A 72,089-nucleotide genomic window follows, 5' to 3' on the forward strand; every position below is an offset into this window, starting at 1 on the left:
TTAGTAAATTTACCCCTTACTCTTCCTGTTATCTACGCACCAGAGGATGCATAACTGCATCATTGCATCCTGAAGTTAAGCATTATTTTCTGTGTCAATACATACCTGTCTACTTTTTGGAAAGAAAGTACAGTAACAAACTATGACATTTTGGATATTATTCTGTGTATAGACTACAAGTAGTAGACTTTCATACTATAATTTTTCCAGCCTTGTAGGCAGAGCCGGATTTAGACTTCAGGGGGCTCTAGGCAAGATACCAGTTTGGGGCCCCTTTCCCCAATGTTAGGTTTAGGCACTGGGGAGGGAGTGTTAGGGGTTAGGTTAGGGTTCCTTACCTAGAGCCATCGGGATTGTATCCCAACTGCCAGGATGCTGAGCATCGGCATCCCGAGCACCGGCATCCCATCCATCCATCCCATACCCATCCATTATGTGTGTATGTTGCTCCAGTGACTCCTAAATATATGCAACCGATAAATATATGTCTGAGTCTGTGTCGCCAGGCCCTGACATGGCCTGGTGACGCGCCTACCTCCCCGCAATCAGACCTCAGCTTCATGGTCAGTGTGTTTCCGACATGCTGTATCCTGTGTTAACGGCCAGCCTGGAAGAGTGCACTTGATCTACAGCTTGGATGGTGATTGTCGGTATTGCCGGTTGAGTATTTTAACAATACCATGTGATACCCAGTGAACAAACTGTTTTACACTATGTTCCTCCTCTTTCTTTCTATGTAACATTATATTTATACATAAATAAACTTGTAAATATTTGTACCCCTCCCATAAATATATGTGCACAGCTTCAGGTTGCTATAGTCACAGTCAGGGCCGGATTAAGGCTTGTGGGGGCCCCAGGGCAACTAAGTTGTGGGGGCCCCCTTCAAGCCACACAGAGCTGAACCCAGCCCAGCCGTGCCCCCAGTAGCAGTCCCCCCAGGAGTACCCCTAGTAGTGAACCCCCCTCTATGCTCTGTCCCCCAGTAGTGGTCCCAGCAGTGTGCAGTGTCCCCATTGTTATCCCCAGCAGTGCCCCTAGCAGTGCCCCCCCTCTATAGAGTGTCCCCCAGTAGTGGTCCCAGCAGTGCCCTTAGCAATAGTCCGTCCCCTCCCCCTCAGCAGTGCCCTTAGGAATAGTAAAATAGTAATCCCCCCCAGCAGTGCCCTTAGTAATAGTAATCCCCCCCAGCAGCGCCCTTAGGAATAGTAATCCCCCCCTAGCAGTGCCCTTAGGAATAGTAATCCCCCCCCAGCAGTGCCCTTAGAATAGTAATCCCCCCTCCCGGCCAGACACACACAGACACAGGCAGGAAAAAAAAAATCTCCACTTACCTTAATCCCCGCTCCTGCATCTGCTCCTCTGTCCAGCATCCACCCAGGCCGGCCCGCTCTACATGATGGGAGAGATGTCGACATCTCTCCCATCTGCCACTGTGGGAGCCAGAAGACGGAGGCAGCACAACAGCCGATGAGAGTCTGACTCTCATCGGCTGCTAAAACAAACGCACAGCTGCCGGCGCCGGCGGCTGTGTGTTTGTGCTGTGTAGTGCGGACGGCACTTATGTGCTGTCCACACTACCACCCTGCCCCAAGCTGATGCAGCAGCATTGACTGTGCTGCTACATGCAGATGCACAGCGCCCTCCTCCCGGGAACAGGTGCCGCCGGCACCTGTTCTCGGCAGGGTAACATCTACCCTGTGTGGGGGCCCTCTGTGTGTGGGGGCCCAGGAATGACCGCCCCTGTCGCCCCCCCCTTAATCCGGCCCTGGTCACAGTGACAGTAAGATCAGCGCCCAGGCTCCCTTATGAGTCACCCTAACCTCTGTTTAGAACTTGAGAAAGCCTGGCCCATTCACAGCACCACATACTGCCTCCTCACAGAACCACATACTACCCCCTTCACTGCCTGTTACCCAGGACACAGCACCCATAATCCCCCCCTCTCCCCTCACAGCACAAATCCCCTCCTCCCCTCACAGACTCCCTTCCCCTAACAGACCGCCCTCCCCTCACAGCACAGACCCCTCTCCCCTCACAGCACAGACCCCCCTCCCCTCACAGCACAGACCCCTCTTCCCTCACAGCAAAGACCCATCCTCCTCCCATCACAGCACAGACCCCCCTCAGCATAGACCCCTTTTAGCACATATTCTCCTCGTAGCATAGATCCCTCTCAGCATTGGCACCTCTCCACTCACTAGACCCCTCTTCCCCCACAGTACAGAATCCTGTTAGTATAGACCCCTCTCAGAGTTCAGCACCTTTTTCCCCTCCCCAGCAAATCCAGCAAGCTTACCTGCCCAGTACATTAGTGTGGATCTGCATGGCTCTAGTAACCTAGTATAGTACGTAAAGCTTGGGTGGAGCCACTCCACTAATTTATCTAGTATTAGAATGGGTTACAAATAAAATGTGAAAACAATTGTTTTCGCACCCTTTTCACAGGAATGGGATTGTATTGCCAGCAGCTTTATAGCCGGTTGAAATCCCGACAGCAACTGGCCGAAGGGAGGAAATCCTGACAGCAGAGGTAAGTACAGTTTACCCTCCCTAGCCCTCCTTTAGGGGTGCCTAACCCTAACTTCCCCCCTAGTGCCTAACCCTAACCTCCTCCCGTTAGTGCCTAAACCTAACTCCCCCTCCCTGTGCCCTAAACCTAACCCTCTTTCAGACTTCGGGGTCTTGAGGTCATGCCTACATATTTGACATTGCAGGAGCATGTAATACAATAGATCATTCCCATTGTTTTGCAGTTAATATAGTCCTCCAGTATGATGGTATTACCCATTCTATCTTCTACTGTATTGATTTTAGCAATATGGTCACATGCTTTACATGTCCCACTTGAAAATGTGCCTCTCACTTTTGATTTACTCAGGGTCATCCTAACAAAGTGGTTTTTAACCAAATCATCACAGAGATTAGGTGACCGTCTCCAGCTCATAGAAGCTTTTTTTTTAATTCTGATGCAAGGTCTGGATCTGAGAGTAATGTAGGTCAGTGTTTGTTTATGGATCCCAGTATTTCCCTCCATTCTCGGCAGTAGTCGCCTACAAACTTGATGTCTGAATCGTCATGTTTAGCTTCTTTTTTATGAAATATAAGGGACTCCCTATTAGTTTTATGTAGGTAGCTCTGAGCCTTCTTGATTATGGTGTTACTATAACCCCTTTCATGTAGTCTCTGTGCCAATTCCACATTGTTCTTTTTGTAGATCTCATCCTCCGAGCAATAAGAATAAATGCTTCTGTACTTATTCGATGTTGATTTAGATTTAATATTGGACATTTGAATGATTCAACGATTATGGATTAAATCCATGACATTTATCTTAGTATTTTATATGCAAAAGGGGAGGATACAGTGTGCAAATATAATTGGCTTCTCTTACCCTCCTTTGTCTTAGAAATAAGGAGGCAAAGTTATATGCAAAAAGATTAACTCCTAGTGATAAACGGCTATCAGCTGTGATATCGCTTAATCATTCCCCTGAATGAGGAATGTATCAACATCGCAACATATGCAAATAATGTGATGGAGGGGGTGTTTTACATACTGCAGCCTATTTAAGACCATACGTGCAAGGACACTGACCTGGCTCCCTGCTAAAAAAGCTCAGGTGAAATGCGCGTCCAGGACAGGACAGATGGAGATCCAGCTGTGCACGGAAGATCTCCCACTGGCATCAGGAAACCTCTTACCACTACACATATCCCCCATTGACATCTAGTCAGTGGTCTGGTACATCTCTCCTCTCTATGCTCTCTCACGGCACCGTAGCCTGCCAGGGACACGCTGCAATGTTTTAAACAACAGCGTGCCCTGCCGCTTCACGGTCTGCAGCAGAAGCATTTTTTACTTTCTTCCACAGCACTATAACATCAAACTGTACTCTCATTGTGCAACCTATGTCAAGTTGCAGAAAAGCAGATGCAGCGCGGTGTTAGTGGTGTTGTGAGTTCCCACTTACCTTATCTATGTTGGATTATACAATGTGACTATATTGTTGAATAATGAATGTTTAAATTGCAAAGACCAGGATTCAAATGCACAATATAGTACACTGGTTTAAATCACATGCAATTGGAGAGAGCTTATAAAATAAGTGGAATGTCTTATGATATTTATTCTTAAGTTATCCATACTGTTTAAGAGATACCGTAGATGCGGATGTGTTAATAGAATTACTATGTATAGAGCTGTTGTTATGAATTTTAATATTTCCAAATCTACATATTATATACTCTTTTGACGCCATAATTTGGGAATTATGTTTTGTCTCAGGATTAACCTGTGATTGTATAAATAATAATACACTAATGACAAGCATATCCATTCAATTTGTGTTTTTTATATTTCGTCATAATTTCTCTTGTTACCCATGATTCTTCATGGGAAAGGAGCTATTGGATTTTATTTATTATATTTCTTTGTTCGTAATTTTGGAATAGTATTCATCTCTTCATATAGCCACAAAACCTTTATGGGAAAGGAGCTATTGGATTTTGCATTATATTTCTTTGTTCATAATTTTGGAATAGTATTCATCTCTTCATATAGCCACAAAACCTTTATGGGAAAGGAGCTATTGGATTTTGCATTATATTTCTTTGTTCATAATTTTGGAATATTATTCATCTCTTCATACAGCCACAAAACCTTTATGGGAAAGGAGCTATTGATTTATGGAATTGTGTCCATTGTGATAACTATTTTGATTAAAGTTTCTTTCCCCTGGTTACCCATAAATATCTATGGGAAAAGAGTTTTTTCCATTTGGAATTATATTCCTTTAATTATATTTGGAACTTTTATTCCTTTGAGCATGTATATGTGTTTTTTGTGAGTATGTCTTGTAAGTGGTTTTGTGATATATAAATAAAAGTAAAGTTTTAAATTTATTTACATATAAGATTGCCCCCACAAAGGAGTCTTCTTTACTATCCTGCTGTATAGGGTAGTTAAAAACTGAACATATTTCTGTAATGTGTTACTCCTGGGGTGCACCACCAACTCATTCACAGTAGAGATTATTTACCCATTAGATTGTGTATATTTTGGTTTCTTTCATATATTTCTCATCAATTTACCTTCCTGTGCGGAATTTTCTTTTGTTTCTATTATTAACCTCATATAAACAAAGAAAAATTGCACTACTTAGGTCTGTGCTGGGACACCAGAAACGTAAATGTAGTCAGAAATATAATTAAATACAAATTTAATAAGCTGTAAATCAGCACAGAATAACACATATATATACAGAATTAAGAGTTTATCAGATTCTCATGATTAAAGAAAAACAAGCATAGATAAAAAACATATAGTAGTAGTTGCAAACAGAATGATACAGTTCTAATTGCAAAATCTTAATTGCACACTGGTAGATAATTGGATAATAGCCCTGTAAAAATAAAATTGGATACAGTTAATTCATGAGAACAATTGTTCATGAAAAGGATAAATTGGGAAGTAGTGACAATAATCAGACAATCACATATGTGAATAAGTCGGCTGTCTCCGGTATAGTCACATATATAGCAGAATGTCGTTTGTGATTTTTAGTACACAACCAAACATAAAAGTCTCGTATCTGGCACACTCAGAGGGGAAAATGGGAAATAGGCTGGCTCCCCAAGTACAAGTGCCACATCAAGGTAACGGGTCTCAGTAAATTAATGAATGTGGTCCCTTATGCAGTCAATACAGTGATGTGCGGGTTACCTGGCAAGGTCAGGACACTCTAGAGGAAAAGCGGGAGCAGCTCAGGATGGTGGTGTACTTGCTGACCACCTATTAAAAGGCCGTAGCAGGACCACAGTGGTTTGATGGTAGAACGGTGATTGGTGGCTCTAATGGTATAGAGCATGGGGTAGATGCCTTTCCCGTCACCTCCGGTCACCGGGATGCTACAGTACAGGTAATGGCCGCAGCACAGGCCAGCAGCAATGAGCCAGCCACTGAACGTCTGAGGTGAGCAGCGTGGATGATGTATTGAGCGGTCAATCACTAGACCTGAGCAGCCGGTAATCAGGCGAGGTCAGCTCCTGTCTACAAAAGGTTTGGAGTGAACAGGGCTGCAGCAATTAAGGCATCAGCTGTCCAAAGATGCAGGCAGGTGGAACAGGTGCTGACTCCAACTATCCAGTGTTCCAAGGGAAACAGCAACGCGCTTTGGCTACCACTGTAGCCTTTTTCAAGCTAGGATGTTTCCCTGTGTCCATTGTAGGGTTTAAATACTATTTGAACAAGATTGATTGGTCAATCAATCAAACAATTCCATTTTTAGATTAACCCATTATGGCGTATTGGAAATACTATTTGGCAGGCTCACAATTAAACAGCCTCTGATATAATTGACATCCAATGCTAAACATCAAAATTAACACACATAAATTAAAATGGATACAATAGTATATAATAAAAAATAAAACATTTTAAAGAATAAAAAATATATGTATGAAGAATCAAAAAATAATAATAAAATAATAATAATGAAGATGAATTACAATAACTAAAGATCAATCATTACAACCAAAAAATTGCTACTATTATTTTCGGTCTAATGTCCCAGCACAAATATGACCTCTTTTGTCAGGATATAACATTAATATTTATACATCAAGTTAAATATCATTAATGAGAATAATAATAATAATCGATAACAGTTATCAGTAACACTTATAGCAGTATTAATAATAATATGATTATCACTAGCACTATAGAGTGCCACAAATGAGGAGTGGCAATATAGCAATATAAATGCATAATAGCACCAGGATTCATTAACAGTAAGAACAATGCCAAAATATTATAATTATCGTAAAGAGCAATATATGAACAAAAAAAGATATAAAAATTGAGAGCATCCTTAGTGGATCTAAAGCAACAGGATATATATATCTATATTATCACAAAAATTGCCCAGGTCACTAGCGAAAGTCTGCCAAAATACCATATTGGATAAGGACTATAGTTTGTAGATAAACATTATATAAAGAGACACAAGCATAACTATATATATATATATATATATATATATATATATATGACAGTATCAAAATAAGTAGACACAATAACCATATGAAAAATCAATATAAAAATTAAAAAGGTCTAAATAAATTCAAAAAGAGACAAAAACTGTCCCTCAATGAACCAAAAAGTTCAGTGAACCAGTAAAGGAAGAAAATAGCCTATTTAAAAAAAAAAAATTAATATATATATATATATATATATATATACATAATAAATATATTATCCAATAGTAATAAATAAGATACATCTACCATATATAGTTTATCTTAATATAATATAATATTATATTGGGATCATATCAGTACAATAAATATCGACATAATCCCTATATAGGAAAAGAAGAAAAAAAAAAGAAGAAAAAAAGGAAAAGGTAAGTAAAGGGAGAAGGGGTGGACAGTGACCCATCAATTGACCAGACAGTACATATCGAGAGGTGACGGTCCTCTCCATATCCTCAACACCAAAAGATACCACAGTAATACCAAAGCAGAAATAGTAATAATGTATTCATAAAACTCAAGTGCTTCATTTAGATCAACTGGGGAAAGGGTTTGGAGTTTGAAGATCCATTTAGATTCTGCTTCACATAATCTTTTGTACCTATTACCACCCCTGTTTGTAGCACCTATATACTCTATCCCCATAACCCTCAGACAAGCAGGCTTGTTCTGGTGAACCTTCGAAAAGTGTCTAGAGATGCAATGTGTCACAAGGCATTTCTGGGCATTAAGTCTATGTTCACAGAACCTTTCTTTGAGTGTCCTAGTTGTACAGCCCACATATTGTGTGGGACAGTCGCAACTCAGTGCGTGTACAACATAGGAGGATTCACAATTTATAAAACTATTAATATCAAACTCGATTCCGGTTATGACTGATAAAACTTGTTTATTTTTATTAATATGCTTACATGTGAGACATCTCGTTCAGTTACAGGGGAAGCATCCCTTAGATTTCACTGGGAGCCAGGTGTTAGATTTAATAGTTTCTTTGGGGCTTTTAGAGAAGGTGCTTGGAGCTAGAAAACTTTTGAAATTTCTGTTCTTTTTAAATACAATAGTTGGTTTTGGAGCGATGTTAAGCGAAAGTATTGGATCATGTAATAAAGTTTTGTAATTTTTAGTAATAATAGCTTTAATTTTGTTTGACTCATTATTGAATTGAGAGATAAAAAGTAAAGAAGTGTCTTTTTTTATATTGGATTTATTCATTGCCCCTATAGATACATCAGTAGTCATATCTTTATTTTCTAGAACCCCGATAGGATCAACATTAGCACTGATATGAGTATTTGTGTTTTTGGACTGGGATTTGTATGCCAGATCAGCATGGACTAAGGCACTCTCTACCAACTCCAGGTGGTAACCTCTGCTCAAGAAATTTTCTTTCAGTTTGGCAGCATGTAGGTAATAGTCTTCATCTCTTGGACAATTTTGTCTAACTCTACCCATTTGGCTCTTAGGGATGTTATCAATCCATGGACGATAATGTCCACTCTGATAATGGAGATACGAGCTAGAATCTACTTCTTTGGTATAAAGAGTCGAGATGATTTTATCCTCAATCCTGACAAAATGACATCCAAAAAAATTAATAGAAATGTGACTAAAGTGTGAAGTGAAATGTAAATTCATAGTGTTAGTGTTCAAAAAATTAGTGAAAGTCAAAGCAGAAGAAATATCCCCATCCCAAATAAAAAATAAATCATCTATATAACAGCCATAGAACACCAGACTCGCTCCGGCTGGTCCACTCCAGATATGAAGATCTTCAAATAAGCCCATATAAATATTTGCAAAGCTCGGAGCGAATCTGGTGCCCATGGCCGTTCTGTGAATTTGTAAGTAGTGGGTGGTGTCAAAAACATAATAATTATGTCTCACAATAAAACAAATACATTTCACCAAAAAATCTCGTAAATCGTGAGGGGTATCAGTATCTTTATCTAAAATTTCTCTCACCGCCGAGATCCCAGCCTCATGTGGATTATTAGTGTAAAGGGCCTGTATGTCCAGGGAAAAGAATGCATACCCTGGGCACCAGGTAATAGTATTTAATTTGCTAAATAGATCCGAAGTATCTCGGATATGTGACCTCTGGGTGACCCTCTGGATTATTAACCTCAATAACATTAATTTCCACTCATTCCCAGTCAATTTTGACCACCTCACAGCTCACATTATTGTTTTAATCCAGTTTAGGCCAAAAGGTTTCATCAAGCTAGTTGGCTGACTAAGCTAAGTGACAGCAGTGGGCGGCACAAACATGTGGCAGTTCGATTTCAGACATGGCACTTGGCTCACACTGTGTGGAGTCACAGGGCTTATATATGCACGTGAACAAAGCGCACTAGGGTAAAGTGCAAGAAACAGTACAAACAATAGAACTTAACTATATTTTTTTTTATTTGATTTTTTGATATTGCAGCTCAATTCAAACTGAGTGGAGTCACAAGGCTTATATGTGCACGTAAACGTCTTCACTGATGGACACAGTACAGCCTATATACAGCAGAGTACAGCTCAGCATACAGCAATGTGCACCCCCTATTCATATTGACTAAGAGCAGCACAATCACTTATGAGTCTGACCACAGCACAGCCTATATACAGCATAGTACAGCACAGCATACAGCAATGTGCACCCTCTATGCACACTGACTAAGAGTAGCACAGCCTTGTTACTGAGTCTGGACACTGCACTGCCTATACAGCAGAGTACAGTGCAGCATACAGCAGCATGCCTGACAAGGAAATGGTGCCTACTCCTGTCCGCGGCGCCTTATATAGAATTCAAAACATGCGAGAATCAGATGCCGCAAGGATGATGTTATGCCTCAAAGTGGAATCCGAGTCAGGCGGGAAGACTCAAGCAGCCAACTCGGATTTACTCAGATACTGGAAGTTTGAATGTGTTTTGATTAAAGCAATCCAAAATGCTCATCTCTAGTGCATACAATCTTATATTAGATATATTGACTATGTTTTATTGATAAATAGTTGGATATGTTTCAGGATGCACAGCTGCGCTGCACTAACATAAGGGGAGCAGCCTATTAGAACATTCTAGGTCTACCCCAGACCTTAGTGGTAAAGCATATGAATTGTGGTGTGAATGTAGTCACTAGGCGCTACCTTTGAAACTGATTGACAAGTCTTGAAAATAAATCACTTAAAATTACATATATACCACTCCTATGTGGTTATAATTAGCATGTCAATGAACCGACCAGTGTCATAGATATCAAAACATGCACATTTTATTATAATAAAGACAATGGTAAAATAAATGAATAAAACTTTGCCAGGGTGGCTGCTTTACCAGATAATCAGTTTAAACGTGCATAGGTGTTAGTATTTTGAAGACAGGTGGTCTGGATCACCTTAGTCCTCTCTGCCACTGCTTTAGCCGTCCTGGTCCACAGTCCCCTTTTTCCTCCTGGTTTCCAACGTGTTTCAGGACTCCCTTGTCCCTTTTTCAAGGCATGGAGGCTCCATTCTAAAATGTGGCTTTAAATAGCCTGATTGTTTGTCACTTCTTGTTCCTGTCTGGCCGGAAACAGGAAGTTGTGGTCCATCAAGTTTCTACATCCTCTTTGTGAAAAAACTCATATGGTGGCTTAAAGTATTAAAGTCCCAATGAGGTATATCCTCTGCTAACTCAATCCTTCCTCTCAGAAGAAACCAATGATGTTGTTATAGCATGGCCTTCCGTGACTGGAAGTGACGTCACTTTGTAGTTCTACTTTCCCCGGAAGTGATGTCATTCTGTAGTTTTAGAAAAAAAATATAATTTTTTTTTTCCTTCCTTCTTCCCTTCTTTTCTTTTTCCTTTTTTTTCCTCTTTTCTTCCTTCTCTTCCCTTTACCCTCCTTTCTCTTTTTTCTTTCCTTTTTCCTTCCTTTCTCCTTTCCTTTCCCTTTCCTTTCCCCTTTTTCCCTTCTTTCCTCTCTCTCCTCTTTCCACTGTTTCTTTTTATTCCCAGGACTTCTCTATGATGATAACTTCTGAAATAAATAATGTACACACAAAAAATCTTCCAATGAGTAGTAAATTCCTAAATGGGTTATAAAGAACTGTACTAAGTGCATTACTGAGAATATTTAAAAGTAATCATAAAATGCACTACAGATGATATTTAAAATTATTTAAAATTATTAACGGAGAGAAAAATTATTGCACATCGAATTGCTTTTCAGAAGAAAAAATGTATATTTCCCATAAATAGATAAATTGTATATTTCACATAAAAAGATAAAAATATAAAATATACATAAATGAATAGATACAATAAAAACTTGGAAACAGTGTACTAGAACAATTAAAAGGGTATTGGACCTGTATTTTATGGAAAAAAAAAATGAAAAAGATTCTTGGGGGACCTTTTTACAGGAACCACTTTAATTCAAAATCTTGGTTTAGACCATTAGGAGACAGGGTTTTTAGTCTGTATATCAACTTCATTTCTTCCATTGATAAATTTCTTTCTACATTCCTATCTCTCCAACTTGGTCTAATATGTTTAATCCCCACAAATCTTTTTATATGTTCAGGGGAACATTGATGTGTTGTTCTAAAATGTTCCGACAAATGGTGGGCCTGCAAACCTTTTTTAATGTTCCTCAAATGTTCAGCAATTCGTGTTTTCAAGGATCTTGTTGTTCTTCCAATGTATGCCAGATCACAGTCACATTCCACTAAATACACCACCGGTAGTGGTGTGGCAAGTAATGAAATCTCTTATTTTAAAATCAACATCTTTAATCCTAATTGTAGTGTATTTTGAATTCTCCGTTTTTACTTGTCTACATCCTGGACAGATTCCACACCTATGAAAACCTTTGGTGCGGATGGGATTTTTTGATGCCTGTGGAAGTGTGCTTCGTACTAAGTGGTCTTTCAGGTTCCTTGCTTTTTTATAGATGAATTTTGGTTTAGATGGAATAATGTCTTTTATAACCGGATCTTTACATAATAGATGCCAGTGCTTCTTGATGACGTTTTCAATTTTCTTATGGTGTGAATCATACTTGGTTATAAAAGCCCACTCAGAAACATTTTTGCTTTTTTCTACTTCAGATATGTTCTTAAGTGGTTCAATGAGTAGATTCCTGTCCTTCACTTTGGTTTCTTCTATTACGGTAGTAAGTTGTGTGGTATCATAACCCTTGGACCGGAAATTCTTCTTAATTTTATCCATTTGTTCATCACATACTGAGTCTTCACTACAATTCCTTCTGACTCTTATTAGTTGACTCTTTGGTATCCCCTTAAGCCAATGTTGGTGATGTTCACTATCTTTTGGAATGTATGTATTCACATCTGTTGGTTTATAGTATATTTTTGTTTGTATTTTATTGTCCTTAATATATATTGTCAAGTCAAGGAAATTAACCTGCTCCCTGCTGTTTTCAAATGAAAAGTTAATATTCATTTCATTCGAATTTAGAATGGTTAAAAAGGATCTCAAATCTTCTTCTGACCCTTTCCAGATCAATAAAACATCATCTATGAAACAAAGCCAGATGTAAAGGTGTTCCGCTAGAGCTACGCCATTATGGATGTTACAGGCTTCCCAGTACCCCATGAATAAATTGGCGTAGCTCGGTGCAAACTTTGTTCCCATTGCTGTTCCGGTTTTCTGAATATAATACTCTCCTTCAAAGAAAAAATAGTTGTTGTTTAGGATAAATCGTATAGCTTCTATGATGAATGATTTTCTGGTTGTTGAATAGTCAGTCTTTTCCAGGTACCATGCTACTGCCTCTATTCCTTTTTCATGTTTTCTATGCATGTGTATAGGGATGTTACATCTCGGTTGCTAAAATCATCTCTGAGTCCCAGTTAATATTTTGTAATTTTAATAATGTGTCACCAGTGTCTTTCAGATACGAGAAGTTTGTTTTCACAATTGGTTATAATAGTGTGTCAATTACAGCTGATAAATTTGATGTAAGACTGTTAGTTCCAGAAATTATGGGTCTTCCAGGGGGATTTACGGGATCCTTGTGTACTTTGGGTAAGACATAGATTGATGGTACCATGGTGTTATCCACTATCACATAATCAAATTCTTCTTTCGTAATGCCGCCAGCTTCTAGATGGACATTGAGTAATTTACCAAAATTGTTCTTAATTCTTATCGTGGGGTCTGATTTTAGTTTTTGATAAGTCTTTGAATCTGAGAGTTGGCAGTATACTTCTTTTTTGTAGTCTCCTTTATTTAATACAGCAATCCCCCCCCCTTGTCGCAGGGTTTTATCACAATATCCCGGTCCTGACTTAGACTCTTGATAGCATCTCTTTCCTTTCTGGTGAGATTATGCTTAATCTTATTGTTCTTCTTTCCCCCAGCTTTCTGGATATCTTCTAATTCTCCTAAAACCAGTTTATTGAATGTGTCAATATAATTACCTTTTACGTGTGTTAGGTAAAACTGTGATTTCTTCTTCAGTTTCCCTTGAGGCAGGTCTGAGGTTGATGGTTCTGTATCTCCTTCAGAATTTTCCTGCTGTTTCATCTTAAAAAAAAATTTAAGGTGATTTTCCTCGTGAACTTGTGTATATCCACAAATTTTTCAAAGTTGTCCGCAACTGCAGTAGGAGCAAATTTCAGTCCCTTAGATAAAACCTTTTCTTCCACTTCTGTTAAAATTTTATTGCTCAGATTAAATATTCTTCTCACTGGGGTGTTGTTGATTGTTTCTCTTTCGTTATTTTTCTTTTTTTCTCTTCTTTTATTTTTCATTATCTTTCGTCTTTCCTTTTTATTTTTTCCACCCCGGGATCCCCTTTTTCTGGTTTTCTTTATAAATGCGAGATCTTTCACAGGTCTCACTGTTCTCAAGTTTGGTTGATCATGCTCTACCAATATTCCCTCCTCTGTTCCATTCTACTCGGGTATTTGAATCTCCTCTCCAAAGTCCTTTCTTCTAAAAAGGTGAGGAATTATTATACCCTCTAGATGTTGATATGTGCAGTCTTCTCGGTGACTGGATATTGTTTGCTCTATATTCTTGATGTTGACTCTCCCCATTATGTTCATTGTATACATAATTGGAAAATTGTCTATGATTTTGATTTCTTTCCCATCTTTTCTTCTGATAGTGTGGTTCTTATCCTCTCCATTCCTGGATTCTTTGTAATTGTCTGGGTTCATTCCTTTCAGTTCGTGGACTGTCTCTTCTTTCTCTTCTCCTCTGTTTACAGTAATGATCTTTTTTCTTCAGAGGTTTATTCCTCATTTGGGGTTGCGGTGACCGACTTTTGTTGTTCCTGTGTCTTCTGTTTTCTTTTTCTCTTACTTTTAAGGATTCAGATTTATTAAGTCCTTTTTCTATCCCAAATTTGCAGAAATTGAAATCCCTCTGTAATTTATTTAGTTTTTTCTGTATAAGTTCCTTAGTTTTTCTTGCTATTTTGACCAAACAAGCTTCCTCCAGTGTTTTAAACAGAAGTGAGGTGTTAAAGGGCTGTATCAGAGTTTCCAATTCTTCTATTCTTGTGTTTATTTCTCTTAATTTTATTCTCCTCTCTTTTAGGATTAGTTCCATTAATGAAAAAGAACAGGTGTCCAGAATGCGCACCCAGTTATTAATAAAATCCTCTGTTCCTTCCTGAAATTATGGGAGTTTTTTCATCCTTAAACCTTTCAGGATGACCTGTTCTGCTGTATATTTCTCCAAAGTGGCTATTTCCCACCAGAGGCAGTTTTCTTTTAAAAGCCACTCTATAGCCGTTCCATTGCAGTTTCAAGATTGTCATCAGTCATCTCTATTTATTCTTCATTAAAGTCTATTTTAAATGCTTCCTTGCTTTCTTCCATTCTAGTAGTCCAATGTTTGAACATGCTGCTGCTGCCGTGCTCTCCCAATTGGGTTATAGAAAGTGACAAATAGTTGGATATGTTTTGGGATGCACAGCTGCGCTGCACTAACATAAGGAGAGCAGCCTATGAGAACATTCTAGGTCTACCCCAGACCTTAGTGGTAAAGCATATGAATTGTGGTGTGAATGTAGTCACTAGGCGCTACCTTTGAAACTGATGGACAAGTCTTGAAAATAAATCACTTAAAATTACATATATACCACTCCTATGTGGTTATAATTAGCATGTCAATGAACCGACCAGTGTCATAGATATCAAAACATGCACATTTTATTATAATAAAGACAATGGTAAAATAAATGAATAAAACTTTGCCAGGGTGGCTGCTTTACCAGATAATCGGTTTAAACGTGTATAGGTGTTAGTATTTTGAAGACAGGTGGTCCGTATCACCTTAGTCCTCTCTGCCACTGCTTTAGCCGTCCTGGTCCACATTCACCTTTTTACTCCTGGTTGCCAACATGTTTCGGGACTCCCTTGTCCCTTTTTCAAGGCACGGAGGCTCCATTCTAAAATGTGGCTTTAAATAGCCTGATTGTTTGTCACTTCCTGTTCCTGTCTCGCCGGAAACAGGAAGTTGTGGTCCATCAAGTTTCTACATCCTCTTTGTGAAAAAACTCATATGGTGGCTAAACGTATTAAAGTCCCAATGAGGTATATCCTCTGCTAACTCAATCCATCCTCTCAGAAGAAACCAACGATGTTGTTATAGCATGGCCCGTTCGTGACCGGAAGTGACATCACTTTGTAGTTCTACTTTCACCGGAAGTGATGTCATTCTGTAGTTTTAGAAAAAAAAATATATTTTTTTTCCTTTCTTCTTCCCTTCTTTTCTTTTTCCTTTTTTTTCCCTCTTTTCTTCCTTCTCTTCCCTTTTCCCTCCTTTCTCTTTTTTCTTTCCTTTTTCCTTCCCTTCTCCTTTCCTTTCCCTTTCCTTTCCCCTTTTTCCCTTCTTTCCTCTCTCTCCTCTTTCCACGGTTTCTTTTTATTCCCAGGACTTCTCTATGATGATAACTTCTGAAATAAATAATGTACACACAAAAAATCTTCCAATGAAGAAGAATTTCCGGTCCAAGGGTTATGATACCACACAACTTACTACCGTAATGGAAGAAACCAAAGTGAAGGACAGGAATCTACTCATTGAACCACTTAAGAACATATCTGAAGTAGAAAAAAGCAAAAATGTTTCTGAGTGGGCTTTTATTACCAAGTATGATTCGAACCATAAGAAAATTGAAAACGTCATCAAGAAGCACTGGCATCTATTATGTAAAGATCCGGTTTTAAAAGACATTATTCCATCTAAACCAAAATTCATCTATAAAAAAGCAAGGAACCTGAAAGACCACTTAGTATGAAGCACACTTCCACAGGCATCAAAAAATCCCATCCGCACCAAAGGTTTTCATAGGTGTGGAATCTGTCCAGGATGTAGACAAGTAAAAACAGAGAATTCAAAATACACTACAATTAGGATTAAAGATGTTGATTTTAAAATAAGAGATTTCATTACTTGCCACACCACTAACGTGGTGTATTTAGTGGGATGTGACTGTGGTCTGGCATACATTGGAAGAACAACAAGATCCTTGAAAACACGAATTGCTGAACATTTGAGGAACATTAAAAAAGGTTTACAGACCCACCATTTGTCGGAACATTTTAGAACAACACATCAATGTTCCCCTGAACATATAAAAAGATTTGTGGGGATTAAACATATTAGACCAAGTTGGAGAGATAGGAATGTAGAAAAGACCCTGTCTCCTAATGGTCTAAACCAAGATTTTGAATTAAAATGGTTCCTGTAAAAAGGTCCCCCAAGAATCTTTTTCATTTTTTTTTTCCATAAAATACAGGTCCAATACCCTTTTAATTGTTCTAGTACACTGTTTCCAAGTTTTTATTGTATCTATTCATTTATGTATATTTTATATTTTTATCTTTTTATGTGAAATATACAATTTATCTATTTATGGGAAATATACATCTTTTCTTCTGAAAAGCAATTCGTTGTGCAATAATTTTTCTCTCCATTAATAATTTTAAATAATTTTAAATATCATCTGTAGTGCATTTTATGATTACTTTTAAATATTCTCAGTAATGCACTTAGTACAGTCCTTTATAACCCATTTATGAATTTACTACTCATTGGAAGATTTTTTGTGTGTACATTATTTATTTCAGAAGTTATCATCATAAAAAGGAATAAAAAGAAACCGTGGAAAGAGGAGAGAGAGGAAAGAAGGGAAAAAGGGGAAAGGAAAGGAGGAAGGAAGGAAAAAGGAAAGAAAAAAGAGAAAGGAGGGAAAAGGGAAGAGAAGGAAGAAAAGAGGAAAAAAAAGGAAAAAGAAAAGAAGGGAAGGAAGGAAAAAAATATATATTTTTTTCTAAAACTACAGAATGACATCACTTCCGGTGAAAGTAGAACTAGAAAGTGACATCACTTCCGGTCACGGACGGGCCATGCTATAACAACATCGTGGGGAGGACCAGAGGACTAAGGTGATCCGGACCACCTGTCTTCAAAATACTAACACCTATGCCTGTTTAAACCGATTATCTGGTAAAGCAGCCACCCTGGCAAAGTTTTATTCATTTATTTTACCATTGTCTTTATTATAATAAAATGTGCATGTTTTGATATCTATGACACTGGTCGGTTCATTGACATGCTAATTATAACCACATAGGAGTGGTATATATGTAATTTTAAGTGATTTATTTTCAAGACTTGTCAATCAGTTTCAAAGGTAGCGCTTAGTGACTACATTCACACCACAATTCATATGTTTTATTGATGTAAGTCATATTATTCATTTACTAGCCTTTTCTGTTCATTTGCTAGCATTGTGCATTCAGTAACTGCTCTTTTCTACCTCTCCTGTTTATTGGTCGTAAGTTTTCTAACTATTACTTCACTCTTTAAACCAAAAATGTATTTTAGTATACATAGTGGTAATAATGGCACATGCCTCTAAAAAGTTTTTATGTTATATCTTCTACATACACCATCCCCTTAAATATGAGAATTTCCTTAACCATTCATTCACTGGATGATCCATCCTATCACCTAAATGTATCAAAGGGCTTTTGGAGGAGTTTTCATAAAAAAAACTCCTCCAAGCCCTTAAATTTGCATTATTTTAGTAAGAAGATTGCATTTCCCATACTTGTAATTAGAAATGCGATCTGTGCAAATTTACTAATGTTAAATTGTTAAAAAAATACCGGAGGAAGTATTGTGAAAATAATATTATCTTCGTATATACTTCTATATTATGATTATCCCAAAACAATTATTTTAGCATGTGTCTTTAAGTGACCTATATTATATACAGTGTAACTAATCACTAGAGACTAAAACATCCCCGCTACAACAATTACCTATATGATATAACATTAGCAGGACACAATTCAGTACATTGTCAGATGTGCCAAATTCAAAAGGCCGACGGTGAGCTTCAATTGGCTTGTCACCCTGTCCTTCCATTGGATCAGCTTAAGGTTTTCCAATCCTGTAAATTACAAAATACTCACCGACCAACAATATATTGCTGTCCGGGACTTCATGGCAAAATCTGGCAACCACCTTCACGTGGTTCCAGCACCGACTCCTCCTTTTGTGGCTCCATCTTTCAGTGCTGGGCATAGCTCCTCTCCTCCAGTGGCGGATGATTCTCCTGAGGGCTCAGCGGGGCCCATTTTCTCATGGATGTGAATCATATGTTGGTCGCAATGTCAACTTGTTTGCACTTCATCTACGTGTCAAACTGATCTGTTAGACTGTAATGATGCAACTATTATCCTTAAATGTTACAGCATTGCTTTATTTATACCCCTTTCAGGCAGAGAAAACAACCCTGTAATTTCCAGGCTCTTCTTTCTGTCTGAAGGGGTTAACACGGGACCTAATTCCCGGGACTTCGACCCAGGTATTTACCTGGGTTTTTACTGGGTCTTACATGGGTTGGCAGCTGTCTGAAATGCTCCGACCCGGGTTTTTCAACTCCAGGCACAGTAAGCAGTGCTTATTGGCTGAGATGGCGGGGCACTGGCTGATTGGCTGAACGGCAGGGTCTCCTTGATTGGCTGAGCGGGTGGGGCAGTGGCACTGGCATCTGATGTCATAATTGTGCTGCTGAAAAACAGAGAGAGAGAGGCATGGTGCACTGGAAAAAAGAGGAGATTCGCAAGCTGCTGGCAGTCAGAGGGGAGGAGGAAATCCGCAAACAGATCAGCGGCACAGTGAAGGACGCAATAGTGTACACAAACATTGCTAAGATCCTCACCTCAAGGGGCAGCAGGTAGTGAATAAACTGAAAGCTCTACGCAAATACTACAACAAAGTTCATGACCATAACAGGTGGAAAAGTGGTGCTGCCAGAATGGAATGGGTTTACTACAATCAGTGTAATAAAGTCTTTGGCAATTCTGCACTGGTCAATCCCATTACCATATCATCATCCAGTTGTGCATCTTCACGAAGTGTTACCCCGGAGAACAGCCAATCCTGCCCAATGACACCACCAATGCTCTTTGATGACATCACAGAGATAAGTGACATAGACACAATGGTTGCCATGGGGGTCCCAGACACCAATACAGTTGATGGTGTGGTTGAGGCGAGTGGAAGCAGTGCAGGGACACCGAGTGGGACACCAACTCCTGCACAGACTGAGACCCCAACATTGCGTGGGAACAGTAAGTTTTTGTTTATTTACTAGACACCCATCTCTTTAGATATAAAATCCAATTATTGCTAATGTTAACATTGGCCGGATACACACCTGTCATTATAGTATCACTATGCTGATTTTACCATGCTGAAATCCAAACTCATATGTATCTGTTGCAGTGTGAAGCTAGTGTGCAGGAGGGAGAAGGCCTCAAGCACATATATGCTGACATCACTGCTATTTGATTTGAATTTATACTTTTCTTCTATGACTAGTCTTTGATGTACCAGAACGGAAGAAAAAAACATCCAAGACGGAGCTAGCAACACGCACAATGACAAGAATCCCTTTAAATCAGCTGCGAGATTCTGATGCTGATTCCAGGCACAGGAGGAAGCCCGACTCCAGCGCTTCTTTGACATTGAGAGAGAGTTACAAAATTCATTTGTCAGTCAGCTTGTTGGTCTACATGAATGAATTTCACGGGAAAACAGAGAGGCACAGATGTCCTTCCTTAACTGTCTGGTGTCTAGGTTACAAACTCCGCAACCTTCTGTAATGTATCCTCCTCAATACTCTGAGGGTCCTGTTAGAAATTACCAACAGCATAGCAGAGGCCTATCATTTATGCAAAGCAACCCCTCCAATCCACCTCATGCTACTCCACATGGTACAGTGCATAGTTATCAAGATGGCACAGGGAATAGTAATCCACATGTCACTGTACATAGCAGTCCACATGCCAATACTAGTCCAGAGGGCCAGGGACGGATTACGGCCCACATGGGCCTGGAGCTGAAAATTTTCAAAGGCCTATACTGAGAAGGGGAAGAGCTGTGATCGGTGCTGTGTGGGTGTGGTCAGAGTCACCTTGGTGTTTGCACCCCCTACACTATGAACACAATGTCTCCCTAACTGCATAGAAATAGAAAAATTGCATAATTTTTTTTTAGGGGGAAAACTGGAAAAACTAGTTAAATACTTAAAATTTATGAGCAGTTAGGCAGCTGGTAATCATGCTGTCATGTGGATGGGCCTATTTTTATGTGGAGGCCTGGAGCTGTAGCTCCATCCGCCCCATTGTTAATCTGGCCCTGCAGAGGGCACAGTGTATAGCGCTCCACATGTCACTGTGCATAATAGTCCAAACGGCACAGGAAATACTAATCAATATGGCACTGTGCATACTTATGCAGATGGCACAGGGATTAATACTCCACATGGCACAGTGCATAGTTTTTCAGATGGCACTAATTAAAACAGTCCACTTAGCACTATTGTCAGCATTGCCTACAGATAGTTGTAGACTTTTTTGATGTTTTTCATGTTTGCTGTCCAGTTTATATATTTTTTTTGCTTTTTTGTCAATCATGTGTATCCTGCACTTAACAGGCCTGGCAAGAGCTCAGGGCAATGTGTGGCCTTTAACTCAGCTACGTGTGTATATGGGGGTGTACGTAATTTAAAATGTATACACATTACGCCTTCTATTTGGTGAATTTCTGAACATAGCCAAATAATAATTTATGTTTTGTTTCCTACTTTTGTAGTAATTCATGTGTATCCTGGACTTAACAGGCCCAGCTAGAACTTTCTGCCATGTGTGGCTGCTATATTACTAAATATATATATGTGTCGGTTCAAAGGGTGGTCCTGAAAAACAGTTCTAATAGTTGGGGTGCCTCCCCTATTATATTTTAGACTGCCTGACAGCACAACCTATTTTTCTATGCTCTGTATACACATTTAAATTGTTGAATGCATAAAGGTTATGTTGTCAAAGGCTACTGCACATTTGTCCAATAATAAAAGAAACACTTTAAACGTAAACATGTTATATTGAAGGTGTAACATGTGAGGTAACATGTACATAACATGAGCCTAACAAATAAAACAAAACTTTGTTTGCAACAGAACCCTTGTGTCCTTGTGGTAAGTTACCAGTGAGGGTGTTGGGTATGACCCCAGCGCTAGCACTAGTTGTTTCACCCTCATAGGCTGCTGCTCCTACCGTAGTATCAGACAGGTCACAGTCCACCACATTCCACTCTGGTAAAACTAAAAAGTGTTCTTTGTTGAGCTCACAGACGTTGTGCAGAATGCTGCAAGCAGCAACCACATCCGGTACCAGGGTGAGGGCAATGTCATTGTGCTTAAGTAGACACCGCCAACACCCCTTCAGTCTACCAAACGCGTTTTCCACCATTATCCTGGCCGAGCTGAGAGTGTGGGTGAACTGAACTTGTTCCGGAGACAGTGGGAGATGTTGAGTGAAGCCCTTAATGAGCCATCGCCTCAAACGGTACACAGCATCTCCACCCCATCTACAAATTTGGATTTCTGTAAAGGTAAACAAAAAACTTATATATAGTATAGGTGGCAATCTGTATATCACACCTGGCCAACCTGTGGCTCTCCAGCTAGCTGTTGTCAAACTACACACATCAGCATGCTTTTCCAAATTTGAAAACTGTGGTAGGGCATGCTGGGATGTGTAGTTTCACAAAAGTTGGAGAGCCACAGGTTTCCCAGGCCTGCTCTATATGGTGGCAGGGTACAATCTGTGGCACGGTATGCTGGGATATAGGGCAACCCTGTACCGAAATTGCAATATATTGCTTTTTAATTGTACTGTAAAAAACACAAGAAAACAAAAGAGAACAATTTACCTCTCTAGGGAATAGCCCTCCATCTTGCCTCTCCTCCGCAATCTTGAACAAGTCGGAATTGGCAAGTACATGTGAGTCATGAGCATGCCCAGGCCAGCCGATATATACATCTGTGAAACTAATAGTTCACGTATTAGCTGTGGTAAACAATACACATTATGTGCCCAGCATATATCTCATTTTAGAACATAGCATACTACTTACTAATACTTATGGTCCACTACAGCCTGCAGGATGTTGGAGTGCCAGCCTTTACGGTTGTGGTAATCAGTTGTGTTCTATGTGAGGGTAATAATGGGTATATGGGTCCCATCTATGGCCCCACCGCACTGGGGATACATCGCAGGAATCCTTTTATCGTGTCATCCAGCCGGTCACCTTGCGGTAAGGAAATGAAGTGGTGGTAAAGGGTCTCCAACAATTCCTGCACACACACCGTTGAAATGCCAACACCAAACAAACAGGGGATGGTACGGTATTCCCCCGGGGTTGCGTACCACCACAACACAGTCTCCTGCATGGCTCGATGGTCTTGCAGTAGTAGGTTCTTACCCTGGTGAGTGCTGGGGTGAGAAGTTACAGCAGGTAGTTGAAGGTACCACGCGACATACGAAAGCAGCGCCATCCACTGCTCTGGCGCAAAAGCTTCCACAGTCACCCAGAAAGCTTCTCCATGCCTGCGGTCTCTGTTCCACAATGAGCGATTTGTCACACTGGTAAGCCTCAGTGTGGACAAAATGCTGGCCAAAATCAGGGCTCTCCTCCTCCGCAAATACCTGCATCGAATAGAATCCCTCTCCACAAGAAATTGCTCCCTTCTCCTCCTGGCATAAGACTGTGCCAGGTAGCACAGTGTAAGCACCTGCATCAGGCTTTCATTGCTCTGTAAAAATGCAAAAAACAGCAATAACTGTGGAACTCTGGGCTACTGTGTAGTAACTCGTCAGCCATGGTTAATGCAATGCAGTGAGCAGTCACCACCCACTTTTCAAAGCAGTCCATTTATTATGACACACAGTATATTGCAGGGTTGAACTGGGTTCTGTGTGAAAGGGGTCGACCCGGGTTGAAAGATATGGGAAAAACCCGGGTTTTATGGATTTTTCTGTCTGAAAGTGGTATTAGTGAGATTTTATTTTACTGACAAAGACCACGGAGGTCACCCCTGTATGACAGGAGTGACATAAACCTCTGGTCTGTCACTGGGCATGCTTTGCAATGCAAAATGGGTTTAGCAGTTCTGCAGATTAAAGGGTGGTGTCAGGGTTTGTTAGTTTAGCCAATAGGCACAGGTTATGAGGGGGGGGGGTGGAGTTCTGAACTGGGGATTTATGGGTAGATTAGATTCCATTCTCCCTCTTTTTCTTCAGGAGATTGCCCACCCATCCTCCCTATGTTTTGTTAAGGTTTTTAGATGATGTCAGTTTAGGTTAGGGATGTGCAGGCTCGGATAGGTTCGAGTTTGCACGTGGAGTTCGGATTTTTCCCTCCAAAAAAACGGAACTCAGAACGAGGCAAAACGTCATCTTACATGGACGAACATCATCATTCCTGGACAAAAGACCAGGAATGATGATGTTCGTCCATGTAAGATGACGTTTTGCCTCGTTCTGAGTTCCGTTTTTTTGGAGGGAAAAATCCGAACTCCACGTGCAAACTCGAACCTATCCGAGCCTGCACATCCCTAGTTTAGGTTAGGGCGGTCGGTCTTGTATGGCCTTATAGTTAAGCGAATGTTGTTTGGGTATGTTTAGTTGTCTCCTGGGGGGTTGCCCATGCGGCTGGGGCGGACATTAGGGCACCGTGAGTACCACCTGTCCAGGTGTGTACGGTCCCCCTCATTGGCACGGGGGCCCCCCAAGTTGCAATCCCTGCAGGGTCAGGCAGGAGGCTGACACCCTGCGAGTTGTAGGTTAAAGGGGGCAGTTGGTCCCGATGTTTGAGGTGGCGGGCTGTTCAGGCCCGCTATTTTGTTATTTTTCTTAATTTGTTTATTTTATATGTCGCTCTTTGTGCTAGGCCATCCAAGCCCCCGCCACCATTTTTGTCTTTACTCATTATTAAAATTAAGATTTAAATAAATAGATTCATTACATAGTTTCTATGTAGCAATTAATAAAAAGCTTACCCATTACACCCAACGCAATGTCTCTGTCTTTTATTTTAGTTTAGGCGTTGTGTGTTTGTGTTGCATGAGCATGTGAGGTGATCTGGCCATAGAGCGTTTAATGGTTACTGCAAAAACTAGGTACATATATTGTCTTTTTTAATAATAACATATGTGTGAGAAGAATGGACAGTGAAGGTTCCCTTTTTCCTTGAGAGCTCATACACTGACTCACGGGCCCAGAAAAAATATACCATGCATGTTTTCATAATGCATCCACACTGGTGTTAAATATGGCATCAAAACATGATTTGTTTTCATCCTCTTTTATAGCACATTTTTCCTACTGTTGATTATATTACTTCTTTGGCTGATTCACTCTGGCTTTCTAAGCTGAGCTGTCGACCTTTAGGTGACTAGGTTTTTTGCGTACAAATTATTCTCATGTTTCACGTTGCTGACAATAGTCTTTTCCTCCAATCCTGTGTCTTTATTGCTGATTCTGCTTTGAGCACATTGTCATTGCTTGTGGTCTCTGCTTATATTTATGCACAAGCTTCTCTTGACATATTCTGTGTACTTGTCATCTGGTTGAGCATCAAGTCCGGTAACAAACATTTCATAGCTGTCTAGGAGACCACTGGGTAGCAATGCCACTACATGGAAGGTCTTTATTTTATTCTTCAATGCCAATTCAAATAATAATCTTTCTATAGTTCCTTCAACATTTCTGTTTAAATTTCACATTTTCATATTCGCACAATTTGATCATTGGCTAAGATAAGGGAGATAGGGCCTAATTCAAAGGTGTCCGCAAAACCAATGGTTTACATACACTTTCGATGTTTGGCAATCTTCGCATACGCAGGATCTGTACTGCGCATGTGCAGATCTCAGTCTGCAATGGTGGTCACAGTGCCTCTAAGCTGCAGCTTGATTGACATGCTACGGTCGTTTGGGGACAGGGTTAGGGGCGGCGACGGCCAGCGTCTCAGAAAACGAGGGCATGTGCCCTGTTTTCTTTGCATGCCAATGCCAGCATTTACATCTTTGGACACTGTATCACTGGCCTCGGCAGCGTGAAAACACCGGGCATCCTGAGTAACCGGAGGAGTACTAAGATGACCGATGTTCACGCAGATGATCCAATGCTGCTTCTTTGGATACAGCAGTGGATCACAAAAGCCTGCAGTGGGCGTCTTTAACTATAAGATTCAGATTATCTAGCATGCGCTTCTCTAAGGGGAACTGGAATGGGTTTGGGAGCGGCTATTGCTGGTAAGGTCACCACTCTCTTAGATTAACACAGGAATTTGATTTGGAACAGCTAGCGCTCACCTTTGGATTTTAAATATATTTAGAAGAAAGGTTTATCATAAATCACATGTAACCTAATGATCTACGGTCTTATGGTGAAATGGAAATAATTATAAGGAGGCTCTGTTGATGGTTTAAATTTTGGAATTTTATTGTGTTTATGGGCTCACATTGAAGACTGATAGACTTGCAAAATACTTACAGGGAAAACATGAAGGAATGAGAGGGGATGACAGTGAGGGGGGTGTATAAAAGGGAGATGTTTGTAAAAAAAAAATATATATATATATATATATATAATATATATATATATATATATATATATATATATATATATATATATATGTATAAAAAACCTTTAAAGAAAGGTGATATAAATAACAATAACATTATTGATGAACAAATTGTTTTTAGGTAGTTAGTTTAAAAAAAAAAATATTGATAAAAAAATTTATAAAATTCATATAGTATATATCTAGGTGAATGAATGAATGAAGTTCCGCTGGTTTACAAGATGAGTTCAGAATGGAATGTGGGACAGTGTCACAGTTCCTATGGAAACTGCTTTATGTAAGTTCACTTTTGGGGATCCAGAGTGCAGTTGCGGATGTTGCCGACTGTTAGTTCTGCAGTAACTGACAGTCTGGCCCGGGAGTGAAGGGGTGGTCAGGTAAGTAATGTTGGATGGCGCTCATATGTGCTGCTGCACGGCAATCCTCATGTAGCGTCTCCTTTGTGGTTCACAAGGCGGAATCCCTAGTATGTTGGGGGTGTAAGAGTGGACAGCACACGCAGGGCCGCCATCGGGGGGGGGACAGCCAGCACTCCTGTACCGGGCCCAGACAGCTGAGGGGCCCGGACTTCGGCAAGCAGAGTTAATTGCTAATTTATTGCCCTCATACAGGACAGCTGGGGCTGCTAAGTGCTGGCCGGAGAGTTCTATGAATGAGTCATCACACACAGCTCAGCAGTGTGTGACGACTCATTCATTAATGAACTCTCCGGGCAGCGCTGCATGTTCATCATACACACACACACGGCACCAGTGTCCTGCTTCTGATACTGTGATCAGGAGCAGCTGCAGGAGGACCAGCTTATATAATAAAGGTAGGAGCACTGGGCCCCCTCATAGACAGGTCAAATTAGTTACTTCAATCACCTCTGCCTCCATAGTTGCTCCACCCTCAGCTCTCCTCCTCTCCTCCCCCTGCTCTCATTGGCCAGATATTGTGTGCACTGCACTGAGGAAGGAAATGTGAGAGAGCAGCCGCGGTGCACACACAGAGGTACCTCTGCCCCATCCCTTGATCCTATACAATCTGCCCCATTGTCCCCTGTACTATGCCTATCTGCCCTCCCCTCCCCCTCCTGTACAATCTATCCCCTGTACTATTGCTGAATCCTGCTCTGTCCCCCTCCCCCTCCTATACAATCTGCCCCACTGTCTTCTGTAATATTCATGAATCCTGCTTCTGTCTCCCCCCTCCCCAAATTTCTATCTCTGTACTCTCCCCATGTGTCCATATATGTGCCCCAGTTCCCTCATAGCTATGCCTTTGCCCCCTCTCCATCTCTGCCTCTGCCCGATTCCCATTTTTGACTCTGCTCCTATCCCATCTGTGTCCTTTACTTAAGTGTGCCTCTCTCTATTTGCACCTCTGCCCCCTTGCCATGTCAGTGCAGGGCCTGATTCAGACCCTGTCGCTAAGGAGCGATCACTCACTGCCGGGCGATTGTTGCTCAATGCGCATGTGTCTAATTCGCAGTGCGCGTGTGCAAGCCAGTCTCTGCGATGGGAAATTGTGTGCTCGTAGCACACAGACTGCCCGCTGCTTTGAGTGACAGATAGTGCCGTTTGTGGGTGGTAACAGGGGACGGTGCTTGTAACGGGGGAGTGTTGTTGCGAACGCCGGCGTGTCAGGCTAACAAAACATAGTTTAAAGGGTGTGCATAATTAGCAAAGTAGCATCATTGTACAGGTCACCTCCATGTATTTCAGCCAGCACTGATCGCAGTGCTTGCGGTGGGGTAAGTCTACCTCAAGGGCTGCGATCAGCTCCGATGGCTCTTGATGTTACCGATTCATCCAACAATCCCAGGAGATGATGTGTGTTGCAAGGGGAAAGGGGGCGTCTTAACACACTTGCGAGCGCTCAGTGCCGTAGCTCGCTAAGACATAGAGGGCGTCCTTACGCGACGCAGTGCGATCACATAATTTAAGTATACAGCCCTTTTTTTGCAACGAGCGAGCGCATCTTGATGGTCTTGGTCTGAATGAGGTCCAGTGTTCCATAACACATACAGTAATTGAACCTCCTGATAGCAGGTTAGTACAGCTCTGTTGTAAATCATTAGGCTTTTCTTAATTTAAGAAACGAAAAATCTGTTTATTCTTTTTTAATATTTAAAGGAAAAAAAAAATAAAATATATATATATATATATATATATTGTGATAGGATCACTGGTAAAGTGGTCTGTGGCAGGTACATTTGTCCCAGATTCCTGTCTTTTGTGTTTTAAACCCCCAGGAGAAACTCTGCAGTGTAGCAGGCTTGAGTTTCGGCTTTTTGAAAAGCCGGTTTGGGACCTGGGGGTTGTGGGTGAGAGGAGAGGGAGGGCTCCACCCACGGCCACTCCAGGTTTTGGTTCTCGCAGCCTGGTAACAGGTTTGATTGGGTTCCCACCTGAGAGTGGCCAATATAAGCCTAGTGTGTTGAGGGCTGATTGTCTCACCTGGGAGAGCAGACAGGGAGTTTGCTCAGAGACACTTGGAAACCTAACTGAGAGTGTTGTGCTGTGCTTTTGTTGCTGGCGAGGGCATTAGGCCCTGCCAGGTTCTGGTAGTGAGGGAACTACCTGTGAAGTTAGTACCCCGACAGGGCTAGGATTTATATTTATGTTTTCTTTATATTTCTGACATTGTGCAATAAAGACTGGCGCCGACCAGCTTGTACTTGCATCCAGACTGGTGTGCTGCTTCCCTGCTGCTGTGTGTGTGTGTAAGGAAGGAGTCCTCTACCCAGGAGAGGGACCCCCTAACCTAACTGTGTCACAATATATATATATATATATATATATATATACTCCAGATACCAGAGCTCAACCCCACTCCTTTGCGTCCACCAGACCTTTGGGGGGGAAGAACAAAGGAGGTGGGGGGCCCTGCCTTTTTCATTTGTACCGGGCCCCATGATTTCTGATGGCAGCCCTGAGCACGCGTGGAGGGTGTATCGCTGGCAGGCGCCGTACTCCCTGATCCCCCAGCTAACACAGTGTTCCCCTTTGATGTGAACCACCTCTTACCTTCATTCGCGGCTCTGCCCGTCAATGGTGCTCGCCGTTGCTCCGTCCCTTCACATGGCCTAATGACTCTGGTGTTCCCTGATATGTAGCAACAGGTAGTGGGTCCAACGTGTTTCAGCCAGCTACGGTGGCCTTCTTCAAGGATCTCTGTAGGTTCCGGTGTTGTGGTTTAAATAGCCATAAATGTCCCGGTCCATGTTAGTCAATTGATTGTATTCTCTGATAGGTGCTTGTTCTTGTCAAGTAACTTATGTTGTAAATGACCAGATGAGTGTATTTACCCTGACTTCAGAATTAGTGATTGATACAGTAGGGGAAACAGACAAACAAACGTATATGTTCATAGGTAACATGTAACTATAGGCCATTTAGTATCTGTCCTGACTCAAAGTGTGATTGTTTATAAATACTTTAGGCAAAGAAACATATAAATGATCTAATTAGCGTCTGGCTCATAATTGTTATAATATTGTTGACTCTGTAAATGGAAAAGATGTTCATACGGTCCATTAGGTGATTTAGGTGTTCTGATTGTAATCATTAATATTAATCATTAATTTCCATTTCACCATAAGACCGTAGATCATTAGGTTACATATGATTTATGTTATACCTTTCTTCTAAATATATTTAAAGTCCAAAGGTGAGCATCGTCTTCAACTATAGATGCCTCCTGCTACCTTTACAAATTTTCTTTGGATGCAGCTGCTGTGCATTTAGCATCCATGTCTGAATCTGAATTAAATCATCTGGATATGGAATTGGCCTTTAGGATGCCAGCTATCAGAATACCGACAGCAGCATCCCGACACAATCCCAGCAGTGAGCGGTAAGTTCCCTACACGTAACCCTTACCCCTGCCCTAACCTTCCCTGCCCGGTTCCTGAACCTATCCTCCCACCTAATGCCTAAACCTAGGCACAAAGACAGCTGAGTGGGAGAGATGTATCTGTGTTGTAGGTCCCAGAGTCGAATTTCAAGTCAGGGGACAAGTGTTTCTTCCATTAACTATGACCCCATGGGTCTTCCCTTCTGTGTTGGCAGAGTATGGTGAGCGATCTGTCTGGTTGGCGTTTTGGATTGCAATGGCCTGAAGGTGCAATCACTCCATAAGTGATTCAAGGGTGTCTGAGCACTAGTGAAGGTGATTACCTTGTAGACACCCAGGTAAAGAGGTTGGTATTCCATGTGAGGTTTTTGGTTATCATTGTCCAAATCTTACAAATCTTTCTCTCCCATAATTTTGTCAGACCTGTGACCGTAGACTAGCCGTGGATCACACAATGCCATGTGTATGATCAACTGAAACAGATAAGTGTCTTCTCCATTTGCCTTAGGTCACATTCTCACCACTGATACTGGTGTTCATCTAGTATACAGTACATACTGTATATAATCTAAAATAGTTAAACTTGTCTGTGGTCGACCACCCCTTGAAAACAAAGTATAAAGGACATCACACCATCAGTTTAATACTACTCCACAATTATGAGTGGTAGAGATGATTTTACAGCAATAAGTCCAAAATACACATGTAGTTTAATTATATTATCACCAGATAATGATGATGCATCGCTATACATTTACTATGTATAATACTGTGCAAATGGTTAATGCATAAAAGATTGCATGTAATTGTAAAACTCTATTCCCTCTATTCCAAAAATTGTATGTATTCCTTTACTAAGAATAAAAGGCGCCCATGAAATAAAGGTATGCACACAGAATGATATAGTAAAAAAATAAAACATCTTTTCAAAACAGCAGTGATTGCATGACTACTTGGATGATTATTTAGTTAGCCCAATTCTGTTTTAATGTTATTATAAACAATGTTAATAGCTGACCTTTTGTGAGTGTAAAGCAGTTACAGTTACAGTACAGAATAATTATATATTTAGTATCAATAAATGAATAATTAATAACACATCATGTCTGAGTAGTTCTCATAATGTCATTTATGATACGTCCAGAGTGCAGTTAATGCTTAGTGGAATTAAATGATCATCAGTTATCGGAATTGGCGCGTATATCTGGCATGTGGCTAACAATATAGTCACGTGGGTACTGTAAGAAAGCAAATGTTATTTGCGCTAAAAAACACCTGCATTAAAGAACACAGAAATTTATTTATCAACGCGTGATATTCTGGTTATCACTCCTTTCTAATGTTAAACGATGCTCACACCAATCAGCTCCTAATGGTCATTTTTCAAACACATGTCAGTTAGGAGCTGATTGGTTGGGGCGCCATTCAAGATTAGTAACAGGTGATAACAAGAATATCCTTGATAAATGAGGTCTATAGATTGAAACACCTGCCTATAAAATACACTATAAAAAAGAGATGGGAGAATCTCCAGAGAGTTTGCCAAAACTCTTGGTTTGTTTATCACAATTTTTGTATTTCTATCAAATATTCCCCAGAAATGTTTTGGTTGTAGTTATTCCAAATGATATTTATCTGAGCTGTGAAAGTCACACTGTCTAAAGTTCCCACCTGCTCCTTCACTTTCCTTTAAAAAGTAAACTACATGAATTTTATCTGGGGTCAACTACCTGAGTATCCCACTGACTATTCTATCATCCTTACTGCTTTCATTCCCCAATTTGGCTGATATTTACTAAATAATCCTCTGTATTACACAGCATTTATTGTTTTGGGTCACACCTTCCTGGGGACCACTTTTCAATTCCAAATTAATGGATACTTGAGTTTAATTTTAATAGTAAATTTGCAAAAGGGTGCCATCAGCTAGCAGCCATATCATTCCTTTGGCCTTGCATCCTGGGCAGCAGCTCCTGTCATACACTTATTGTTTCTGCCCTGGACAGATGGGACTGGAGATGCATGATATAAGGGGACCTAGGAGACATACTCGCAAAGGCACATAAATGGACAAGAACCTATGATGTGGATACAGAGAAAGAAACACATATGAAAAAAAAACATTGGTACACATATACAATTAGAGACAGAGGGCTCTATTTATTAACATTATTTTTTACTAAAATAAAGTGAAAAATGAGGTTTTACACCCTTTTCACATTATTTTAGTTTCACATAAACTTACTAAAGGGCAATTGGAGTAGAATTCCTTAACCCTAATTCTCACATTTTTAGTAAGCAGATTGCATTTTCCACAATTGTAATGGGAAATGCGATCTGCCTGAGATTTACTAAAAATAAAATGTGAAAAAATACCAGGGTAAGCCCTGTGATAATAACGCCACCTGGAGATAGCGTTATCCAGGGTTTCCCCCCCGTTCCCAGACTCCTGCTCTGCTCTGACAGGCAGAGCAGAGCCAGGAGCCGGCCCCTGTGATCAGTTGTGAAGTTTAAACAGACCACAAGCTGATCACTGCTGAAAAAAAAAACTTACCTGCATCCAGGGACTGGTGATTGGTGCTCCGGTGAAGTCCTCTGGGGTTCCGGTCAGCTGGTCTCTCGGCTCCTGCACTGTGACCCTGATCAACTGGTGCATAGAACAGCTGACCACAGTGCAGGAGCCGAGTGGCCAGCTGACCAGAGCCCCAGAGGACATCATTGGATCTCCGGAGGTAAGTAAAAGTGAGGGGATGGGGGCTGCGGGGGGGGGAAGTGGTCATGGGGGGGTTGTGATCGCATTGGGGATATGGTGAGCCAATCGCCGCATGTGCTGGCACCTTCTCACTGTATTTTTTGCAAAACATACAGTGAGAACACTGTGGCCGGAATTCGCAGGGACAGAGCTTTATTACAATTTCTGTCCCTGCAGGGATTTTTGATAAATCCCTGTGATATTTCCTAAATTCACAATGCGAATTTAGGCGAAAATATCACAATACAACCGCATTTTACATGCGGATTATAGTAAATAGGGCCCAGAGTGACAGACACATAAAGGACTAAGGCACACATGGGAAGGGGGAAAAACACATTGTGAAGGAGGGCAGAGGCACATGGGGATGTCCAGAGCTGTAACTAGACTTTTTGGTGCCCTGTGCCAGAAAGAGCATTGCCCCCCCCACACACACATTTTTTTAAATAAGGACATAAGATAGTGCACTTGAAAAAGGTCCATGGCCTCATGGGGAAGTCATGAGAAGCACACATGGGTAAGGAGGCAGATGCACAAATGTGGTGGCTAGTTCTAGTACTAGTTGTGCATATTGTAGCTGCTTTGTGTCTTGTGATTACTATTAACAACACTTTGTTTAGTCCTGCATAGCTCCAAATAATAGTTAGCTGGGCTGTATACATTCGCATATACGGTCTGAAGGAGTGAACATTTTTTTAACATTTCCAAATCTGGAGGTTGAAATTGAAATGGTTGTTTTTTTAGTCACTCTGTTATTGTGAAACTATGTATTTTGACCCTTTTTGCATGGCTCCTTATGGGTTTTCTTATGACCTTTTATATGGTAATAACAGAATTACCAAATGGCTTCCTGCCCATTGATACTGAACACACTTTTTTTCCTCAACAGTTTACTGCTCTGTGGAATACATGAACAATGTTTTGGAGAAGAAAGGGAAAAACCGATGATGATTTGTTAAAGGTAGGAATAAAATATGGAACTTAGGACATACATCACATCCACTTTGAGATAGAGAAATCGTAATGCAACATTGGGATTGGAAACTGCCCCAGTCCATTTCGTCTTTGGGACCTTCAATAACTACAGTATAAGATGAATGGGACTGAGCAATTGAGTGTGTGACTTCTATAGATTGCTATTCTTCCATTGATCCAATTGGTATCTTGGCAAAAGGGACAGGACTGTTATGTGAAGTGTTCAACATATGCTTAGTTGTTACTGTATATGTAAGTGCATTTTAAATTATTTGTTATATATTATTTCATTCGCTTTTTGGATCCTACTTACCAAAGGAATGTTGTTATTTGCCCAGTGACTCCCATCTGAAGAAGCATGAGCCATATGCAAACCACTTGAAGTTACAAAAATTTCTGCCTCAGGACTCATTTTTGCAAATTTCTAAACTACCCCGTGGGTATAATTATTTATTTATTAACAGTTTCTTATATAGTGCAGCAAATTCTGTTGCGCTATATAATTCAATCAGCAGTTTAGTCCCGAAGTGTCATTACAGAATGGCACATTGCAGCCAGCAACATCAGTAGATTTCCATTGCACCCTATAGTAGAGTGCAAGAAAGAAGCGGGGTGCAGCCTACCATAATATGCTATTATGTGTGTCGCTGGTATCCAGTCAGCTAGTCAGCATTTAGGAGGTCGACATTCAGAATATTGACATGTTCTGAATGTCAACATGGTCATTAGGTCGACAACCAATATGTCACCATACAATTAGGTCGACATGGTAAACTGTCGACGTGTTCAGAATGTTGACATTTACCATGTTGCCACCAGAATGTCAACATATTTTTTGTTGTTGACGTTTAGTTTTAGGTTAGGGTTAGGTTCAGGGTTAGGGTATTAGGGATAGGTTTAGTCCCAAAAATCCATGTAGATATTTTGGTGTTGACATGTTAAATGTCGACATTCTGAATGTGTTTACATTTAACCATGTTGACCTAATTGTATGTCAACATATTGGTTGTCGACCGAATAACAATGTAAACATTCTGTTGTTGACATTCTGAATGTAAACCATCTGAATGTCGACTAGTCATATCACACCCGCACCGCTTACATTGCAGGATGTTCATTAGCAGGGGCGTATTTATAATGGGTGCAGGGTGTGCGGTGTTCATGGGCCCCTGGGTCCAGGGGGGGCCCGCACCGCACACCTTGCACCCATATTATACTTACCTCTCCGAAGTCCCACGTTGATGCTGGTGTCAGCACTGTAAAAACGCCTGGAAATTTGTCCGAAGTGGCCATTTTCCTATCATTTTGCGCATGCGCAGTACAGGGGAAATGGCCGCCACGGCCATTTTCTTGGTGACTTGCACATGCGCTATAGACTCTGGGCACACTCTGGAGTGTGCCCAGAGTCTATCAGTGCGGCGTAGCGGTCAGTGCGCTGCTGGGTCGCCAGACTGAGAGGTGGGGGCTCGTGACAGAGACTGCACACGGGCCCCCTCCTCTTTTGAAACACCCCTGTTCAGTAGCACAACGCCTTTAAGTCTAAAACTGTCGGATAAGTCCTTTTAACTCAGTATAATGTCATGGAGAAAGTGGACAGTATCAGATAATTTTGCCCATCTCAGGTGTTTTCCCATTTCTTTACAGAAAGTTAAAAAAGCCTCAAATTCCAGATCTATGATATATTTTACACCACAATGTAATATCATTGCATTCGTTATTTACATTAATATGTGTTGCAGTACATGAACAAAACAATCCACCGGAGAATAGATATATTTTTGAAAATGTAATATTGACTAATATGAATTACATATAAAATCTATTTAAGGAATCTAAGCCTGCTATCAGAAAATGTAATAGTTCTTGCAATAAAGATAATGCATAACAATGCTTTTTCCATACATTTTTAAAATGATTAAATCACACGTCCCAGTTGATTTCTAAATGTAATTTAAGACTTTTTCTTGTCACGGGGGAGAGCACTTATTGGTTAAATTTAACTGACAAAATGAGAGGAAAATTATAATTTATTAAGTATACATCAAAATAAATTTCAGTAAAAGCTGTTCCGCATAGTGCAGAAAAGCTGACAAATTGCATAAAACGTCCTTAAGTCATAAATGGAATACAAATGCAAGAAAATATTGTAACAATCTAAAAGCTATTTCTTAAAAAAAAAAATCTATCAAGCCCCAAAACATTTTAAATTTGACATTGCTAAATAGCAATAATATCTTAAATGGGAAGCTGTTAGTGATATAATGATGCATTTGGTGAGAGGTTTTTTTTTTACTTTTTGATGGAAATTACTTTGTTTTATTTGATTTTTTTTTATGTAACTGGTAATATGAGATGCATTATGCATGGTAAAATGCCATTACATGTTGTGACTCACAAACACCTGAGAATGTATTCCACTAAATGTGCTTAATGTCTAAGGATTAAATCTCATTTTTGATCAACACTCAATGTGTTGTAGCTGGTGAGCAGCATGTTAATGTGACCTCATTAAACTATTACTTTGCTTGTGGAGGAAATTGGCTACTGAATATAAACATTAATAATGCATATTTTTTCTCTTTTCCACTTTACCATTGCTTTGCCAACCATCTGGGGAAATTAAAAAGGGTTACTGATGTCAATCAGCCAGTCCAATGGTAAAAAGGAATCTACAATTAATAATGGTACATTAGAACAACCCTGAAAACTTCTATTAATAAGCCATCATTATTCCTCCTGCTTCAGTTGACAAATAAGAACACTATTCCCTGGGGAAGCTTTTTTTTTTATATGAAAGATTCATAATAATTGCATTTTTATAAGTTGCCCACAGAAATATTCTGATTGCAATTTGTTTTTATTTTTTTTTTCAATTTAAGATAGAGATGTGCTCTGTCCCCTGTATTTTGGTTTTGGATGCGGATTTGGATAGGGTTTTGCCACCCTCACATCTTTTGGTTTTGGATCTGTACTTTCTCTAAAAAAATAAATAAAAATGGCTAAAATAATTCATAACCCAAGTTCGGTTTTTAAATCCGAGTTCAGAACCGGGACTCGGTTCAACTTGGTACCTCAAAGTGATTCAGAACTCGAACTTGGGATGACTTAGAACCCCTAAATTCAGTTATTTCGGTTCTCTGAGACCCGGACCCATACATCTCTAATTTTAGATTCAAAACAAGTTAGAACTGGGATAATTTTATTCTTCGGTGTTTACCACCTATGCATTAATGTCTTTTCTTGGAGATTTGGCTGTATTCACATCTGTACTTCAACAATAAGGCTTTATAGCTCTGTGGTCATGCAAGAAATATCTTTCTTACAGGTTGTTATCATCTCATTGTCCAGATGTATATTTTCCTTACTTCTGTAACTACTGTATGTAAAGTTTTTAGCTGTATGTAATCACCAATATTAGTTTCTTTGTAAGCTGCAGAACCATTCAGGCTGCCATCACGAGAAATAAGATAAAAAATAATGAGCAGTATACCAATTATACTACCCGAGGGACAAGATAATACTTTCAGCGTATCCATTCAGCTGTAATAATTATATGCAAAATATTTAGTAAAGCTAGTTAAACAATGTAGTCTGGGTCAGTTAAATGGATTTGAATATTTATTTTAATGTTCACACTACAACGTGCTTGAGGGCATTTTACCATGGGTATTTTTTAACATTATTTTTACTAAAATAAAGTGAAAAAGGGTATTTTCACACCCTTTCACATTATTTTAGTATCACCTAAAGTTACTAAAGGGCAATTGGAGTAGAATTAGTAAAATCATACTCCAAGCCCTAATTATCACTTATTTTTAGTAAGCAGATCGCATTAAGTCACCCATTGTTTTAATCTTACATTGTGCTACTTCGCTCACTTAACTACTAACTAGAAATAACCACACGGACACGTATGTGGAATTAAAAAAGGACTCAGTCGAAATTTATTGATCAATTTGTAATTAGAAAGATGGTGGCAGTAAAAAAGCAGTGCTCCAAGGCCACAGCCCAGCAAATATATTTGACTAAATAATAAATGGCGAATCCCTGCCCGGCGTAAACTGGCCTGAGGCAGAACCATTCTCCCTTAATTGGCACAGCATTGACCCCTCCCTAAGATGATGGCCCGGTCCCCCTTTGAGGGGAATGACCAACTGGCCGCTATCAAAAGGCAAATGCTACCCAGGCACTCTTACGTTATAATAGGCCGCCTAGGAGCACTGCTTCCCGCCAGGCTGCACCTCCACCTGTTGGAAGGAAAAATGTTAAATTGCACAGTCTAACAAAATAAACAATAATTGCATACAATACAGCTTAAACGGGTGGGTGGGTAGGGTACCAGAACTGGAAAAGAGGACGATGTCTCCTCTTCCAGGCTTTTTATAATGCATAGTATGGGCCCTGCCCATTATTGCTGCCATAGGCTATTGTTTTGATGAACACAATCCCGACTACGCCCCCTCTTTCCTTAACCCCTGGTGAACTAGCAATATTCAATCCTAAACAGGGTGCTTATCTTATTCAAACTTATTTAAGTATTCAGATCTTTTAAGTCACCCATTGTTTTAATGTTACATTATGCTACTTCACTCACTTAACTACTAACTAGAAATAACCACACGGACATGTATGTGGAATTAAAAGAGGACGCAGCTGAAATTTATTGATCAATTTGTAATTAGAAAGATGGTGGCAGTAACAAAGCAGTGCTCCAAGGCCACAGCCCAGCAAATATATTTGACTAAAAAATAAGAGGCGGATCCCCGCACGGCGTAAACTGGCCTGAGGCAGAACCATTCTCCCTTCATTGGCACAGCATTGACCCCTCCCTAAGACGATGGCCCGGCCCCCCTTTAAGGGGAATGACCAACTGGGCGCTATCAAAAGGCAAATGCTACCCAGGCACTTTTACGCAATAATAGGCCGCCTAGGAGCACTGATTCCCGCCAAAAGCTCAGCTCAAAGAACAGAGCCCCGCCACCCATCAGGAATTAATCGCACTCCAAGGAAAACTGCAATGTTTTGAATAAAACACTCTAGACCTGCGCCCGTGAGGTGTACCTCATCGGGCTTATAAAACTCTTGTAAGGCAATCGAAGGTGCCCATATAATACATCCGCCCATTAGTGACTGGACTAGGTATTACCGCCAGCATACCCTACTGTTGGCCATCTCTAAAGACTACTCGCAGGTCCATCCTAATAGCAAGTATAAATGCAAAGAAATCGTAATTATCAGGGCATGCCCCTAACACCGAACTCTGAATCTTATTAGTACCTAATAATGCGGGGACTGAATTACTAAAAGATGCTCATTAGCCTAGTAGATACATGAATGTCCCGCGAACCACACCCGACAGTTAGCATTTCTAATAACCAGCAGAAAGCGGTTAAAGACGTCCAGATAGGCTAATACAATTTATAGAAAACAGCCTAGCCAAGGGAAGGAAAACAATAGTTGGGTGAGCCATCTGAAGGTGAAAAACAGCAAAACCTCTTTGAGAGCAAAATCGGAAAAGTCCTTCAAAATCCTAAGCGTCAGTAGACATAAGGTCCTTGGGTTTCCCAACAAACTTGCAAGAAGCGCTGCTAACTATGCAACTTATCGCAATGCAACTAATTCTTGTAGGCTGACGACTACCATTGGCCTAAATGTATTAAGGCGTCAATGGAAGCACCTGCGGCTATCATGCAGATTGCTGCTCCGATCCTGAAAAGTGTGCAAAACTGATCTAGCGGCAAATCTAAAGCAATCAAACAGCTGTGAAAGACCCCTGTAAAGTAAATCTAGATAATGTCTGAGTGTAGTAAAGGAGCCACCGTGTGCTGCGTGGGGGCCGTAACTATTAAACGTACTGTCAATCCGACTAGGGTTGATAAAAGTGTGTGCTGGAGCTGGGATAAAGGTCCATCGCCCTTTAGCAAGCTGATCATTTAAGTAATCTATGAATACGACACACTTACGGATTACACTGAAAACGTAATCCTCAACCACACGTTGATATCTAAATCATCTTATTTGATAACCAACCTCCAATTAACAAGATCCCTAGATAAGATAACCAAATTAGCAGATTAAAGTTGCGCCTCTTAATTAACAATGTGATACCCCACCCTGTAACTATCAGCTCATTTACAATTTATAGCTCCATAGGTTTTCCCAAAATAACTTAGAATGGTGCGCTCCACCCTTGACCACCATAACAGGAAACTTTGTGAAAGAAGAAAAAACGCTAGCCCGAGCTGCCGACGTGGAAGCTCTGGAATGACTTTGCTCATGCCATGCACAACGATTATAACAGGTATGTATGGAATGGCGAACCTCCCCCTGGACTCGTAACCAATAAAAGTTTGTTAAACCTTAAATTTAATTATAAGAAAAATAAAAAAACAGCAGCGCCTGGAGCTGAATAATAATGGGGTTGCGAAACCTTGCGGTGATAAAACCCTATGGGGGCGCGACCCTGGGGGGTGAAATGCTGCAGAGGCAAAACCCCATGGAGGTTGAACATTGGGGGGTTTAAAAAGCTGGGGGCTGAAACCCTGGGGAGGTGAAACCTTATGGGGGGTTTGAAAACCTTGTGTGGGCCCCCCGTCCCCTGCACTTGAAGCGGTAGCAGTAGGAGAGTGGACAGCGGAGGCTATTCAGACATTTGCTATTTTATTTGCTGTACGCTAAAATGGCCACCGATGGATAGTGGGTGGGGCCACGCTGTGGCATGTAGCACGGGAGGCCTGATCCGGGAGGGGGTGCACAGCCAGGCGGGGGGTGTCCGGCCGCCCCGTGGAGACCCCCGTGAGCCTGGCTGGGGATTAATGGGGGGTGCGGGGCTAACCGCGCATGCCTGATGGGTGAAAGGTGCGGTATCACGGGCTGCCCAGAGCCGCGTGACATGCCTGTGGAAAGGCGCCTGTGTTTGTGCCCAGGTGTATGTGCCTGGAGAGCAGGAATGGGCGGCATCGCAGGCCACCAGATGCCATGTGGCATTCCTGGGTAAGGCCCGCTGGAGATGTGTGTCGGGTGAGTAAGCAGCATTTGGGAAAGAGGCTGAGGTGAAGGGAGGGGGGGTAGAGGCGGCGGGGAATGGTGGAGCGGAGGGCGTTGGGGCTGGTGGGGGAGAGAAAAGCCAGCTTACCACAGGAACTGGTAGAAGGAAGCAGGGGGGGCTGGATGGATATACAAATGGGAGCAGTAAAGGACTATTATTGAAATATATTAAGAGCAGAACACAATGAATTATAAAAGGTGATACTTAGCAGCCTGGTTCCAGAACTGGAAAAAAGGACGATGGCTATTTATAATGCATAGTATGTGCCCTGCCCATTATTGCTGCCATAGGCTATTGTTTTGATGGCCACAATCCCGACTACGCCCCCTCTTTCCTTAACCCCTGGTGAACTAGCAATATTCCATCCTAAACTGGGTGCTTATATTTCCTCAATCTTATTCAAGTATTCAGATCTATTTCCCATATTTGTAATGGGAAATGTGATCTGGCCAAAGTTACTAAGAATATATTGTGAAAAAATACCGGGGAAAACCCTGTGATAATAACGACACCTGGAGGTGGCGTTATCCAGAGTCTCCCCTGGTTACCGGACTCCTGCTCTGCTCTAACGGGCAGAGCAGAGCCCAGAGCCAGCCCCAGTGATCAGCTGTGTGGTCTAAACAGACCACACGCTGATATACTGTAAAAAAAAAAATATATATAGTAAAAAAAACTTACCTGAATCTAGGGACCGGTAATCAGGGCTCCGGGTGATGTCCTCTCTTCGGTCAGCTGGTCTCCCAACCTGCACTGGGGCCCGGTCATCACCTGACTGGGTCCCAGTGCATGATGGGATGTCAGCTGACCGGAGCCACGGAAGACATCACCGGAGCACCAATCACCGGAGAATAACTGTAATTAGGGAGGGGGAGTCGCGATCGCAGTGGGCGGGGCTTAGTGACGGCCGATCGACGCATGCTCGGGCACTTGTCACAGTATTTTTTGTGAAAACACTGTGATAAGACTGTGGATGGGATTCACAGGGACAGAGATTTATCGCTAGCTCTGTCCCTGCAAGGGATTTTTAGTAAATCCCTGTGATGTTGCCTGAATTTGCCATGCAAATACAGGGCCTGATTCAGACCCGCTCGCGAGCGCTGAGCGCGTGCAAGCGGGTCGATGGTGCCCTAGTGCGCATGCGCACGACGGAGGGAGCTCCGTCGTGCGCATGCGCGAGACCCGAATAGCGACGGCCAAGCCGTCGCTATGGGTCTCGCACCAAAGGGGGCGTGCTGTCGATGGTGAGTGTGTTGGGCGTGCCCATGGGAATGCCTCCGTCTGGGCAGCAACGCCCCCGGCACGCCCAGCAACGCCCCGTTGCTGGGCGTGCCGGGGGCGTTGCTGCCCAGACGGAGGCATTCCCATGGGAACGCCTACCGTCTGGGGTCGGCCCCACTGACATCACTGTGATGTCAGTGGGAGTGCTTTTGGCTCTTATAGAGCCAAAAGCACTCCTGGGCTTGCGGCAGCGAGACCCTACCGCAGGGTCTCGTCGCAAGCCCAATGGTCACGATGGTCTTGACCATCGCGACCATCTTTTTGGCCGCTCGCATAAGCTGTGGGTGGTCACCCACAGCTATGCAAGCGGCCAGGAGGGCGCTCCAATAATAGGTAGGATGGCCCTGATTCAGAGCGAGCGCTCTTGTCAGAGCGTCCGGCTCTTAATCAGGCCCACAGTCGGTAATATTACATTACAATCTGCATTCAAAATGCAGATTGTAGTAAATAGAGCCCCATGTGTGCAGGAGATATTTCACTATTTAAATATGTTGTAATATTTACAGAGGTTGGATAAAATAAAAAATAGAGGATATTTTGTGCACAAATCAGCCGATTTACGAAAACAGTACATGGTGAACACTTTACAAGGGGGTCATTGTTAAAAGATGAACATAACATTTTAAGACTTGAGAGTCCATTTATCTAAAATAGAGATGTGCGGTTCAGTTTTCCTGAAAAACTAACATACCCGAACTTTGGGGTCCAAGTCAAACTGAGGGCCTGATTCTGAGCCGAACGTTCGCTCTGAATCAGTGCCCTCCTACCTGAAAATGGAGCGGCCTCCTGGCTGCTCGCATAGCTGTGGGTGACCACCCACAGCATATGCGAGCGGCCAAAAAGATGGTCGCGATGGTCAAGATCATCGCGACCATCGGGCTTGCGACGAGACCCTGCGGTAGGGTCTCGCTGCCGCATGCCCAGGAGTGATTTTGGCTCTATCAGAGCCAAAATCACTCCCACTGACATCATTACTGATGTCAGTGGGGCCGGCTTTAGACGGTAGGTGTTCCCATGTCACTCACCATCGACAGCATGCCCCCTTTGGTGCGAGACCCCGAGCGACGTATTCCTCGTCGCTCGCCGGGTCTCGCGCATGCGCATTCGCACAACATCGACCCGCTTGCGAGCGTCCTTTGCTCGCGAGCAGGTCTGAATGACCCCCTGAGTTCATTCTGTAAGTTCTGAACACGGATTTAAAAACCCAATCTCAGGTTTTTGATTGCATGTAAACATAAATGACATGATTTTAGCTGTTTTTATAAATTTTAAAGAAATCCGAAACATACACCAAGCACATCGCTAATCTAAAATGGCCCTGTAAAGTATTAGGGCCTGATTCAGACCCGCTCGCGAGCGCATATTGCTCGCAAGAGGGTCGATGTTGGGGTACTGCGCACAGCGAGCATGTGCAAGCCCCGGAACGAGAGAGAAATTCTCTCTCTCCGGGACTCACTACAAAAGGGGCAGCTGTCGATGTTGATCGACAGCTCGCCCCGTTTTGTAGGCGGGGAAGGGGGGTGGCTACACAAACGGAGGCGTTCCCGAAGGAAGCTCTCTGGGGCTTGCGATGGACGAGACCCTACCACAAGGGTCTCGTCACAAGCCCCGATAGTTGCCCGCAAAAGCTGTGGGTGGCCACCCACAGCTTAGTGAGCGGCCAGGAGGCCGCAACAAAAAAAAAATGCCCTGATTCAGAGCGAGCTCTCTTAAAGAGTTTCCGTCTCTGAATCAGGCCCTTATTTTCTATCAGAGACAAAAATATTTTTCAAGGCTATTTATCAGAAATAAAAGTGCAATTCTGGCGGGTAGCAGTAAGCAGTGATTTGCCGGGTTACACAGGGCACTGATTTCTCCATATTGGATGCTTGATAAGGTATTGTCTTGTAGTGATCAGAAGCAAATATGGAATAATCTGATATTAGGACCTGATTAAAGTTTCTGGTGGCTTTGTGCTAACACTTGTATATATTGCCAACAAACCCCTTCCCTCCCGCATGTGTAACTGTGCATTCTGTTCCCAACCGGGGAACTATCTGTATGGAGTTTGTCTATTCTTCCCATGTTTGCGTGGGTTTCCTCCAGGTGCTATGGTTTCTTCCCACACGGCATAAACATACTAGTTACTGAATAAAGAAATAATAAAAATAACGATGATGATAATAATAATAGTAATAATAATTATAACTAACTGATGTACCTGGTTTCACCCTAGTAGACCTGGTCAGCACAGATGGTGTAATGGTTAGCATTACTGCCTCACAGCACTGAGATTGTGGGCTCGATTCCCACTACTGCCCTGGCTGTGTGGAGTTTGTATATTCACCCTGTGCTTGCATGGGTTTCCTCCGGGTAGTCTGGTTTTCTCCCACACTCCAAAAATATACTGTTAGGTTAATTGGCCCCCAACAAAATTGAACCCTAGTGTGTATGTGTGTGAGCATGTGATAGGGAATATAGATTGTAAGCTCCACTGGGGCAGGGACTGAGGTGAATGGCCAATAGATTGTAAGCTCCACTGGTGCAGGGACTGATGTGAATGGCCAAATATTCTCTGTAAAGCGCTGCTATACAGAGAATATTTGTTCCATTTCTATCTCAACTTTCCAGTAACACATCAATCTTTCACCCCTATATAAATGCATTACTGCTATAATAAGACAATACCCTCCCTCACAAGTGTACTAACACATTACACTCTGTAGTTGCACATTTCCCTCCCTCACCTGTGTTGTAACACATTCGACATTCCCCTACCTCATCTGTGTAGAAATACAACCCCTCCCTCACACCTGTTAGCATGCAATCCAAAATCCGAGTTCGGTTTTGAAATCCGAGCTCTGAACCTCGGGAAGATCCGAACTGGGACTTGTTTGACTCAGTACCCCAAAGTGATTCCGAACTCGGACTTGGTGTGCCTCGGAACCCCTAAATTCGGTTATTTCGGTTCTCTGAGAGCAAGTACCGTAAATTTCTAAATTTAGATTCAAAACAAGTAAGAACTGGGGACATTTTATTCTTCAGTGTTCACCCCCTATGCTTTGTTGTCTTTGCTTGGTGATTTGGCTGTATTCACATTAGGGATGAGTGGTTCGGATTCCACAGAATCCGAACCGCTCCAGACATCGGGGATCCCACCGACTCAGATCCCACTGTGGGGCCGAACGTCATCCTCCTGACGTCGGATCCTCGTGAGAGTGTCGGATTCTCGCGAGAGGTCGCCTCTACATAAGGTGCCGAGACCGGGACTCGGCGCCATTGCTCTCCCATGCTACACACGCTGCGCATTGCTCTGCTGATATTCTATGGGTCAAGTGGCTGTGCTGGCAAAGTGACTGTATAGGGGGCACAATGTATGCTGATGCTGCGCTATACTCTGCTGATTAAGTGGCTGTGTCCAGAGACTCACAAGTGGCTGTGCTGACAAAGTGACTGTGTAAAGGGGCACACTGCACGTTAATGTATGCTGCGCTATACTCTGCTGATTAAGTGTCCAGAGAGACTCACAAGTAGGGATGTGCGATGGCCCTTGTGTTTTGTTTTTGTTTTCAGTTTTGGATCTGTATCTCTCTTCGTGTTTTTTAGATCTGGATCTGGTTTTGCAAAACCACCCTTGCGTGTTGGTTTTGGTTTTGGATCTGGATCTTTTTTCAAAAAATGATAAAAACCGGCCCAAATGATGTTGTAAAACCACATCATTTGGGCCGGTTTTTGTTCATACAGTATTATTAACCTTAATAACATTTATTCCCAGTCATTTGCACTCAATTTTGACCACCTAACTGCTCACAATATAGATTTTTTTCATCTAGGATAGGCCTAGGGCCAAAATGTTGCATCCAGCTAGCTGGCTGACTAAACTAAGCGACAGCAGCGGGCGGCACTAACATGTGGCCATTTTTAAAAAATGAAAGGGGCATACAGCAGATGCTGAATGTCGCCATTACAATTTCAGGACATTCATAAACAATCAAATTCAAAATGTCAGGCAGCAATGCCCCAAACAGCACATAATGCAGAGAAAAGAGGTGCAAGATGGAATAGTCCTTGGGCCCTCCCACCTACCCTTATGTTGTATATGAAACAGGATATTCACAGTTTAACAAAAAATCATTTCAGCGACAGGGAATGCCAATTGTGGCTGATATGATTGGTTTGTTTGGACCCCCATAAAACAAGCTGCCAATATGCATTGGACATGGAAATGATCCCATACACAAACTGGCTTTACATTACAACATCAGATGTCATCGTCGTCATCCACATCAGTGTGTACATCCTCTTCTTCACACAATATTAATTTGTGCCCGCTGGAATCCACCATAGGCGCCTCTGTATTTTTTTAATGTAATTGTTGGTAGAGGTCTTCCTCGTGGAATTTGTTTTTTTTATATCAATATTTTTTATTGAGACAAAGAAAAATTTACAGTCATGAAGGAATATAAGATACAGAACATTCCGTAAGGTATGGAGGTAGGATAAACATAGTATTACAGTTACAGAAGCTATAATCACAATGTATTTAAGATACCAGTATACAACAATAGAATTGAGTTTGATTGTCTTTTGTTTTACTTTATGTTGTCATAGTAATCAGACAAACTAGAAGAAAAAGTCCATGACGTAATACAGATTCCTCATGAATACATTTAACATGAAAGATTTTTAAACTGTGTCTTCAATTTTGTAATTTTTGTTGATAAACTTAACAAAAACAACGATTCATCATTAAAGATATGAATAAGCTTAAAGAGTCAACTGTTTATGTCTTGTTTGAGATAAGAAAACTTTGTGAGAAAAGAAGAAGAGGGGAAGATAGGAAGAAGGGAGAGATTAAGATAGGGTAAGGAAATTGAGAAATAGTTAGGGGGGGTGTGAGGGGAAGGGCGGGGAATAGGTCAAATTGATGCGGCGGACCCAGGATAAGGGACCAACTATGGTGTATGATAATATGAAGTCAAGAAGCACATCTCATACTTCATGATTGAGATCTATGGTTATCAGAAGCTAATTGAGATTGTAGCCATTTTGTGGGTTGGAAGCATGTGAGTATGAGGTTCTTGATGTCGTTAGGTTGTAAATAGATATATTGTTCCCAGGTTTCAAAGAACTTTTGTACTCAAAGCTCTTTTTGGAGAGAGGCTTCCACCAAATCCATTTTAAATATAAAGAAGAGTTTGTCTTTGAACATACTAAGAGAAGGAGGATGAGGAGAGAGCCATTGCTGCAGGATACTCTTTCGGGCTACGTTGGATATTATGGTAATGATTTTTCGTCTACCCAGTGTTAGGCGAGCACAAGGGTCAAGAATTCCCAGTACTGCCCATTCCGGGGGGCAATGTAAATGTTTGAGTGATATTTGAAGATACAAATTGTTCGATTTGCACCCAGAATTGTTTAATCTGATTGCAACCCCAGACACAATGAAACAAGGTGGCAGGAGAGGTGTTGCATTTGGGACAGGAAGAAGAGTTAGACAGACCAATTGTATGCGCGCGGGATGGAGATAAGTAACCTTTATAGAATAATTTATATATAATTTGTCTGTATGTGGTCGCTGATAAGGTCTTTAATGAGTATGAGAGAGTATTTAATATGTCTGATATTTGGAAATGTGGAAACTGTTCCAGTCATACCATTATACCTGTGCGATGCTCACGAGAGAAAGAGGGTGCACGTACAAGAGAATAAAAAGAAGAAATCGATATGGAGACATGGTTAGGTCGGGTAAAGGCCAAATCTATTAAGTTGTTCAAGTCATTTGGTGAGAGATTATGGAGAACTTTGTCAACATAATGTTTAGATTGGAAAAAGGTGAAGGTTTGGAGTTTTAAGAAGTCATATTTTTCTACTGCTTGTGAAAAATGTAATGATGTATGCAGAAAGGTATCTACTATGCATCTAATTGAGGAGAGACCTGCTTTTGACCAAGAGTGGAAGGGGTAATTGATTTGACCATTTTGAAAGGCTGGGTTACCCCATTGTGTGAGAGAGTGACAAATACGGGTTTAGATTCCAGGATTTTCTTATTTTAAACCATATTGATCTTGTGGAGGTTAATATTGGGTTATCCAGAGCTTCAGGAGAAATGTCTTTTTTTGCCAAATGTAGAAATGTCACTAGATGTGTATTGGGTATGAGCTATTGTTCTAGCTCTGAGTTAGCATAATGATTGGTAGAGTTGATCCAATCCTTAATGTAACGGCATATGGCTGTCTGGTTATAGAAGGCAATGTGGGGAAAATTTATACCTCCTTCTTTTTTGCTTTTTTGGAGTATTATCATTTTTATGAGATGGGCTCGCCCCAGAAAAAAGAGTTGTAGGTTTTGCCAGTTTTTTAGTTCTAGAGTGATTTTATATATTATCTTAGTTATATTAAGTGAATATAAAAGAGATATGTTTTTTGGTAGTTGAATCCCTAGATAAGGGATAAAAGAGGGGGTCCATGTAAGGTTGAGATTATTAGCCCAACGGGGACATATTTCTTGAGAAAGTGTCATAGCTAGTAACTTTTGAACGTTGATTGTGAAACCTGAAATTAACCCGAATTGAGAAATCTTAGAAAGTACTTCCTGCATGCTTTCTTGGGGATTGGAAAAGAAAAGCAGTAGATCATCTGCGAAGGCCAAGATCTTAAGAGAATTGGAGCCTATAGAGATACCCCTGAAGCTATTTAAAGATTGTAGTATGCGTTTTAAAGAATCTAGGGCCAAGTTGAACAGAAGGGGGTACAGTGGACATCCCTGCCGTGTACCCCTAGCCAACCCAACCAATAAACTCATCGAGTCATTAATAATTAGTTTGGATTTGAGGTTAATAAAGTATGGACCAAAATTCTCTTTCTTCTAGCACACGGTAAAGATGTGACCAAGCTATTTTGTAGAATGCCTTTTCCGCGTCAAGGCCCAGTAATACGTTATGTGTAGATTTAGAGGTTTTAAAAGCAATGATAGCGGAGATGGCTGACACTGATGTGACGTGTGCTGGTAAAACCTAATTGGTGATGTGTCAGGAGAGTAGGCATTAATGTTTGTAAGCGGGAAGCAGTGATTTTTGCTAGAAGTTTAAAGTCCTTATTTAAGAGTCTTGTGGAATTTGTAATTCATTTTAATGAACATCATCTTTTCCACATTTTGAGGAAGTAACCTCCTACATCAATCACTGACAAGGTTGCCAGCTGCACTGAAAACTCTTTCAGAGTACACACTGGAGGGTGGGCAACTTAAGTAATGCAAAGCCAGTTTGTATATGGGCCTCCAAATTGCCTCTTTTTCCTGCATGTGCTGAAAGGGACTGTCTGACATGCCTATTTGGATGTTATCCCTAAAAAAGTAATCCTCTATTCTGTGAATGGTGGCCGTATCAGACATAGTCACGGTAGACATGTCACTATTAGTAGGAAGTTCTCTCAGGCCCTACCAGATGTTGTTTTTTGGTGACTGATCTGCATGACCAGCAGGGATTCTGTAGGGAAAATGTAGACTTTTCCTGGCAACCACAGAAACTGAAGGAGGAGATGATGGCGTATCACATGCGATTTCAGCTGATAATTTTTGACTTAAACCTAGGATCATTTATGGTCTCCAAAATATATTGATCTGATTTCAAAAGATTGAGAACCCTTGGATCCTAGCGAAGCGAATCAAGGGCTTAATCCACCAGTCCGACATACTTAGCAGGATCGCTCTGTTTCAGCTCCTCCTTCAGTTACTCCAGCTATTTTTACAAAAGGGGAATGACCTGACTCAAGCTGCTAGTGTCTAAACTAACTTCACGTGTGGCAAGTTCAAAGGGTTTGAGAACCTCGCACAACACAGAAATTATTCTCCACTGCACTTGAGTAAGGTGTATTCCCACTCCACAGCATATGTCATAGGCCGTTGTGTAGCCCTGGATGGCCTTTTGCTGCTCCTTCATCTGCTGAAGCATATAGAGGGTAGAACTCCACAAAGTTACTACCTCTTGCTTCAGCTGATGGCAGGGCAAATTCAACAGTATCTGCTGGTCCTGCAACCTTCCACAAGCAGTTGCCGAATGTCTAAAATGTCCCAAAATTTTCCGGGCCACCGAGAGCATCTCCTGCATACCCATGTCGTTTTTTAAACATGTTGCACCACCATATTAATTGTGTGAGCAAAACATGGGACGTGTTGGAATTCGCCCAGATGTAATGCTCTCACAATATTAGTGGCATTGTCAGAAATCACAAATCTCGAGGAGAGTCCAAGTGGGGTAAGCCATTTTGCAATGATTTGCCTGAGTTTTTCTAAGAGGTTCTCAGTGGTATGCCTCTTAGTGAAACCAGTTATACAAAGAGTAGAATGCCTCTGAATCAGCTGGCATTTGGTAGATGCTGCTGTTGCTATTGTAGGCAATACACCTGCCCAGTGGGCTGTCATAGTCATGTAATCTTTAGTTTGCCCTGTCCCACTTGTCCACATATGAGTGGTCAAGTGGAGAGTGGGTACAATGGGATTTCGGAGGACATTAATAAGGTTTTTTTAATGTCCTTGTACAGACTGGGAATTGCTGTTCTAGCAAAGTGGAATCTAGAAGGGATCTGGCAGCAGGGACACAGGACCTCAATTAACTCTCTAAATCCCACTGCATTAATGGTGGATACTGGATGCACATCTAATACCAGCATAGCTGTTATGGCATCAGTAATCCGCTGTGCAACTGGGTGACTGCTGTCATACTTGTTTGCCCTTTCAAAGGATTGTTTGGCAGTTAATTGCTTGTTTACAGTACTACAAGTAGTCTTCCTCCTTGTCCCAATCTGGGATGAAGATCCACTCACAGCAACAGCAGCAACAGGCGTAGTCATCAAGGATCCTTCTAAGGAATCATGGATAGGAGAGGAGTCAATCATGCTTAGAACATTGGATGCAGCATGACGAATGAGGATGTTGATGATGTAGGTGTCGGTGGTGGAGATCGAAGGCGCTTGGATCCCACAGAGAGGGAGCAGGTAGGTTACACTGGACTGATTGTTATGTTTTTAGTTTTGGAACTTGGTGGCATACACTTTGGAATTTGATGAATGGGCTCCAAGTGACAAGGAGGAGGCTCCTAGATGGTTAAGGTCCTTACCTCTACTCACTCTTGCTTGGCATTGGTTACAGATGGCTTGACAACTGTTGTCCGGATTTGGGTGGATATAATTTCACACGTGAGAAGTGGATTTTTTGTCTTTTGCCCTGGCATGACAACAATGGGCTTTTTCATACCATGGGCAACAACTGTTGCCTGACTTACACAAACGACATCCTCGGCATCAACATCCTCATCATCAACATCAACATCCTCATCATCCTTAGCGGCAACTAACAAAATATCCTCCTCATCATCCATGGGCAATTCCATAGAAGCATCCTCGATGACTACATCAGCAATATGTTGACTGCCCTTCCCCACATTTACAGAGGGCAGATAAATGTTGGAATGAGGATCCTCAAGTACACTATTTGAAAGGTCTGGCTCATACATGGCAACCGTGGACACACTTGCACTCTCCTCGGGGATTTGTGATTTTGATTTCTCGGAGCACACAGTTGGTTCTTCCGGAGCTGTCTTACTCATCTTCTTCTTAACAACTTTCATTTAGTACCACTACTACTACAATAATCAGAAGGGCTATCATCACTGGAACCACCAGTCATAAATAAAGGCCAAGGCCTTATGCTTTCCTTGCTACTTTCCTTGCCAATTTTTTATCTAAAGCCAACTTGGCTTTAGTTTTTCTTTCTATAATACAGTAGAAGTAGTTGCTTTTCCATATACATGGCCTGACATAAGCCCTGGGGCATCGGCCTTCATAGAGGACGAGGACGTTGATGGCTTTGCATCATCATGACTACTGCCGGCAGTTACAGCATGTGGTTCTTGCTTTCCTGTCATGTGACTGCCCTCCATATTTACTGCGGTCTTGCAGCAGTGTCACCAAGCAAGCAGCAATAGTGTAGCTAAGTTGAGGCTAACGCACACGCACACACAGAAAAAATACACTTTTTATTATTATTTTTTTGTCCACAACTTGGGGCCCGGAGCACCCCTAACCGAAGCAGCAGTGATTGATGACACAGGCAGTACTAGGTTGCTGCTGTCTGATAATAAGTGCAGCTAATGCATATGCACACACAGAACAAAGTACACTTTTTATTATTATTTTTTTGTCCAGAACTTGGAGACCGAGGCAGCAGCGATTGACAACACAGGCATCACTAGGTTGCTGCTGTCTGATAATAAGTGGGGCTAACGCACATGCACATACAGAAAAAAAATACACTTTTTATTATTTATTGTTTTGTCCAGAACTTGGGGCCCGGAGCACCCCTGACCGAGGCAGCAGCGATTGACGGCACAGGCAGCACTATTTTCCTGCTGTCTGATAATAAGTGTGGCTAACGCACATGCACACACAGAAAAAAAATACACTTTTTATTATTTTTTATTTTTTTTGTCCAGAACTTGGAGCCTGGAGCACCCCTGACCGAGGCAGCAGCAATCGATGACACAGGCAGCACTAGGTTGCTGTCTGATAATAAGTGCCGCTAACGCACATGCACACACAGAAAAAAAATACACTTTTTTTTTGTCCAGAACTTGGGGCTCGGAGCCCTGACCGAGGCAGCAGTGATTGATGACCCAGGCAGCACTAGATTGCTGTCTGATAATAAGTGCGGCTAACGCACATGCACAGACAAAAAAAAAATACAATTATTTATTTTATTTTGTCCAGAACTTTGGGCCCGGAGCCCTGACCGAGGCAGCAGCGACTGACGACACAGGCAGCACGCCACCAGCCCAGATGGACACAGCAGACAACACCAGCCCAGATAGATCAGGACAGTAGCCCAGCTCTACACTACCCAGAGATTCCGTCTTTGAGTTTTTGCCTCGGTTTGAGATTCGGGGCCGGTGGGGGAACCGAACGCATGTTCGGTTCTCGCCCCGGATCTCTACGTTCAGGTGGGTTCGGATCTTTGAGATCGGAACCCGCTGATCTCTACTCACAAGTAGCTGTGCTGGTAAAGTGACTGTAGGCTGCAGGCAGCAGGCTAATGAATGTTGCACTATACTCTGCTGATTAAAGTGTTGAGACTGTGTGTACAAAAATAAAGTAAAAAAACTTTCAAGAAAGTTAAAAGTTTAAAAAGGAAAAAAAAAACACTTTTTTTTTGGTGCTGTACCCCACTGTGTATACAGGCACCGAGACTCCTTTGGCCTTAGCCCTCTGTGTATACAAGCACCGTGACTCAGTGGGCTTTAGCCCTCTGTGTATAAATTAAAAGCACAGTGACTCCGTGGGCCTTAGTCCTCTGTGTATACAAGCACCATTACTCTGTGGGCCTTAGTCCTCTGTGTATACAAGCACCATTACTGCTTGGGCCTTAGCCCTCTGTATACAAGCACTGTGACTTCTTGGGCATAAGCCCTCTGTGTATACAAGCATCATGACTCTGTGGGCCTTAGCCCTCTGTGTATACAAGCACCGTCACTGCTTGGGCCTTAGCCCTCTGTATGCAAGTACTATGACTTTCTGAGCACAAGCCCTCTTTGTATAAATTAAAAGCAGAGTGACTCCGTAAGCCTTACCACTCTGTGTATACAAGCACTGTGAAACTGTGGGTCTTAGCCCTCTCTGTATACAAGCACTATGACTCCATGGGCCTTAGCCCTCTGTGTATACAAGCACCATGACTCTGTGGGCCTTAGCCCTCTGTGTATACAAGCACATGACTGCTTGGGCCTTAGCCCTCTATATACAAGCACTGTGACTTCTTGGGCATAAGCCCTCTGTGTATACAAGCACCGTGACTCTGTGGGCCTTAGCCCTTTGTGTATAAATTAAAAGCAGAGTGACTCCGTAAGCCTTACCACTCTGTGTATACAAGCACTGTGAATCTGTGGGTCTTAGCCCTCTCTGTATACAAGCACCATGACTCCGTGGGCCTTAGCCCTCTGTGTATACAAGCATCATTACTGCTTGGGCCTTAGCCCTCTGTATAGAAGCACTGTGACTTCTTGGGCATAATCCCTCTGTGTATACAAGCATCATGACTCCATGGGCCTTAGCCCTCTGTGTATACAAGCACCGTGACTGCTTGAGCCGTAGCCCTCTGTATACAAGCACTGTGACTTTCTGAGCATAAGCCCTCTTTGTATACAAGCACCGTGACTCCATGGGCCTTAGCCCTCTGTGTATACAAAGACCATGACTCCATGGGCTTTAGCCCTCTGTGTATAAATTAAAAGCACAGTGACTCCATGGGCCTTAGCCCTCTGTGTATACAAGCACCATGACTGCTTGGGCCTTAGCCCTCTGTATACAAGCACTGTAACTTCTTGGGCATAAGCCCTCTGTGTATACAAGCACCGTGACTCCATGGGCATAAGCCCTCTGTGTATACAAGCTCTGTGACTGCTTGGGCCTTAGCCCTCTATATACAAGCACTGTGACTTCTTGGGCATAAGCTCTCTGTGTATACAAGCTCCGTGACTGCTTGTAAATTAGTCCACTATATACAAGCACTGTGACTTCTTTGGCATAAGCCCTCTGTGTATACAAGCACCGTGACTCCGTGGGCCTTAGTCCTCTGTGTATACAAGCACTGTGACTCCATGGGCCTTAGCCCTCTGTGTATACAAGCACAGTGACTCCGTGGGCCTTAGCCCTCTGTGTATAAATTAAAAGCACCATGACTCCGTGGGCCTTAGCCCTCTATGTATACAAACACCATGACTGATTGGGCCTTAGCCCTCTGTATACAAGCACTGTGACTTCTTTAGCATAAGCCCTCTGTGTATACAAGCACTGTGACTTCTTTAGCATAAGCCCTCTGTGTATACAAGCACTGTGACTTCTTGGGCATTAGCCCTGTGTGTATCAATTAAAAGCACCATGACGCCATGGGCCTTAGCCCTCAGTGTATACAAGCACTGTGACTTATTGGGCATAACCCCTCTGTGTATACAAGCACCATGACTCCATGGGCTTTAGCCCTCTGTGTATACAAGCACCGTGACTCCATGGACCTTAGCCCTCTGTTTATAAATGAAAAGCACCATGACTTGGTGGGCCTTAGCCCTCTGTGTATACAAGCACCGTGACTGCTTGGGCCTTAGCCCTCTGTATACAAGCACTGTGACTTCTTGGGCATAAGCCCAATGTGAATACAAGCACTGTGACTCTGTGGGCCTTAGCGCTCTGTGTATACAAGCACTGTGACTCCGTGTGCCTGAGCCCTCTGTGTATAAATTAAAAGCACCGTGACTACATGGGCCTTAGCCCTCAAGCACGTGACTCTGTGGGCCTTATCCCTCTGTGTGTAAATTAAAAGCAGCTCTGTGGGCCCTAGCCCACTGTGTATAAAAGCACAAAGACTAATTGGGCAGTAGCCCTCTGTGTGTTTTCATTAATATGGATCATGACAACCAACCAAGTGTAGAGCAGAAGCAGCAAGAAAATGCTAGCAGTGCAGCTGCTGGAACCAATCATGATGATACTAGTCATTCACTATCATCTAAAAATTATGCTCTAAAGGGTGTAGAGGCTTTAAAAAATTAGGGTGTCTGAAATCCAAAAATCGAGATTTCACAGGGGTAAATCATGTGAAGGCCTTGGCCTTTATTTCTGAGGGGTGGTTCTGCACCTGTCATGAGAATGAAAGACCTGTTCACAGAAGTGTAAAAAAAACTGAAAACCACTAAGACAATAGATGAAACTGTGCATTCAGAAACACAAATGTCAGAAATTCCTGAGGAGAGTCTAAGTGTGTCCATGAGTGCTATGTGCGAGCCTGACCTTTCACAGAAGTCACTTTAGACAGTTTCTGCTCCCTCTGTATTTGTGGGGATGAGCAGCGTAAGTATTGCTGATGTTATAGAAATTGAGGATGCCAACGTGGAATTGCAAGAGGATTGGGGGGATATTTCTGTAGCTGATGCTGGCACTAATGAGGATATTGAGGATGAGGATGTTGTTTGTGTAAGTCAGGCACCGGTGAAAGCAGCTCTTGGCCATGATAAGAAATAGGATATTGTCATGCCTGGGCATAGGACCAACAAAGCAACCTCTTATGTCTGGAGCTATTTTTACCCAAATCCTGACAACATTTGTCAAGCCATATGTAACCGTTGTGGAACCACAGTAAGTAGAGGTAGGGACGCTAAGCATATAGGAACCTCTACGCTATTATGTCATCTGCAGTGAGCTCATGACAAGCATTTTATAACATCAGAAACTAGTGCTAAAAAATTAACAACAAGCAGTCCAGCATCAGCTAGCTACCTTCTCTCTACTAGATCCCAGAATCTGCAATCTCCACCGCCAACACCTTCATCCTCAATATCCTCAGTAATGATCAGAGGTAGTCCAGTATCCAATTTAGGTGACTCAACACCTTTCCATGACTCCTCACAAGAATCCTTGAGCACTAGACCTGCTGCCGCTGTTGCTGCTGGGGGTGGATCTTCATCCCAGAAGTGGACCAAGAAGATTACGAGTAGTAGTGGACTTTTGTCGCCTCACCAGTTATAGCATTTCCCATGATCGCTCGGCTCTGCTGCATGGTCAGCACTCCGGTGTTATAGTCTTCCTGTTGCTGTTTTCATCTATGGCTTCTCAGCCTTGCTCCAGTCTGTCTACATTTCAGTCTCCAGTTGGTTGCTTTGTCTATTCAGACTGTATTCACAGTGTTCTGTTCATCTCTGGCTAGCGGCTGCTACATCATCCACGAGCCGCACTTTGTGTACACAGACTGCACCAACAGTATCCATGTTTTCTTTGCCCAGCGGCTGCCACATCTTCCATGAGCTGCACTTTGTGTACACAGGCCACACTCCAGCATTCAGCTGCTTGTGTCAACCAGGCAGCACAGGCCGTAACCCAGCGTCCTAAGTACTCAACTCAGCGTACCACCACTTGTGTCAACCTGGTGGCACAGGCTGCAATCCAACGTCCAAAGTACGTAACTCAGCGTATCACCGCTTGTGTCAACCCGGTGGCACAGGCCACAAACCAGTGTATGCAACTCAGTGTACCAACGCTTGTGTCAACCCAGCGGCACAGGCCGCAATCCAGCGTCCTAAGTACACAATCCAGCATAACATCACTTGTGCCAACTCGGCAGCACAAGTCTTTCATCAGCAACAACCAGCCAAGGCTTACCAGCCCTCAAGGCTGCTACATGGCCCAAAGGCCGCATCTTGTCCTCCCGCCCACAGGCCACAACCAGCCAAGGCTCACCAGCCCTCAAGGCTGCTGCATGGCCCAAAGGCCGCATCTTGTTCTGCAGCCCACAGGCCACAATCAGCCAAGGCTCACCAGCCCTCAAGGCTGCTACACGGCCCAAAGGCCGCATCTTGTTCTATGGCCCACATGCCATAACCAGCCAAGCCATTGCAGCTCTCAAAGCTGCTCCACGGCCGCAACAAGCCAAGCATTACCAGCACTCAAGGCTTTTGCAGGACTAACCTTATCAGTTAAAACCTCAGTTCTTAACATTAACACTACAACAACAGCATAGAAAAAAATACATATATTGTGTGTCTTTGGCTCAGAATCCTGCCCAAGTCCTTGCGGAACAGATCCAAGTGCTCACACAAAAAGTTCAGGAGCTCGCTTTATGTGTGGAGGACATTCAGGCTTCAGCCACAGGTGCAGTTTCCAAGGAGCCAAAGATGAATCTCCCTGATGGATTCTCTGGAGATCGCACCCAGTACTTGAACTTTCGGGAGAGTTGTAAACTCCATTAATGACTCAAACCTTTATCCTCAGTATCCGAGACTCAGAGAGTGGGTTTAGTGATCTCACTCTTACAAGGGGATCCACAGACATGGGCATTCAGTCTGCCTCCGGCACTTTCTGCGCTTCAATCTGTGGATGCCTTCTTCAAAGCCTTAGGATTATTGTATGCAGACCCTGACAGTAACTCTCTAGTTGAATCTAAGCTGCGGGCTCTTCAGCAGGAGAAAAATCCTGCAGAAGATCACTCTTCAGAAATTTGGAGATGGGCGGTGGATTCAGGATGGAACGATCCGTCATTGCAAAGCCAATTCCGCCTGGGTCTCTCAGATGCCATCAAAGACATTTTGGTTCAACATCCACCACCAGAGTCCCTAGATAACTTAATCTCTTCTGCCATCCATATTGAACATCACCTCCAAGAACACAGGAGGGAATGCAATCTCTCTGTGAAGTCACCTCTGTCACCTGCATGGCATCTGGCTGAAGATTCAGAGGAACTCATGCAATTGGGAGCTTACTAGCTATCACCTGAGGAGAGTCAAAGAAGACAGTCCCAAGGCCTCTGTTTATTGTGTGGAGATAGAGGTTGTGGAGATATAGGACCTCATTCAGAGCCGGTCGCACAGAGCGTGCGGTCGGTCTGAATGAGGGGAGGACGTCTTGAATTTTCAAGATGTCCTCCTTTGCGGTGGTAAGGCTGTGGGTTAACACCCGCAGCCTTACGACCGCCTAAGATGATGGTCAAGACCATCGCGATCATCGGGGCTTACGACGAGACCCCTAGGGTAGGGTCTCCCTTGTCGTAAGCCCCGGAGAGCTTTCGGCTCTGTCTGAGCTGGATGCTCTCCACTGACATCACTAGTGATGTCAGTGGGGCTGCTCCCAAACGGTAGGCATTCCCATGGGAACACCCCCATTTGGGCTGCCACCCCCCCGGCCCGCCTTCCAAACGGGATGAGCTGTCAATCAACATCGACAGATCAACCCCTTTGGATCGAGACCCGCTACGACCAGCGCTGTCAGTCAAAGCGGGTCTCACGCATGCGCAGGATGGCGCCAGTGCTGTCGTGCGCATGCTCTGTGGGGGGCCATCGACCCGGTCCGAGTGCATCGGCGCTAACGACCGGGTCTGAATGACCCCCATATTGTGGAGACCATTCAGTACTGGTTCCTGTGGTGGAGCATCTGTCTCAATCTGCCCATTCCATCTCGGCATTTGTGGACAGTGAAGCTGCTGGGAACTTGATGGACATTTCCTTCTTCCATTCCTTGGATCTGGCAGCAATTCCTTTGCATCAAGAAGTTCCTATCTGTGACCTGGATGGTGATTTGGTGACCGACGACATCATCAAGTTCACAACACCACCTCTTCGTTTGTCTGTAGTAATAATGCATTTGGAGATGATCTCTTTCATGTTGCTCCAGCTAAGAACTCACAATCCCATTGATGATTGGTTCTCAGGGGATATCATCAAATGGAGTTCGGCATGTCTCACTTGCTGTTTTTCAACACCCATCCGGATGATTATCCCTCTATCTCCGAATCTCTTCCTGGTCTTCCTGCTCAATATCAATCAATTTGCTCACGTATTCTCTAAGCCCAAGGCCAATTATCTACCACCTCATCATCCATACAATTGCACCACACATCTGTTACCAGGAGCTAGGTTACCCAAGGGTCGCCTCTATTTTCTTTCTATTCCTGAGAATAAGGCCATGGAGGAGTATTTTGGGGATGCCTTGGTCAAGGGATTCATTCGTCCCTCCAAATCTCCAGTGGGTGCTGATTACTGGTCCCTTACTTGGCCTCTAAGACCCATTGCTGGAAGCCTTCTGGCAACAACTAGAACAGACGCTCTTCTCACTTTGAGCCTCTCACGCTATTACTTATTACCTGCAGCATTCCCCCTCGACATCATCACAGACTAAAGAGCACCCTGACACTCACGGAACTCTGGAGCGGCCACGCCATCCCTTCCTGCAGTCTCCCTGCTAGTCAGATTGAGCACTCACGGTAAGCCACTCATGCTTACAGGTTACAGCTGTCACCTTCCAACACGAGCATGGAGCCTCTGTCATTCACTTGCCGGACATGATAATCTAGAGTGACTACCCCACACAACCACATTAAATCTGTTAAGCCTTTATCAACCTGTCAGCACCTGGGCTATATTTGCTGTAAAATCTCCAGTGGGGGCAGGTTTTTTCTTCATCCAGAAGAAGGATGGGTCATTATGCCCTTGTATTGACTGTAGAGCGCTGAACATGATTACCATCAAAGACTCATATCCACTGCCCCTCATCTCCATGCTTTTTGATCAACTCCGGCAGGCAATTATCTTTTCTAAAGCTGATCTTCGAGGAGCTTATAATTTGACCTGGATCAAAGCCGGAGATGAATGGAAGACAGAGTTTAAAACGCTAATGGGGAATTATTTAGTTATGCTATTTGGGTTGGCTAATGCCCAGCAGTGTTCCAAGACCTGATTAACAATATTCTCCATGAGTTCCTTGGCAAATTTGTGGTCGTTTATCTGGATGACATCCTCATTTACTCTCAATCCATGCACCAGCATGTTCAGCACATCAGTCAGGTCTTGTGAAATTTAAGAGAATATTTGTTGTTTGCCAAGTTGGAGAAGTGTGAGTTTCATGTGGAGCAAGTATCTTTTCTCAGATATGTCATTTCTCCTCATGGCTTCTCCATGGATCTTGGGAAGGTTAAAGCAGTGATGGACTGGACCCAGCCTACCACTTTGAAAGGTATTCAATGATTCCTTGGATTTTCCAATTACTGTCGGAGATTTATTGGCTCTTTTTCCACCATTGTTGCCCCCATAGTAGAGTTAACCAGGAGAGGTGCGGACACCTCCAACTGGCCTTGTCAGGCTGCCCAGGTTTTTGAACATCTCAAGCTTGCTTTCACCAGTATTCCAGTCCTTAGACATCTGGATCCAGGCCTGCCTTTTGTGATTGAGGTGGACACCTCTGAGGTTGGGTCTGGAGCTATACTCTCTCAGAAGAATCCATTAGATGGCAAACTTCATCCATGTGCATTTTTCTCATGCAAATATTCCTCAGCTGAATGTAATTATGATGTAGGCAACAGGGAGCTGCTTGCCATCAAGTTAGCTTTTGAGGATTGGAGACATTGGCTTGAGGAAGCCAAACACCAGATCTTCATCCACAAAATCGTACATTGAATTGGCCAAAAGACTCAACTCCAGGCAAGCACGTTGGACATTATTTTTTTCCCAGATTTAACTTTCTCATTTCTTTTCACCCTGGATCTGGAAACATCAAGGCTGACACACTGCCCAGGAGCTTCACTCCAGTCCAACAGGATACTGTGGTTAAAGAATCCATCATTGCCAGTTCCTGAATCCACATGGCTTTGTCTCAGAATTTGGCTGAGGATCTGTCTGGATTTCAAGCAGATTCTCCTCCCGGTAGACCATCCAATCGCTTGTTTGTTCCTGAGAGTTTAAGGAAGGCAGTCCTGCAGGACTTCCACGTGAGGTGGGCTTTCGGACATCCAGGCATCAATAAGACCACTGAGTTAATTTTTTGTGCCATCTGGTGGCCGTCCCTGTCTTCGGATGTTCAAGAATTCATATTGGCATGTGAGGTTTGTGTTCGCAATTAGACCCCTCGGACTCCACCTTCAGGATTGCTGCTCCCTCTTTCTACATCTAGGAGTCCCTGGACACACATTACAATGGACTTCATTGGTTATCTACCTCGCTCTGCTTGTTGTTCAGTAATTTGGACCATTGTTGACCACTTCAGCAAGATGGCACATTTTGTTCTTCTGTCCAAATTGCCATCTGCCAAAGAACTTTCTGTCTTGTTCTTGGAGCATGTCTTTTGTTTGCATGGACTTCCCAGTGACATAGTTTCTGACCAATTTGGAAACAATTTGTTGCGCAGTTCTGGATGTGTTTCTGCACTTCTTTGGGCATCAGTCTCAGCTTGTCTTCAGGATATCACCCACAGTCCAATGGGCAGATGGAACTTGCTAATCAAACCCTGGAGCATTATTTACATTGTTACATCTCAAAGTGTCAGAATGATTGGGTGTCTCATCTGCCCATGGATGAATTTGCATTCAGTAATTCCTGTCACTTAGCATCTTCAGTCTCTCCATTCTTTTGTGTGACTGGGCAACATCCTCGAGCCAATTCATTTGATTTCAGTTTCTCCAGGTCCTCTGATTCATCACCTGTTTCCAGACTTTGTGGTATTTGGGTCATGGTGCATTGTAATCTTCTCAAGGCCTCTCTCCATTCTAAGAACTTGGCAGATAGACACCGGAGGTCTTGCACCTTCAAGAGGGATGACTTGGTCTGGCTGTCTACTATGAATATCAAACTCTGGCAGCCTGCTCACAAGTTGGTGCCTTGGTTTACTGGTCCATTCCGGATCGTTTCTTAGGTCAACCCAGTGGCTTTCAAACTCCAAATGCCAAGCTCGTTGAAGATCAACAACACTTTTCTTGTCTCTTTATTGAAGCCAGTGCACAGGTTGGATAAAGTTTGGGACAGGGTTTCTTCCAGGCCTGCTCCGGTGGTGATCCACGGTCAACAGGAGTTTGTGGTAGAGAAGATTCTAGACTCTAGAGTCTCTAGGGGATAGTTGCAGTTTCTGGTCCATTGGAAGGGCTACGGTCCAGAAGAACACTCCTGGATTCTGGAAGATGCCTTACATGCTCCCAGACTGAAGATGTTTTTTCAGGAGTTTCCCTATAAACCAGGCTCTAGGGTTTCTTCAACACCATGTCTAGGGGGGTACTGTCACAAGTCTTGGCAGCGGCTTGTCTCCTTCTGGCTCTAGGCTTCACTGACTGGCAATGCACAGGAATCCACTCCGTTGGTTGCTAGGCACAGGGAGTGACGTATGGTCTCAGTTGCTGCTGATTGGCTCCCTCACCTTTCGTATCATCTGGATTTTTGCCGCCTTACTGGTTATAGCATTTCCCATGTTTGTTCGGCCCTGCTGCATGGTCAGCACTCTGGTGTTATAGTTTTCCTGTTGTTGTTTTTGTCTACAGCTTCTCAGCCCTGCTCCAGTCTGCCTACATTCCAGTCTCCAGTTGATTGCTTCATCTATTCAGACCGTATTCACAGTGTACCGTTCATCTCTGGCCAGCGGCTGCTACATCATCCACGAGCCACACTTTGTGTACACAGACTGCACCAACAGTATCTGTGTTTTCTCCAGCCAGCGGCTGCTACATCTTCCACGAGCCGCACTTTGTGTACACAGGCTGCACGCCAGCATTCAGCTGCTTGTGTCAACCCGGTGGCACAGGCCATAATCCAGCATCCTAAGTACGCAACTTGGCGTACCACCACTTGTGTCAACTCAGCAGCACAAGCCTGCAATCCAGCGTCCAAAGTACGCAACTCATTGTACCACCGCTTGTGTCAACCCAGTGGCACAGGCCACAATACAGTGTCCTAAGTACACAATCCAGCATACCGTCATTTGTGTCTACCCGGCGGCACAAGTCTGTCATCAGCAACAACCAGCCAATGCTACTACACGGCCCAAAGGCCGCACCTTGTCCTCCGGCCCACAGGCCACATCCAGCCAAGGCTCACCAGCCTTCAAGGCTGCTACATGGTCCAAAGGCCGCATCTTGTTCTACGGCCCACAGGCCAAAACCAGCCAAGCCATTCCAGCTCTCAAAGCTGCTCCACGGCCACAACAAGCCAAGCATTCCAGCCCTCAAGGCTGGTGAAGGACTAACCTTATCAGTTAATACCTCAGTTAATACCTCAGTTCTCCCTTTGAGTACTGGAAGGAAAAGAAGGCAATTTGGAGGCCCTTGTATGAACTGGCTTTGCATTACTTAAGCTGCCTACCCTCCAGTGTGTACTCAGAGAAAGTTTTCAGCACAGCTGGGAACCTTGTGAGCGAACGGCGTAGGAGGCTATTTCCTCAAAATGTGGAAAAGATGATGTTCATCAAAACAAACTGGAAATTTCATGAGGAAGACCTTTCCCGGGTTTTTATTTCACAGTACAGAGTCTTCTGTAATGGAGGATTCCAGCGGGGATGAATTAATAGTGTGTGAGGTTGATGTACACACTGATGAGGGTGAGGAAGGCAATGATGATGACATCTTGCCACTGTAGAGCTGTTGCCTTAACTGATTGGTAGCTTGTTTTGTGGGGGCCCAACAAACAAAACACTTCAGTCCCTGTCGCTGAAGTGCTTGGTTTGTTAAAGTGTGCATGTCCTTTTTAAGATCCAACATAAGGGTCGGTGGGTGGGAGGGCCCAAGGGCAATTCCATCTTGCACTACCTTTCATTTCTGCCACTGCTGTGTGGCAATGGTTCATAGATGTGCTTTAAACTGTGGTGTCTGTGCCGCTGCGCCGCTGCTCTGTCGCTTAGTAACCAGTCAGCTCTCTGCAACCTTTGCCCAATAATGGTGAAAACAATATTATTAAGTTGTGAGGTGGTCTAAATTGACTGTAAATGACTGGAAATTAAGGTTATTGAGGTTAATAATACTCTAGGAACAAAAAAAACCCAAATTATGTGACTTTAGCTTTTTTTTGTAAATTTTTGTAAAAATACCAAATCCAGTCATGGCAGGTTTGGCAAATCCAAATCCAAAGCCGGACAACGAATCAGAACCAAATCCAAATCCCAAAAAAAATGGTCCGGCGCACATTCACATCTGTGCATCAACAAAAAGGCTTTATAGTTCTGTGGTCATGCAAGAAATTTCTGTCTTACTGGTTATTATCATCTCATTGTCCAGATGTATATTTTCCTTACTTCTGTTACTATGTAAAGTTTTTAGCTGTATGTAATCATCAATATTAGTTTCTTTGGAAGCTGTTGAACCATTCAGGCTGCCTTCATGAGAAATAAAATAAAAAATAATGAGCACTATACCAATAATACTACTTGAGTATGCAAACATTAAATACATAAATGCTTATGTGTTGTACACATCCATTAACATTTCTGCCAGTGGGACAAGATAATACTCTCAGCGTATCCATTGAGCTGTAATGATTATATGCAAAATTTTCAGTAAAGCTAGTTAAACAGTGTAGTCTAGGTCAGTTAAATGGATTTGAATATTTATTTTAATGTTCACACTACAACGTGCTTGAGGGCATGTTACCATGTGTGCAGGAGATATTTCACTATTTAAATATGTTGTAATATTCACAGAGGTTGGATAAAATAAAAGATAGAGGATATTCTTGTGTGAGCAAATCAGCCGATTTACGAAAACAGTACATGGGGGAACACTTTACAAGGGGGTCATTGTTAAAAGAGGAACATAACATTTTAAGACTTGAGAGTCCATTTATTTAAAATAGAGATGTGCGATTCGGTTTTCCTGAAAAACTAACACACCTGAACTATGGGGTCCGAGTCAAACCGAGTCCATTTCCTCCCACACTCCAAAAATATACTGTTAGGTCAATTGGCCCCCAACAAAAATGAACCCTAGTGTGTATTTGTGTGAGCATGTGATAGGGAATATAGATTGTAAGCTCCACTGGGGCAGGGACTGATGTGAATGGCCAATAGATTGTAAGCTCCACTGGGGCAGGGACTGATGTGAATGGCCAGATAGTCTCTCAATTATTTGTTTCCATTTCTATCTCAACTCTCCAGTAACGCATCAAAATACTGACGGCTTAAAAGCCGTCAGTTCCAATCCCAACACTGGAAGCCCAGCACATCAAAATCCTGATGCCATCTGGTAAGTATATTTAACCCTCCTCTCTCCCCTCTTTAACCCTAACCCTCCCTTGGGGGTTCCTAACCCTAAGACTCTAGGGGCGGTGCCTAACCCTGTGTCTCCCCCTGTAGTGCCTAACTCTAACCCCTCCTCCACGCACCTTAAACCTAACCCTCCCGGGGGGATGACTAACCCTAACCTCCCCCAGTGGTTCCTAACCCTAACCCCCCCTTCCCGTAGTCTCAATCAAACCCCCCCTTGGGGGGTGCCTAACTTTAAGTCTCCCCGGGGGTTCCTAAACCCAACCCTCCCACCACACGGCTAACAGCTCGCAATGCCCGGCTAGCCTAAGTTCAGTATGCCGGGCATCGGGATTTCAGCGTGGGGCTTATGATAGGGATCAGTATTTAGATGCCTATCTTTAGTCCTATGCTGGGCTTTCAGTGTCAGGATTCTGGCGGTTTGACCGGCAGCATCCTGACTGCATCCCCTTCACCTCTATAATAATGCATTACTGCTATAATAAGACAATACCCTCCCCTTCACAAGTGTACTAAAACTTTTCTACACCCTCACCTCTGTAGTAACACATTTCCCTCTCTCACCTGTGTTGTAACACATTCGACATTCCCCTACCTCATCTGTGTAGAAATACAACCCTTCTCTCATATCTGTTAGCATGCAATCCAAATTCGAGTTCGGTTTTGAAATCCGAGTTCTGAACCACTGTAAGATCCAAACTAGGGCTTGGTTTGACTCGGAACCCCTAAAATCGGTTATTTCGGTTCTCTGATTTTCTAATTTTAGATTCAAAACAAATAAGAACTGGGAACATTTAATTCTTCAGTGTTCACTCCCTATGCATTGTTGTCTTTGCTTGATGATTTGGCTGTATTCATATCTGTACTTCAACAAAAAGTCTTTATAGCTCTGTGGTCATGCATGAAATTTCTGTCTTACAGGTAGCAGCATAACTAAGAGTTTTTGAGCACATCCCCCAAAATAAATAAGAATCTAAATAATCCAATTATTAACCCCACACAACCCATAAGGATCACATCCTACCCCATATATCCAAACCTCTACAATAGAAGAATTTTAACACTCTCAGAATTACACTGGGGGTAGTTTAATTCAAACACCTGTACAGATAGGGAGATCATTTTTTTAATATTTCATTCCAATATACATTTCATTTATAACACTTACTATATCGCATACCGCTGGTATTAATTTATTTATGCAAAGAACACAGGTAAAGAGCACAAACATTGCATCAGTAACAAAAAAGATGCATTCTGGGTAAAATAATTAACATATGTAGAAATTATGCCAATAATGCACTATGCTTTTCTTTTAACAACTTATGCATAAATAACAATTATGATGCATTCTGGGTAAATGTTATTAACATATATCACAATTATGGTACCTATAATGCACTCTGCTATATCACTGCTACAATCACGCATATGTTAATATACTTGGAGAAATAGAAATGACAATTTATTAGGATAATGTCTACCCGGCTTAACTGGAGAAATAACAGCCCATAAAGGCCACATTCAATTCTTCGTGTAGCAGTGACAACAATCCATAAGGATCATAACCACATCAAAGATAGCCCAAAAGGATCATATCCTTTAAAAAGAAGGTCTCAAATACATTGGGGGTGGTTTAATTCACACACCTGTAGAATTAGGGTGACCCATTTTTGTTTTTTCTTTCACTGTATATATATATATTTTTTAGTTATAACACCTACTGCATGGAACGTAGTATTTATTACTTTCTATATGTTAACAACACAGGAAAAGAGTGCATCAATAACTAACAAGATGCATTGTGTGCAAAATAATTTGCATATATGCAAAATACCTTGCGAATAGTGCATTGTATTTATATAGGAAATTAACGGTAGCACCTCCAATTATATATATATATATATATATATAAATATATATATACTGTATATGTTCAGGTTGTGCAGTCTGAGGTCCATTTCCTATATTTATTCAATCAGTGCATTGCTTTGCACACCTGGAAAGCCTGAGACACTTTCCACTCAGACTAGCACCCCTACTACATTGGTTTAGAACATGGAGTCTGGCATAGTAATATGCACACCAGTCACAGGCACAATATAGGTATAGGTTCATTTTTGGGGCGTGGGTCCCCCTACATTGCTTTGGTTGATGTTTCAGGACACCTCATTATATCACATTTTTCTTTTATAACACATTACAACCCTTCACTGTTTGTTTATTATACATGTACTTCACTTTTTTATTTTCATTCTTTATATGCAGCTGTGGCTGCTCTTAACTATCTCTTTTACACTGCACTATTCTTACTATGGCAGTGCCCTGGGGCGGCTTAGCTGGGCCAGTTTGGAGGTGTCCTGAACTCTGGATTTGAACCCTAGTATGTTAGGGACCTACCTGACAGATGTTACCCGGATGTGGTGGGTAGGCCCATAACCTTGGCCAAGATTATGCCAAAAACCTCTATTCACTGCAAAAATGTATTTATTTATATGCAATCAGTTAATTTGGAGTTGAGCACCTGTATTTCTTCTTTTTGTGCATATATCAATTGTCTCCACAGGTAGCACCTCCAATTATATATATATATATATATATATATATATATATATATTAGGGGTGAGCGGGTTCGGTTTTACTCGGTTTTACTCGGATCTTTTTATTGGCTATCGCCGAACACGTGTTTTGGATAGCGAATAAAATCGAGCCGAATTTGCGGTAAAGTGGCGATAAGAACCGAGTAAAACCAGGTAAAACCGAACCCGCTCACCCCTAATATATATATGTTCAGGGTGTGCAGTCTGTGGTCTATTTCCTATATAAATTCAATCAGTGCATTGCTTTGCACACCTGGAAAGCCTGAGACACTTTCCACTCAAACTAGCACCCCTACTACATTGGTTTAGAACATGGAGTCTAGCATAGTAATATGCACACCAGTCAGAGGCACAATATAGGTAAGTCCTGTAAATATTTAGACTGTGTAGTGCAGCTTTGGTTCATTTTTGGGTCGTGGGTCCCCCTAGATTGCTTTGGTTGATCTATTTCAGGGCACCGCATTATAACACATTTTTCTTTTATAACACATTTCAACCCTTCACTGTTTGTTTATTATACATGTACTTCACTTTTTTATTTTCATTCTTTATATGCAGCTGTGGCTGCTCTTAACTATCTCTTGTACACTGCACTATTCTTACTATGGCAGTGCCCTGGGGCGGCTTAGCTGGGCCAGTTTGAAGGTGTCCTGAACTCTGGATTTGAACCCTAGTATGTTAGGGACCTACCCGACAGATGTTACCCGGATGTGGTGGGCAGGCCCATAACCTTGGCCAAGATTATGCCAAAAACCTCTATTCACTGCAAAAATGTATTTATTTATATGCAATCAGTTAATTTGGAGTTGAGCACCTGTATTTCTTCTTTTTGTGCATATATCAATTGTCTCCACAGGTAGCACCTCCAATTATATATATATATATATATATATATATATATATATGTTCAGGGTGTGCAGTCTGTGGTCTATTTCCTATATAAATTCAATCAGTGCATTGCTTTGCACACCTGGAAAGCCTGAGACACTTTCCACTCAAACTAGCACCCCTACTATATTGGTTTAGAACATGGAGTCTAGCATAGTAATATGCACACCAGTCAGAGGCACAATATAGGTAAGTCCTGTAAATATTTAGACTGTGTAGTGCAGCTTTTGTTCATTTTTGGGTCGTGGGTCCCCCTAGATTGCTTTGGTTGATCTATTTCAGGGCACCGCATTATAACACATTTTTCTTTTATAACACATTTTAACCCTTCACTGTTTGTTTATTATACGTGTACTTCACTTTGTTATTTTCATTCTTTATATGCAGCTGTGGCTGCTCTTAACTATCCCTTTTACACTGCACTTTTCTTACTATACCGCTGCCCTGGGGCTGCTTAGCTGGGCCAGTTTGGAGGTGTCCTGTACTCTGGATTTGAACCCTAGTATGTTAGGGACCTACCCGACAGAGGTTACCCGGATGTGGTGGGTAGGCCCATAACCTTGGCCTACGCACCACCTGTTGAGCACCTATATTTCTTCTTCTTGTGAATAGTGCATTGTGACTGATGTGGTGTTTGCACTCTTTTCCTGCATGGTTAACAAATGGGAATCAGTAGGTGGTGATTGGTATGTGGTGGGTATTATGGGGAAGAGATATACTGTAATAGAGAAAAAAAAGGAAAAATTATTTAATCTCTCTAATTTTAAATGTTCATGCTATAATAAGGGACATATAAAGAAGCCTGACACACCCTAACAAATGAATGGAGAATATAGGCAACAGACGAGAAGACAGGGGGGAGACTGGTGATTATTTGCTTCTGTCGTGGGAGGCTACAAACTGATGGGAACCCAGTGAGCAAAAGTTTAGAGTACAATTAAAGATTGGCTCACAATTGATGTTTTTAACATTATGGACCTGATTCTTATGGTGCATACTCACGGTCAGATTTTTCTTCAGATCTGAACAATAACGATTTAAAAATCGTTAAATCGTTCATATCTGACATATCTGAATGATGAACGATGCGCATTCCCGATGGTCAGATAACGATATCTGCCATCTGGTGTGTTTGCAGTCAGATTTGGACGATGTAATTAATTTTAATGCAGTCAAAAATCGTTCATAGTTCAAATCGTTCAAATCGGTGGTTAAATCATTTATCAAATTGTTCAGATCGTTCAAATTGTTCAATCATTCATCTGACACACCTGACAAATCTGACCGTGTGTATGCTCCATAAATCAGACCCAATCTTGATGTCGCACGCAGTTGAGCGATTTTTTTTTCCTTTTGCGCATGCTTCTAAGTCGCACTTTGCATGTGTCCAGAGTCTGTGCACACAGAGGGGGTCATTCAGACCCACTCGCGAGCGGCTGTCCGCTCACAAGTGGGTCGATGGTCCCCACTGCGCATGCGCACGACGGAGGGAGCTCCGTCGTGCGCATGCGAAAGACCCGACGAGCGAAGGACTTTCCTTCGCTCGGAGTGTCTTATCAAACGGGGCGTGCTGTCGATGGTGACTGACAGCACGCCCCCTTTGGTGGGCGTGCCGGGGGGTGGCTGCCAGACGGAGGCGTTCCCAAGGGAATGCCTACCGTCTGAAGCTGGCCCCACTGACATCACTAGTGATGTCAGTGGGATAGAGCCAAAATCACTCCTGGCCTTGCTGTTGAAAAACCCAACCGCAGGCTTTTACTCGCAGTTCCGATGGTCGCAATGGTCAAGACCATCGCGACCATCATTTTGCATGCTCAGATATGCTGTGGGTGGTGACCCACAGCTATACGAGCGTCCAGGAGGACGCTCCATATTAATGGAGGTGGGCCCTGATTCAGAGCGAGCGCTCTGGTCAGAGCGTCCGGCTCTAAATCAGGGCCAGAGTCACAGTTGCAATTGAGGTGCACACTCTCAGAAATGTCTTAAAAATGTATTGGCCATTCCTCGGCGGTGACTAGGAGGTTACTATGCGGATGCACGGAGATGGTTCGTCTCATGGACATGTTAAAGGATTATCACGAGCGTGTTACTGAAGTGGTTCCAAACTCAAATATATAACTGTTTATATTAGAAGCCATACTCTGACAGAGAATCTGCTCCTACTGTAGCATGGGACTGGTGCAAGTTTAGATAGTGGGATGGTTGCATCTAAAGATGCACCAAGTGGTGTTTGAGCATCTATAGACACTCAAAGTGGGTGTCTCAGTTCTTCCAGACACACACTTGTGTACCAGGGAAGGGCTTACTGCAATATTTGCATAAAGTCACAGAAGCATTACCGGCAAAAGTTGCGCACATAGACCCTGTAGCATCCGACTCAGAACCAGTACTGAAACCCATGGATTTCCTAAGCCACGGTTTAGAAACCAGGTTACAGAACCACTGGTTTCCACAATCATTTTTTGTAGAACCTGTAGAAAGCACAGCACAGATCCCTTTATTCTGTGCAGACTGTTGAATATAAAAATTGCAAAAAATCATTCAAAATTTTTTTAAAAAAATAAGAGGGTCCACCCAAATTGATAGCCAACCCTAGGCCTTTAAACCTGGGCTTGCAGTTAAAAAATCAAATGGAAAAATGGTAGGGGTTCCCACCAATTCATCATTACCCAACACTAGGCTGAACCAGGCAGGGCTGTTGATATTACAGCATGGAGCATGGAGTCCTCCTGCGATAATGTCAACCAGCCCTATACTGGTCAGCCCAGGGCTAGAATCCCTAGGGAAGTGGGAACCCATCAAATATAGGGCCTCCCCTCCATAATGACAATGGGTTGAAAGCTGAGGATTCTTGTCCATACTTCTGGTGTGATGGGTATTTACATAACGATTAATTATTAATAATTGTAATATTGTTCATCATGGGTGGACTGCTGGTTCCAGCAAGCCTTCCAGATCATGAAGGCATTTAGAGAACCACAAGTGCCAGCATGTTCGGGCATCCAGTGCCTTCAAGCACCTATAATCCACCTGAGAAAATATTGAAACAAGAGACATGGCACACACACACTGAGGGCTTTAATATTTTACTATAGGACTTCACAAAGGAGGTACTGTTGTGTAGTCATGGATCATGTCACTCCCATTGTGTAGAAGCCCAGGTCAAAGCCTTCCCAGTGTGCAAATAACTTATATAAACAACTTTT

General features: G+C 42.5%; 2 pseudogenes; one reads left to right on the forward strand and one right to left on the reverse strand.

Annotated features, from left to right (window-relative positions):
- The first annotated feature begins 19,091 nt into the window (after positions 1 to 19,091).
- LOC148524994 (uncharacterized) lies at positions 19,092 to 21,072 on the forward strand (annotated as a pseudogene).
- Positions 21,073 to 21,440: 368 nt separating this feature from the next.
- On the reverse strand, positions 21,441 to 33,971 carry LOC148524995 (uncharacterized; annotated as a pseudogene).
- Between the last annotated feature and the right edge of the window lie 38,118 nt (positions 33,972 to 72,089).

The sequence above is a fragment of the Taudactylus pleione genome, unplaced genomic scaffold (genome assembly GCF_031769625.1).
Source record: "Taudactylus pleione unplaced genomic scaffold, aTauple2 ptg000114l, whole genome shotgun sequence".
NCBI lineage: Eukaryota > Metazoa > Chordata > Amphibia > Anura > Myobatrachidae > Taudactylus > Taudactylus pleione.